The sequence below is a fragment of the Squalius cephalus genome (assembly GCF_949319135.1).
Source record: "Squalius cephalus genome assembly, chromosome: 8".
Lineage (NCBI taxonomy): Eukaryota > Metazoa > Chordata > Actinopteri > Cypriniformes > Leuciscidae > Squalius > Squalius cephalus.
Window position 1 is genome coordinate 28786061 of NC_137129.1, and position 72089 is coordinate 28858149.

General features: G+C 38.6%; 1 long non-coding RNA gene across 1 annotated transcript; it reads right to left on the reverse strand.

The window, feature by feature from the left end:
* Window positions 1-20980: 20980 nt before the first annotated feature.
* Window positions 20981-33934, reverse strand: LOC307163039. The gene is made up of 5 exons (XR_013822008.1): window positions 33711-33934; window positions 33355-33464; window positions 33216-33259; window positions 31563-31627; window positions 20981-21658 (listed from the first exon to the last, which is right to left on the reverse strand). It is a non-coding gene; the product is annotated as an uncharacterized lncRNA (long non-coding RNA).
* Between the last annotated feature and the right edge of the window lie 38155 nt (window positions 33935-72089).

Sequence of the window (72089 nt, forward strand, 5' to 3'; positions counted from 1 at the left end):
AATTAAAGTGGCGCTTGTTACCCCCTTGTTCTGTGTATTTACAGGGTAAGTGTAACTCCTGCGGGCTGTAAATTAAAGTGGCGCTTGTTACCCCCTTGTTCTGTGTAGTTACAGGGTAAGTGTAACTCCTGCGGGCTGTAAATTAAAGTGGCGCTTGTTACCCCCTTGTTCTGTGTAGTTACAGGGTAAGTGCAGTAAATATACAATAAAGGATCCAATTTAATTTCTGACTTTTATTTTACAAAAACATTTCAAAACACTTTTTCATCTTAATAAAACATTGTCTTTTCTACAGTATACTCAAACAACAAAGTAACACATTATACCCCCCAACCCCTTTATTTGCTTCTCTTGCTTTTCTTCTTCTTTCTTTTCTTGCTCTTCTTTTTCTTAACTTCCACAGGGGACTCTGAAGTTGAGGAGTTGATGGAGTCCCATTGGTCTTGCTGCACTGCAAAAATATGAATATATACATGCTCTTAGCAAGCTACACCTTCAATTTTAAGTTGTCGAACAATCCTCCACTCTAAAACATTTTGTGCCACCTGATATTACTGTAGTAACTGTCATTTTGAAGAAAACACATTTTGGTGAAGTTTGAGGCAGATCATGGGGGGGTTGTGATATTTTATAGTGATAATGACTAGTGCAGCAGAAAATGTTTTTAAAAAAGGCATAGTTGTTCTGACAGCAAAAAAAAAAAAAAAAAAAGCATGAAACACAAACATGAGGGCTGTGGCACTATAGGAACAGCATATCTTTGTGTCATTGCATATGGGACAGCAGACTTCATCTTTTCAATTTCCTTTTTCAAAAAATCACACTCATCTTTGAGCAAGGTGATCTCTGCTTTAAGAGTGATAATCTTATCTTTGAAAGAAAGAAAGAAAGAAAGAAAGGTTAGACGTTTAAATTTTACTCCTGCCCTACTCCAGGGCTTATACTTGTGACCACTTTCCTATTTTTTAAAACATCAAATTGAAGAACTAAACATCACTGGTACTGTACATTATAAATGCACTTGTTAAAGGATTAGTTCACCCCAAAATGAAAATTTACAACGGACTTCATTGGTCACCATCGTTAAGTCCAAATTAATGCAGTTTCAAAAGTCTTTTAAGTGTTTAAACGGGCTGTACGTGATCACAGCTGAAGAAGAGGTTGTTATCTAGCGAAACGATAGGTCGTTTAAAAAAAAGGAATATATAATTTATAGACTTTTTACCTTCAATAGTTCGGATTGAGCTGATCAACAAACGGACAGGGAACTACGTCATCACGTTGAAAGGTCACGCCTGCGCCGGCAATACTATTTGAACTACTATTCATATTCATCAGAATGTTATTCATATACTATTCATATTCATATTCACTGAATACTATTTCTATATATATAATCGCAAACAATACTATTTGAATTATCCTCCTACGTACGGTCGCATTGTAAACAGTGGGGCGGTACTTCGGCCGGCGCAGGCGTGACCTTTCAACGTGATGACGTAGTTCCCTGTCCGTTTGTTGATCAGCTCAATCCGAACTATTGAACTATTGAACTATTGCCACAGCCCTCAGGTTTGTGTTTCATGCTTGTTTGTTTTTTTGTTGCTGTCAGAACAACTATGCCTTTTTAAAAAACATTTTCTGCTGCACTACAGTCATTATCACTATAAAATATCACAACCCCCCCATGATCTGACTCAAACTTCACCAAAATGTGTTTTCTTCAAAATTACAGTTACTACAGTAATATCAGGTGGCACAAAATGTTTAGAGTGGAGGATTGTTCGACAACGTAAAATTGAAGGTGTAGCTTGCTAAGAGCATTCATATTTTTGCAGTGCAGCAAGACCAATGGGACTCCATCAACTCCTCAACTTCAGAGTCCCCAGTGGAAGTTAAGAAAAAGAAGAGCAAGAAAAGAAAGAAGAAAAGCAAGGGACGCAAATAAAGGGGGGGGGGGGGGGTATAATGTGTTACTTTGTTGTTTGAGTATACTGTAGAAAAGACAATGTTTTATTAAGATGAAAAAATGTTTTGACATTTTTTTGTAAAATAAAAGTCAGAAATTAAATTGGATCCTTTATTGTATATTTACTGCACTTACCCTGTAACTACACAGAACAAGGGGGTAACACGCGCCACTTTAATTTACAGCCCGCAGGAGTTACACTTACCCTGTAAATACACAGAACAAGGGGGTAACAAGCGCCACTTTAATTTACAGCCCGCAGGAGTTACACTTACCCTGTAACTACACAGAACAAGGGGGTAACAAGCGCCACTTTAATTTACAGCCCGCAGGAGTTACACTTACCCTGTAAATACACAGAACAAGGGGATAACAAGCGCCACTTTAATTTACAGCCCGCAGGAGTTACACTTACCCTGTAACTACACAGTTGAAACGGGTAACAAACACTACTTACTATGTAACAATACGAAACAACACTATTTGCACAGTAATTACAGAGAAAGGTACTCTTATTAAAAAAACTAAACAAAAAACTTTTAATTACACAGTATATTTGCCCTGACATTTAAGTGTTATTGCAATACAATGTGATAAGGTAAGTACTAAGTACTACATGGTACGTTTTAAATTAAAATCATAGCAAAAACAATTTTTTTTGGCTTAACGTTAAGTAGTTTAGTAAGAAAAGCCAATAAATAGCATTGCCAAAAAGTTTAATTTACAACCCACAGATGTCAAAATTACCCTGTAACTACATTGCACAAAGACATATTTTGCCAGAAATGTGATAAAAACTTTTATAGACAACAGACGTACAATTTTTGCCTGGAATATATTAACAGAATAGGTACCTGTTAGTTTTAAAATAATTACATTATAAATAATTTGCTTGTATATCTGGTTGTAGGGGAGAGGCGGGACAGTTGAAACACTTTTCAGATAAATGTCGTTTTCTAAGATTAGGTTACAGATAGATTTTTTATTTTTTTGTGATTAACAACTCACATATGTGTTCTCTTAGTATCATGTGTTATTCGGTACAAATATAGAATGATTTAAGGAAAATATGACTTTGAACGGGAGTTGTGCTTTGTTTCAATCGTCCCGCCTGTGCGGGACGGTTGAAACACAGGGGTGGGACGGATGAAACATAACAGTTTAAATGGCAACTATTCATCTAATGCTTATTTTTGTGAACAACACCTGACAAGTAACTTATGTACATATTGTTACAAACATATTTTGTAATTTATTTTCATTTAAAGGTTCATATTAACCATTTTTGTTCTGTCGCCCAATAAACAATAGGCGATAAGCCTATGCGCATTTTGTAATCTTTCTAACAGGCTATTTTGACGAAGACAGACAAATCAGTTTACAATTAATTTTCTTACATTTCTTCCTTGAGTCATATTGAGTGTTTGCTAGTTGAATAGCCTGTTATTATGAAGAAAACGAGGCCAACCAGAAGACGATAAATTAAATTTATTGAATATTGAAGATTGGACAATCGATGATTATTACAGAGATAGCATGTGTTGCGTAATTGAAAATTAATTTGCATTAAAAGAAACACAAGTCTAGAAAAAGTATATGAATCTATGAACAGTATAGGCTATGACCAGGTTTAACGTGCAGCCCAGCTAACACAGTTACGTTGTGAAGACGTAACCGGACCGGACCATATTCGTCGTAGCGACGTGCCACATAACGTTCCAGCAACGTAACTTTGTGATTCCTGTATTCGTCGTGGCGACGTTATAGTGGAACGTCGCAAGAACGTGATGAGTACGTCTTTATGACCAAACTGGCACGTTGCGAGGACGTAACATTAAAGGACCATATAAGTCGTTGCGACGTGCCACATAACGTTCCAGCAACGTAACTTTGTGATTCCTGTATTCGTCGTGGCGACGTTATAGTGGTACGTCGCTGGAACATGGCAGGTACTTCCTAACGACCAAAATACCACGTCCGCATTTATTTTTAATATACTTCTCACCTTTAGTCCTGGGAATTAAGATGTGCTTGATCGTAACCTTGAAATCCACATTGAACTGATAAATTCAAACATTTCATTCTCTGTAAAACCTTATAAATTCTAATAGGGAATTGTGTAGTTTTCTGTTAATACATTTAGGGATCAATACAGATAATGGAAACCAATACAAACCCCTATTAAATTCTAAATAGAAAATGCCCCAAAACCACACTGCATTAATTTATTAATCAGCATTTATTCAGTGTTTCTTTGTACAAACTAAGCCAATACATTTTGAACATTAACGATTTTTTAACCATGTTAACAAGTAATGAGTACATAAATGTAACATCAATTAATTAAGCAAAAAACATAATCAATGAATAATGTAACCAACTATTAAAATGTTTTATTCTTTTTACTGAAAAAAAGTGTTTGCTATTCTTATTGATACTGCTCTCTATAACTGCTCGCGGAAAAACAATAAAGACCTTAAAAAAAAAGAAATGAAAAGATTCAAAATTTTCTTTATTATTAATTTTATTTGCAGAAATAGGTTCAATTGTTTCCTCTAGTGTCCTATGAGGCACCTGCTACAAATGCCTGGTGGTGATGTGCTTCATTGCTTCACTACCAGTAGCTAAACCTGAACAATGCGACAATTATCAAAGTCTATAGTCCTTGAGCTTCTCTGAAGACAAATAAAAATAAAAAATTTTTTTTAAAAAAACATATCGTTCATAAAGAGTAAAGATATGTAAAAGGAACAATATAGATGTCTAGCATTTTTCCTATTATTTCACCCACCAAAATATACATAAAGAGTTTTTTGTTCATGAAAATGAGCATGATGACTGCGTCCCAGCTGTGGAAACCGCTCTTTCAGACAGTGTTGAGGAGGCAGAAGGAGATGATGGAGAGCTGTGGGAGAAGAGGAAGAGTTTCTTTCTTACCCCACCAGCGGAGGGCAGGGTCTTTTGAGACAAGGAGAGGAGGATGGTCTCTGTTGTCTAACTTACGTATTCCTCCTCCTCCTCCTCTTCCTTATCCCGAGCTGCACTGTCACCTCATCGTCCTTCTTAAGGTAGCTAAAAACAGAGGAGTACTTTATTAATGTTGCTAATCTACGGCTTTTAATGCAGTTTTTCGAAAATACAGTAAAAACAGTAATATTGTGAATATCATTCAAATGTAAAATAGCTGTTTTCTATTTTAATGTATTTTAAAATCTAATTTATTCCTGTGATCAAAGCTGAATTTTCAGCATCATTACTCCAGTCTTCAGTGTCACATGATCCTTCAGAAATCAGTAATATGATGATTTGATGCTCAAGAAACATTTATGATTATTATCAGTGTTGAAAACAGTTGTGCTGCTTAAGATTTTTTGTGTAAACCATGATGCCCTTTTCAGGATTCTTTGATCAATATAAAGTTCAAAGAAAAGTTTGAAAGTTAAATCTTATAACATTATAAAAGTCTTTACTGTCACTTTTGATCAATTTAATCCATTCTTGCTATTAATGTCTTCCAAAATCTTACTGACCCCTAACATTTGAATTGTAGTGTACACAAAAACATGAAACAGCATAACTGTTTTCAACATATTAGATAATAATCAGAAAAATGTATTGAGCATCAAATCATATTAGAGTGATTTCTGATGGATCATGTCACTGAAGACTGGAGTAATGATGCTGAAAATTCAGTGACGTCATCGATTAACAGCACATTTATGTTAAATATCAGTTTAAATAAATTAGTCAACTTCCAATCACCCATTGAACTGCCAGCAAAGCCTTTACAAAACGATCATAACCTCTTATCTACACAAAGATGTGATTATAAGCCCAAACTTTTGTAAACAAGAGCTAGGTTAGTTAGCCTACGTTAGCAGTGCCTCTTCTGAAAACGGTTGAGATGCTAACGGACTTTTTTGAAGACACTAAACCATTTCTATAAAGTAAATATTCAACAGATGTGTGTCAATACCACGTAAGAAAAGTGTCAGGAACAGTTGTGTATATTATGTGTGTGATTTTAGAGACTAAACTCACCTGAAAGCAATCGAAAACAACAGCAAGAGAGGGAGCTTTGCTGCTTATCAGGCATGTCGCTGCGCCGTTTCCATGGCAACTCTGCGCCGCTCCAGGGTTTGAAAGCTAACCCGCACGCTCATAAAACACGTCAGTCACGCAGCATTTACATAAATAAACATCTAGAATTAACATTAACAGAAGTAACATTACATAAATACAAATCTCATGAATTTAAAACTCATTTTGAAGTTATTCAAGTTTGAAGTTCAGTTTGAAGATTTTTTTTTTATTGTTGTTTTTACGAACACCCAACCTCCTTAATAATAATAATAATAATAATAATAGCAATAATAACGATTATATACAACGTTATGACAACGTTGTGAGGACGTCGTGGTAAAGTTCCATTTTTTAGAATCTTGGCTAACGTTCCAGAAACGTGGTGGGCACGTCCTCAAAAGACGTCGCTGGTTTATCCCATGGAGAACGTTGTAGAGACGTGGTCAACTGGTCTCCAGATAACTTTCCAGATAATTTCAATTATATAAATAAATGCATTACAAATATTATCCTAGTGATACTATGCCATTTGGATATTATATGGAACATTTATTTAATTCATCAAAGATTGTATTAAGTTATCTGGTGACCAGTTGACCACGTCTCTACAACGTTCTCCATGGGATAAACTAGCGACGTCTTTTGAGGACGTGCCCACAACGTTTCTGGAACGTTAGCCAAGATTCTAAAAAATGGAACTTTACCACGACGTCCTCACAACGTTGTCATAAAGTAATGTCACGCTAACCAAATGACGACTAACTGACGACGTCGTCACAACGTACTGTGTTAGCTGGGAGGACGCGCGGTCGGGACGGTTGAAACACTGTTTCAACCGTCCCGACAGCGCATCCTGTCATTTAAACCTATTTTGCTCTTAAACTAAAAAACTCTGATATTGCACACTTAAGGGTGTGTTGCAGTACTAATACACCTGCCGTATTATCATTACAATGGCACATGAAACAATAAATCCAACTTGTCAGTCCAAAAAAAGTACCGCACGAAATAATTCACTCACCGCATTCAAAAACAGCTTTGCGGCTTTAAGGCCGTGTGTCCACCAAAGCGTTTTTACTCGCGGCTGGCGTGTTTTTTCAATTGTTTTCAATGGGAGCGCCGCGTTTTTAAAACGCCATGAGCGTAACGAGGCGCTGAGCGTCTTTTTCACGCTGAAGCGCTGAGCGTTCGGCGTTTTTTACTGGTCGCCGAGAGTTGAAGAATGTTCAACTTTTGGTAAAACGCAGCGCTCATCACTGTCACTTTTTACCCAACCGTCCAATCACAGTGGAAGAGGGGCGGGACTAATACCACACCGACCAACCGCGTCCGCCACATGATTCTGCTTGTACAACGTCAACAGATGACAACAACAAGCATAATAACGGAACAAAATCAAGAGCCAGATAAAATACATTACATTGTATTGACATTTTAATATAGAATCAACACAGAAACAAAATATGTGTGAAATGAGATACTGACTTTCGCGGATATTCCGTATCATAACAAGCAAAGTGTCTCGGTCTCAACCGTCTCAACTGAAAAAACGCTGCGCTGCCAAAACGCTCGAAAGCGCCCACAGCTGAGCGTTTTTAGCAGAGCGCCTAGCGTTTTCAGCTGGCTAATAACGCTTTGGTGGACACACGGCCTAACTCCAAAACGACACGACGTAAAGAAGAAATGTTTTCGCGGGTTAGGCATTGCGTGCTGTACGTGCTGACGAAATTTGACCGTGAGTGGTTTTCAAGGAAATCAGTGTTTCATCCGTCCCGCGTTTCAATCGTCCCGCCTCTCCCCTACCCCTTTATTACCCAAAACTTAACATATTGTTCCCTTATACCTACACGGAGGTACACTATAATTACAGAAACGTACACCGTAATTTCGGTTTACTTACGCAGTTGTTTGCGGGTCGTAATATAAGTGTTACCTTATTTTTTAAAACTTCAATTTTACCCTGTAATGATGAAAGACTCTTGTTGGCAGAACTTAAATTGTGGCCATAAATATTACATATTATAAAAGTAGCATTATCAAGTTTAGTGACAAGAATAACCCATCTTCCTTCCGCAGAAACCAAAGACTCAACAATATCTCCATTAAACTTGTTAATCAAAATAAGAACACCAGCGGAATGGTTAGATCCATGACTAAAGTAAACCTTATCCCCCCATTGTGATTTCCAAAAACGAACATCACTCACATGAATGAGTTTCTTGTAAGAGTATCAAGTCAGCATTTGTTCTTCTACAGTATAAGAATAGAGCCTTTCTTTTAGTGAGATCTCTCAAGCCACGAGTGTTTAACGAAATAATACTCAAAGAATTAAATTCCAAGTTCTGCATTTACATAAAAGAAAAAAAGAAAAGAGAAAAAGACAAGAAAGAATATTACTTGGATAATAATAAAACCCAGAACAATGACAAGAACACAGAAGGTTTTGCTTACCGCTGTGAACGCGAGCTAACACGGAGGTAGTTAAAGCTATATACCTTGAAACTTAGGCAAAAGTGCAACTGTAAGGGAGGAGAAAAACTTACTTATGCTGTAGGAACCACAGCATAGTTTGGCTCTAGCATCCACATCCTGCTTGATCAACGCCTCCTTGATGCGAAGCTTGTTTTCCTTTAGAAAGCGAGAGTCTTTTGCTGCCCGCCATACCAAGTCTCTGTAGGTTCGCATGGTAAAACGCAAGATATTTCGGGGTACTTCGTCGGATCTCCTTGGCCCCAGGCGGTGTACAACATCAATTACATCATCCATTTTGTTTTGGATACTAGGGATCATCTTTCTTAGGATGTCGATCGTCACGCTTCTCGCATCTTCTCCATCGCGTTCCCTGTAGTTTGAGATTCCATCTACGCGAGTACCGCTGCATTTCATCCAGGTTTTCTTTTAGACATACGTTTTCAGCTCGCAGATCCTTACCCAGCAAACATTTGGACGTTTAATGACCGTTGAAAAGACGTCCGTCCGAGACGTCCCGTCATGGTTGAAAAATAGTTCCAAAATGGCCGTGAATTCCACGTCTTTTCTGGCCGTGAATTCCACGTCTTTTCTGGCCGTGAATTCCACGTCTCTTCTGCGCGTCCCTGGACGTCTAAATGCGTCGTCATATGTGTTTAAATGTGTTGCTGCATAATTTAAGTGTATAAGCCTGCATATAAAATAATCACACACCTATTGTGTAACATCGTGAAAGACAATCAAGTCTTGAGGTTTAGCCTACACATCTTGACAAAGGTTCTAAAAAGGTCCAAAATTGGTCCAGTCAGACCTGAACATCAATAAAACGTTTTAATCACGTGTACATCAAAAACAATAACACATTATTTGTGGACATAAGCAAAAAAGAAGCATGTTCTGATTAAGCACAACATTTTATTGATCTTGAACAGCCAAAATTTCTCTTTATTTTTTTTCAATGTTTAACATTTCGTGAGCTTAGAATTATAAGGTTCTATCTCCACTTTTGGTCGAAATTGAGTTTTTGACAATCTGATTCATTAGGTGTTTATTAATGCCTGTGTGGTGTTATTTTTGTAAAAAAAAATATTTTGTTAGTAGTTATTAATAAAATAAAAGGTTCCATCTCACAAAACATAAACCGAGTTTAAAAACTTTGATCCTCAATAAACTACAATAAACGGAGATAGAACCTTATAATTCTAAGCTCTCGATTTGTTAACCAAACTAAATACCAATAGCAAAATACTGAATTATTATATAAAGATAGTTCACCCAAAAATGAAAATTATGTAATTTACTCACCAAATTCCAAACCTGTATGAGTTTCTTTCTTCTGCTGAACACAAAAGAAGATATTTTGAAGAATGTTTGTAACCAAGCAAATAGAGCATCCACTGACTACCATTATTGGAGAAAAAAGGATTATTAATGGGAAGCGACATCTGCTTGGTTACAAACATTCTTCAAAATATCTTTGTGTTTAGCATAGAAAGGTATACAGGTTTGAAACATGAGGTTGAGTAAATGATGACAATTTTCAGTTTTGTGTGAACTATCCCTTAAACACATTGTTTGGCTCATTTTTTGTATCCACCACCCCCAGCTCTTCCTGGAGTGTGTTTCAGGTGTTCTGCCATTGCTGCATCAATTTCAGTGTCTGTAGCATGTGGGCTCCACCTCTTCACAGCATCTAAGGGAAGAGATTATATTTATTTTTAAAATAAATGAAAATTAAAAATTTGAGGTAAATGACATGCACTTATTTTCAAAATATTTTTATGGTCTTCAGCTAAATTCAAAACAGCATTTGTCCCCTGCCTCTTCAATACCACTGTGGTGCCCTTGAGAAAGACCCTTAACTAGGTGTGTAACAGTGAGAAAGTGAACAGGACATTTCTGATAAAGACAGGTGGGCTGTGATGTCCCCTGAATAGACATGTTTAGCAATTCTAAAATTACAAAATATTTTTAAAGCAGTTACTGAAAACATACATGTTCAAATCCAGCTAATTTCATTCTACTTAAGATAATTTACTTTCTGAAAGAAACTCTCAAAAGGCTACATTAATAATTTACAGTAATAACTTTGACTGTATCATTAAACATACTTTATACTATGGTATACCGTTGTATAAGTTCAAATTAACTTTTAGCCTACTAGCTAATTTTAGCCAAACTCAGTTAGCCAATTTCAGTTGACAATGTGGGCATCATTTCTTTCGGTTCATTCATGTCAAACAAGTAAAACTCTAGCACGTGAATCTATACAAAATGTACGTACCCAACAGTAGATTTCTAATAATATGGGCCTCAATTCCTCCTCTCCTCGTGGTTGTTCAAACTTCAGTGTTCCGGAGTGAAGTCTATGGGGAAAACGCGTTAACATCTCGTGAGATAATCTAACCTATCGCGGGATTTGGTAATGTCGGGAGATCTTTTGTTACATCTTGGCAGCACAGTTTTGGCAATTACATCCAACTCAGACATAAATGGTGACCAGATATATTTCTGTTTTACATGTATATGCATACATTCCATAAAAAAAACACACACAAAAAAAAAAAAACACACAACGTATCAGGTAGGCTACAGGTTGAAATAATGACTAGAATGCAGAGGCTTTGCATTCACACAAGGAACTGTGTGATTATAATTTATTTAAACAAGATAAAGTAAATATATTTACTTTGAATACAATTTGTGTATTTCATAAAGATAATTCCTGTTTTTTTTCTGTCTTGCTTGACTAAGTGTAAAAGACATCAGTGGACATCTATTCACAGCCTTGACGTGTAAAGGACGTCAGTGGACGTCTTCACAACCTCTTAAAAACTACTTGGGCAATTAAATTAATTTTTGCAGTATTAACCATGCAAGGATTAAGCACAGCTTTTGCATATTTCACAAGGATTCCATGATGGAGGGTCATGATGGACTATAAATGCACGTGTAAAAGACGTCGCCAGGTGACGTCCTCTCACCCGATACACTATATTGAACTACACGTAGCTAAAAGTCAAAATAACAATTATACATGCAACCCCAGAGAACTGTAGACATGTACAAATGTATCTGAATGCATTTTTAGGAAATGTTCTGTGTTACATATTTTTACCGATTGATGCCGTCATACCGCGACTATTTTTGGCCAGGGACACGACGTTGCCGTCGGACCAATGTTTGCTGGGTATTCTCCTTTTCAAGTTGAACGATCTTGATTTCGTGCCTCTTGACTTCTTCGTTAATTTGGGAGACCTTTTCAGATAGTTTGTCGAGTTTTTCGCAAGAAACGGCAACCTTATTACCGTGCGTTTCATCCACTTTAGTAGTTAGCTTCTGGATCGCTTCAAGGATTGTAGACAAAGAAACTTCGTCCTTGCCTTTTGCACTCGCAAGATTCTTGGATGAAGTAGAGGAAACAGGCCTTGCAAAAACCTCTTCAAAGGCACCAACATCTGTCTCAATATTAATATTCTCCAGGTCGGCCGATTCCATGCAGCTCTCTTCCACGAGGTGACCAGCTAATATAACGCTTTCTTGAAAGGACTGATTCTTCCTTTTTTTGCCCATTGCAACAAGTCAAAAGAAAAGTATTGCCAAAAATAATCTATGAAAATAATCATAAACTGATCATTACAAACTTTACAAATCTTGTTAACTTTAAACTCCTCAAAACTACTTGGACGCTAAAATAACGTGACTATTCACACCGCTGCCATCTTGGCTCCCCTCTTTTAGGCATTATTCTGTCTTTTGTTAGAAGCAAGAAATGACAAGGAGGCAGCCTCTCGCAATCCAAAGTCAATGGAGACGGTTGGATTGTTTTCCCCCTTGGTGTGCGTGGTCTTCAGATTATGACGCGTTGCGCTCTGTCTCTATAGCCAACCAAATGCAAAAATTCTACTTTTTTTTATAACTATTTATCGAGTCCAGAGAAATGTCCTAGACTGGTTTGGTTCCGATCTACAAAACGGACAAAATTCGACATAACTGAATTTTTTCTGCCTAAATCGAAATTGGATAGCCATTTTGTCCGTCTTGAGCCAACGATCGCAGTGATGTGCAACACTTGAGTCTAGGACAAACGGTCTCGGAGTTATGAGCGATTTAGTACGAAATTATGCAGGATCCTGCAGAAGGGGGATTAGGTGTTGGACGCAGGAAATACTAAAACCTGTAGATGGCAGTCGTGTTTCATGTAGGCCATACTGACGACAATACTGTATGTGTGCTCGACTTCATGCTGAGCATACTGTATGATATTGAAGTAACATGACAGGGATTCTCGGTGCTTTGGCAGTACTTTGATGTCATACACATGCACGCTTTTTGGCAAACGTTTGTTTGGCGAAGTTTTCTTTTGCCAGTTACATAAACAGTCACATTTTCTTCATAAAAATCCGACTCAAACGCGCATCATTTGTCTTATTTTTTTTTTCTGTGTACATACAGTAGAAGAGACGTGATGTATGATAACTGAGTCTTATAACACAATAATTTGCGAAGACCTTTGAAGAGACCGAGAGCATTTGCGCAATATCATCAACTAGTTTATCTAATTTTACATTTAGTTCCTTTTTGCATCTGAACGTTTTTAATAGCTTTAACATGGTTGTAGTGCGCTTTTCTGCATTACTGTACAGTACTTTTTATATTATCATGTTTCCCTTTACATGGTATGAAACACATAGGCGTCGATTTCGGTGGGGACGGTGGGTACACGTACCCACCAGAGGCCTGTTGCACAAAAGTAGAATTAAGACATCCGGGATAAATGACTCAGCTGAGCTCAATGAAGCCAAAACATGTGCGTCCAGGCTTAATTGGTTGCACAAAGACCAAGCCAGGATGAGCAGACACGGATTCATTAAAGGAGAACTCCGGTCAATTTTAACATTGAGCTCATTTTTTTGTACATTTGGAGTGCTGTCAATACAGAGAACAACGACAAAAATCGGTGTTGCCTACACCGAGTTATTCTATTTTTAAAATTTGCACCCTGTTGACTTCAATGGGGCAAGTACTAAACCTGCTTTTAGCCTCTTAACATCCTTGATGTGTCATTACAAGTGCACAGAAAATGTGAGTGATTCCTTCTGAGTGAACACGAGTGAGTCTGACTGCAGTAGATGTGAAAGAAATGTATAAAAATGATGTTATTTAAGCCAGCGCAAATACCTTTGTTTACATCCTGTTTTTCGGTTGAAGTCCAAAGTAGTCGATTGCAGAGTTCACACGCATAGGTTTAATACCTATGATCACGCGCGTGAACTCGGCAATCGACTACTTTGGACTTCAACCGAAAAACAGGATGTAAACAGGTATTTGCGCTGGCTTAAATAACATCATTTTTATACATTTCTTTCACATCTACTGCAGTCAGACTCACTCGTGTTCACTCAGAAGGAATCACTCACATTTTCTGTGCACTTGTAATGACACATCAAGGATGTTAAGAGGCTAAAAGCAGGTTTAGTACTTGCCCCATTGAAGTCAACAGGGTGCAAATTTTAAAAATAGAATAACTCGGTGTAGACAACACCGATTTTTGTCGTTGTTCTCTGTATTGACAGCACTCCAAATGTACAAAAAAAATGAGCTCAATGTTAAAATTGACCGGAGTTCTCCTTTAAGCCAGGTGAAACCAATCCTGGATAGGTGCGCGCTCACGGCTCACTCAAATAGACCCCGCCACAGATCACAGATTAACTGATTTACCACGGCAACTAGAGCCGCGTACTTTTCCCCGTCGGAAGCACAAATCCTCATGGAGGCATACGAGGAGGTAAAAGATATAATTAAGAAGAAAGGCAACACCGCCACAGTGATAAAGCAAAGAGAAAAAGCGTGGCAAAGTATTGCAGACCGCCTGAATGCGTAAGTAGTGCACAATTACACACTCACCGCTCCGCTGAAACATCACAATTACAATTCAAATATTTAATTCACATCTCCAAAAACGCAGTTGTACTGTAATTATGAAACGGTTAAATTAATTGAAATGCACTGCAGATATGAGTGAAATTGTGTAAAGTAACTCCATCACACTGTATAAAGCTATGATAAATTATTATTAAAGCCTTACATTATTATTTAACGTTACTACGCTCAGTACGGTTTAATCTTAGCCGTTGTACTCTGCTTCTTATGTTGTCCACCGTTTTTTTTTGTGTTTCTCCTGCTTTTATTAATGTAAAGCTGCTTTGACAGAATGAAACAATTGTGAAAAGTGCTATATAAATAAAATTTAATTGAATAAATAGATGAGCTATAATAATAATCACTTTAATTTATATAGCGCCTTTCAAAGGACCCAAGGTCGGTTGCTCACTGCACTGCAAAAATGTCTTTCTTACTTAGTATTTTTGTCTTGTTTTCAGTAAAAAAAAAATATCTAAAAAAAATCTTAAATATTTTCTTGAGCAAAATTACCTAGGAAAATAAGCAAAAAAAATCTGCCAGTGAAACGAGAACTTTTCTAAAATTAAGTGTTTATGGAAAAAGTAAACTTATTTCAAGAGAATTTTTCTTATTATATTGACAGATTTTTTATTTTTTTGCTTGTTTTAAGCACACATTTACTTAAAGTTTATATTTTTTGTCTAAACTATACTTATTTTGCTAGGTCATTTAGCAAATCAAGAAAATACATCTTTATTTAAGATTTTTTTTTTGTTGATATTTTTACTGAAAACAAGACAAAAATACCAAGTCATTTTTTGCTGTGTGTGTGTGTGTGTGTGTGTGTGTGTGTGTGTGTGTTGTAGATTAAACATGAACGGGCCAAAACGGACATGGCAGCAGGTCAAAATCAAATACAAGAACATTCTGCAGAATGGTATGGTCCCTGACTAATATTTAACAAAGCACAAGCATATATTGTACCCAGAAGGTGCCTGCTCACACATTGTCTGTACTGTTTTAGCAGTGAAAAAGAATACCCACAGACAAGGCACGGGTGGTGGGTCACCAAAGGCTGACCTTACCCCAGCAGAGGACATGGCCTTGGAGCTAAATAAAGGCAGGCCCGTCTTAGAGGGGATCCCTGGGGGGAAAGAGACGAGCATAGGTTCCTCCCAAGATGCCACCCGCTTCATTCAAGGTATGTCCTTCCATCTCTACATGGGATATAACCACATTCATATTGAATCAATTTGGACTGTCTGACTTTGGTTTACCTATTGCCTTGCAGTGTCTGGCAGCACTGTGTTCCTGTTAGAGCCACCAGCACAAGCACCAGACGATGCTGATCCAGTGAGTACTCCATCAAAGGCATACTGTAGGCCTGGCATGTCTTGTCTACTAGCTTCAATATGAATCCGATTAAATGTGATAGGGTGAAAGCCCCAGTGCAGCAGCAACAGCACATGATGGAGACGATGATGAGGAGGAGACCATCTCTCTGGATTCCAGAAGGCATGAGGTATCATGTTAAGACTGTGAAAGTACTATTTACTCTACAATGGTGAGGAGTCCTCATCAAAATCAAAAAATCTAATTTCTTTTACAGGACCCAGATGCTATACAGTGGGAAAACCAGCCTGGCAACAGTGCGTATTAATAAAAGGACACCACATCCTGCCAAATTCCAGCTGCGCTAATTGTATTGTGTTCACAGAGCTCACAAGCTATCAGAAAGTTGTATGGCAACCACCTCCGGCGCCAAATAGAACTGGCAGACATAGACATTCAGTACAAGAAGAAAAAGATGGAAAATCTTGCACTGGAGTCCGAAATAAAAAAGAGGACAATTAGGAAACTGGACCTTGAAATAAAAAAACTTGAGAGGGAGGTGAGATATGCCTTCAATGTACACTGTATGCTAACTGTAACACAAATGTATTAATCATTATTTTTCTTTCCTCCCCCAGCTCCAAGAAGATGACACAGCTCAAAATAAAAATTAGGTATATTCTCGTAAAGTCAAGTGAGCCATGACATATGAGCTCTTATTGTGAGCACACAGGACGGTGGCATCTTTCTAAGGTTTTTTTTATTTTCCCAGCAATCAGTACAACCAAGTCATCGTTATAAGGCACCGGCCTCTTTTGCCCACCCCCCCAGCACCAGGTGTGGCCACTAGCCTATATGAAGGCCCAAAATTGTGTGTTCCTTTCTGCTCTGACAATGGCATGCCCATTCTTGCGAGATGTGGTGGATGAAGAAGCACTTGTGCTGAGGAGAGCCTTCAGGCGAGAAAGGGTCTTCAGGGACCGGTTGGACCCACTGGCCTTCCCTGATGACCATCTATATGAAAGATACAGGTTTTCTGCAGATGGCATCAGGTATCTATGCAGACTACTGGGTCCCAGGATTAAGCACCGCACTGCACGGAGCCATGCACTGAGTGTGGAGCAAATGGTTTGTGTGGCCTTGCGCTTTTTTGCTAGTGGAGCCTTCCTGTACTCAGTGGGGGATGCAGAACAGCTGAACAAGGCCACAATTTGCCGCACAATAAGGAGTGTGTGTCTGGCTATCAAAGCATTAGCAGATGTCTTCATCTCCTTCCCTGGCCACAGAAGACTCTGTGACATCAAAGAGGAGTTCTATAGGATTGCAGGTAAGAGGATCTACAAATTACAGGACAACTGTTAACACATAGTAGGATACTCATTACTTTGTGTGACAGGTTTCCCCAATGTCATTGGTGCAGTGGACTGCACACACATAAGGATAAAAGCCCCCTCAGGTGCCCATGAGGCCGATTTTGTGAATAGGAAATCCTTTCACAGCATTAATGTTCAGGTGAACATAACTTTTTGATATTGTCCATTGACGAACACTCTGCATTGCCAGTGATGTGCATTGATTGGTGTAATATTCCTCATCTTATGATTTCAGATGGTCTGCAATGCTGACTGTGTGATCAGCAATGTTGTGGCAAAATGGCCTGGCTCAGTCCATGACTCCAGAATCTTTCGGGCCTCTGAAATCTATCAGTGCCTATCACAAGGTAAGCCACACAACCCCTATTTATAACCATCATGGCTGTGTCAAGAATATCACTGTGTTTATGAGGTAGTAATGATGAGATTTTGTGTTGACCGGTGAATTCTCTGGTGTGTTGCTGGGAGACAGGGGGTATGGCTGCCAGCCTTTTCTCCTGACACCTTTCACAGACCCCCAGGAAGCACAGCAGGCCTACAACCATGCCCATGCCAGGACCAGGGCCAGAGTTGAAATGACCTTTGGCCTCCTGAAGGCACGCTTTCACTGCCTTCACAAATTAAGGGTCAGCCCTGTTAGGGCATGTGATATTACTGTGGCTTGTGCTGTCCTCCACAATGTGGCCTGCCTGAGGAAGGAGAGGGCCCCCAGAGTGCCACCAGCCATGGACTGGGACAATCCGGCAATCTTCCCTGATGACGACAGTGGTCGGCTGCTGAGGGACCAATATGTGTTGAATTATTTTAGTTAGTATGTGTGCTTTCAATTTTGGTTAAATATGTCCTGCGGTGGCAGAGGAATTTGGGTTTTTTTGGGTTCGTTTTTTTACGAATTTGGCCTCTTATGATGTTTGTGCGGTATACTGTGTGTAATACAAGGCTGCAGGGAGGCTACTGCATCCATTCATTTGTCTGTTCAGTTGATGTGTATGGATTTGTCCTGCATTTATTTTAGTGTGCAGACATGCAGGGTGTGTTATATACAGACCTTTGAATGTGTATGTATCATTTTGTATAATATGCTTTGATTCTGTGCTTTCCATCTTGTAGAGTCACTGTGACTTCAGTTTCGAAAGGAGCTGATGGTTTACCTGCTTTGTTTTGTCCTTATTCAATAAAGGAACATAATGTTACACATTGTGTTTTTATATTCATATGGAATGTGTATTTGTGTATTTGTTTATATGACAGAGTACTAGGGCCACACTGAGGAAAAAGGATAAAGTCATACATTTATGAGGCTGGTTCTTTCTGCAGAAAAGCTACATATTCTTTTTACAGTTTTGATACTTATGACAATGTGATACTTAATATTCTGGCACATCAGCATGTCTTTGTTTATGAAACCATACTGAAGTACAATTTCACGAAATGCCCCACATCTGTCATTTTAACAACTGTCCTCCTTTAAAACAACTGGTTACAATATTATGACTTGTCTTTTTTTTCCCTCTGTGGCCCTAATATTCTATCATTTTATATATAGCCTTATAGTCTATGGGAAACTGTAAATTATCTAATGATAGCAACATCATCTAAAAATCATTATTTATCCAAAATGATTGAAATTAATGATCACAAACGTTTAAATAATGACAGTGGGTCTAGTTATATGTGATAACAATGTATAGTGAGCAGTGAAATAACTATTGGTTTCCATTTGTGGTGACTGCTGACTAACATTAGGGATGAGATTAAATAGATCCTGGAATTTAGCCTGGTCTGGAGCAGGCTAGCTCCACAGAATAAATCTCCATGGTAATTTATACCATAACATATCCTCCTGCCCCCTATCCAGCTTTAGTGCAACTGGATTACGGATCAATTGAGCCAGGATCACCAAGATATCCTGGCTTAATCCCTTATCCTAGTTTTGTGCAACAGGCCCCGGATTACGGATCAATTGAGCCAGGATCACCAAGATATCCTGGCTTAATCCCTTATCCTAGTTTTGTGCAACAGGCCCCTGGTCCAGAATGTTACCGCTATTTTGGTTTACGATCGACAAATGCTCATTAATATCAGAATCACTGTGGATATACTGGCGGGTAAAGAACGGGGCGGATCGTGTTCATACTTTCCTCCAGATCTGTCCGCTGTGCCACTGTCGCTGCATCTGTTCCACTGCGCTCTTCCACTGAAGAAGCGTAGAAGACTGACAAGCTGAGCCATATCGCATTAATTATCGCAGGCGATACGTCCGCGATATTAATGCGATATGGCTCAGCTTGTCAGTTAACTACGGCTCATTGTAGTGAATGCCGCTCCATCTGAAAGGTGATGGCGATTTACTACTAATCGGCTTTACTGACGAGATGCGCCTAACAATGTCATGAGATATATCGCCCAACCCTACTCACGACACATTTAAAGGGACGTGTCACTTGCGCCACCTGATCCAAATAATCAGTGCCAATGAGCAGGCCTTATAGGTACACTTCCCAACTCAACCACCCTACCCGCTACACAGAGATGACAGGAAAATAATGCAAAAAAGTTTGTTTCCAGGAGAAAACTGGAATCTGCGTGCATATGGTGACGCAAAAGTGTGTGAAATTCGATGTAGTATGCACTCCAGGCGGCTATGGACCGGTGATCGGTGCCTTCACTGTCTAGCATACTTTTGCGTTTTTACCCTTTAGACGGGAACGCGACGGTGGAGCGTTTTTAAGATTTCCACTCTGGAGGGTGGTTTCACTTTTTTGCGTTTTTAAGCCCCAAAACGCCGTCGCCGTCTACCCAGCTAGAAATTTTTTGTTCTAAAAATGTTCTAAGAACATTAGCATGTATTGTTCTATAAATGTTTTCAGCGGCTAGTTTTAGTTTTGTTCTCAGAATGTTCTTTTAAAAATTTGGAGAACATTCTTTAAAAACATTATTAAAATGTTTAGTAGTAACATTCTTTTAACATTATTCTCTAACATTCTTAGAAAGTTTTCAGCGGCTAGTTTTAGTTTTGTTCCCAGAATGTTCTTTTAAAAGTTTGGAGAACATTCTTTAAAAACATTATTAAAATGTTTAGTAGTAACATTCTTTTAACATTATTCTCTAACGTTCTTAGAAAGTTTTCAGCGGCTAGTTTTAGTTTTGTTCCCAGAATGTTCTTTTAAAAGTTTGGAGAACATTCTTTAAAAACATTATTAAAATGTTTAGTAGTAACATTCTTTTAACATTATTCTCTAATTTTCTCAGAACGTTTTCAGCGGGTAGTTTTATTTGTGTTCCCAGAATGTTTTTTTAAATGTTTAGAGAACATTTTCTAAAAACATTATTAAAATGTTTAGTAGTAACATTTTTATAACATTATTCTCTGACATTCTTATAATGTTTTTAGCGTGTAGCTTTATTTTTGTTCCCAGAATGTTCTTATAAATGTTCGTATAACTTTTTTTTAAAAACATTATTAAAATGTTTAGTAATAACGTTCTTATAACATTATTCTCTAACGTTCATAGAACGTTTTCAGCGGGTAGTTTTATTTTTGTTCCCAGAATGTTTTTTTAAATGTTTAGAGAACATTTTCTAAAAACATTATTAAAATGTTTAGTAATAACATTCTTATAACATTATTCTCTAACGTTCTTATAATGTTGTAAGCGGATAGTTTTATTTTTGTTCCCAGAATGTTCTTTTAGATGTTCGGATAACATTATTTAAAAACATTATTAAAATGTTTAGGTGTACCATTCTTACAACATTATTCTCTAACGTTCTTAGAAAGTTTTCAGGGGGTGTTTTTATTTTTGTTCCCAGAATGTTCTTTTAAAAGTTCAGATAACATTTTTTTTTTACAACATTATAAAAATGTTTAATGATAATATTGTTAGAACATTATTTCTCCTAAAAGGTAGGATAACATTCTCTAAGAACACTCTAAAAATGTTTTGTGATGATGACCTTCTATAAATGTTTAATCATAACATTTTTAGAACATTATCCCTTTATTCTTATAAAGTTTTTAGCAGGAAGTTTTATTTTTATTCTTAGAACGTTCTTCTAAAAGTTAGGATAACATTCCCTAAAAATACTCTTAAAAATACTACTTAACATTCTAATAATTTTTTTAGTGGGAAGTTTTATTTTTGTTCCCAAAATGTTCTCTTAAACATAAAAAATGCTTAGCTATAACATTGTTAAAACATACAATTTTATTAATCTCTAAATAAAACAAAAATCTAACAGGTTTATGAATGGCATTCACATAAATTATTAGAAGTTCTGCGTACAGTAGATGCCCAACATTAAATGAAGAACTCAGTAAAGTCCAATGTGCAATCACACGTCTTGACTGCTGTTTGCTCAGAGCGCTCATCATCAGTCTTTGGTTGTCTTGGTTCTTGCAGAAAAAGAATAAAGTCATCTGCATTAATAGGTGTTCTACTGTTCTTCTCTTCTTTTTCAGCTGCTATCCCAGTTAGCAGAATTGAGCTCCATTCTCTGTGTGCATGGTAGAGTTTTTCCTCATAGCCTATAAAAGAAGATCATGCAACAGTGTAAACAAAAAATAATACAAATACATATTACATATTAAGATCACAAGCAATATTGACTTTGAAAACTTTCAAAATTAACCAGCCTAATTATTAATCAGAAATTAATTAGATTAGTTTATTTAAAAGTATAAATATGATACCTTATGAGTATCTATTTTGTTTCTGTAATTTAAAACATATACTTAATCCATTATATACATGTTAAAGGGATACTCCACTTTTTTTGGAAATAGGCTCATTTTACAACTCCCCCAGAGTTAAACAGTTGAGTTTTACCGTTTTCTAATCCATTCAGCCGAGTTTCTGATATTTAGAAGAATGTCAGTAACCAGACAGTTTCTGGTCTCATTGACTTCCATAGTATATATTTTTTCCTACTATGGAAGTCAATGAGACCAGAAACTGTCTGGTTACTGATATTCTTCCAAATATCAGAAACTCGGCTGAATGGATTCGAAAACGGTAAAACTCAACTGTTTAACTCTGGGGGAGTTGTAAAATGAGCCTATTTCCAAAAAAAGTGGAGTATCCCTTTAATAACACAACTAGAGGCTAAATTATTTTAACAAACTACAAACTTGGCTTGAGAAGTGTGAACCTCGAACTCAGGTAGCCTTGAGCACAGCTGCAGCATGTCACAGCACTGCCCACGATGCTTTTGCTCTGATGTAACAGCTCATTTTCATCAGTTATATTGTCTATGGATTGTTACATTTCTTACAGATTTCTGCTTGTTTTAAATCAGATACAGATAATGTAGTACTGCATTTGAGATAGAACAATTTCTAGTGTGATTTAATCATACCTGTGAATCGTCTCTTTGCTATTAGCTAAGCTGTAAGTTTTAGTTACTTCAAAAGCAGAAAGAAAAATATGCTATAAATTCTGTTTCTTATTGAGAAATCACAGGACAGTGTTGACACTAACTTTTTGTGCTCCAGTAGGTTTCTGTGTGCGCACAATCTGCATGTTAAATGTGAGCTACTGTCTGTGCATATGAAAGCTTGTTTCCGCCATGGAATACAATTTTTAAAAAAGGTAATTGCGAATCACAATTCAAACTTTTTTTTCTCAGAAGTGCGAGATATAAACTCGCAATTGGCCGTTTGAAAGTCAGAATCACAGGATAAATTAGTGAAACCTGAGAAAAAAAAGCAATTCTGGCTTATTTTTTTTTTGCTGTCTTTTCTATATGAGAACATTAATGCACTTCATCAATACAGCCGCTCTGAGAGTCACTTCAGCAGCATTTTAGCTTCATTTGAGAAAAACTATCATCATATCATAAAACACAGAGAAACTCAAAGGTCTACACGGCAATCCGTCAAATAAAAGTTTGGTTTAACCTTTGAAGAACGTTTTGCTTAAATCATTACATTTTAAATAATTGGTTATAGCAATTTAATTAAACCATTCAAATGGAATCAAGAAAACAAAAAAAAATTAACTTTTGGGAGATGCGAGAGCGAAGTAGTCCAGTGATAATTAACAGGCAGCCATGGTTAATGCAATTTGCAAAGACCCGCCCCCTTTAGTTACTGTTGCTATGTCCAACAAGCCATGGCGCTCTCACGCCACACATCATGTTGTCACGCAATGAAAAATACATTGCGGATCACAGAAAAAACGCTGAAACGTTTAAACGCAGAGACAAGACAGAGCAGGTTACTTTTGATATGAAAGTTGAAACAAAGAAAAAAATATTTTTGGTAAAATAAAAATGTAAAAAATACCTGTCAATCAAACTCCCTCGAAGGGTGAATTCTGAGGGGAGTAAAAAAGACAGCTCACAATTCTGATATTTTCTTGCAATTGTGTGTTCTTGCCTCACAATTCTGAGAGAAAAAAAAAACTGTAATTTTACTGATGGAAACAGACAGTTAAAAAAGTGGACTTCAAAGATTTCTTATTCTGTAGCTCCCTGTGGGATTTTTTTGACAAGTCCATAAAAATGCATCCATCCATGATAAAAGTACTCCACACGGCTCTGGCAGGTTAATAAAGGCGAAAGGTGAAGCGAAGTGATGCGTTTGTGTAAGAAACATATCCATATTTTATATTTTAGGGCTGGGAATTGATTAAAAAAAGTAACTGATTATTTACACAATTTGCTGTAATTATATGCAATTAATTGCATTTCCCCCAAGCTTGTAATCATCAATATTTAAACTTAGAATAACCTAATTAAACAACAAAAAGGAAAAAAAGGAACAGAAAATAGCCCTGTATTAAAATAATATTAAACATCAATATATCAATATATTATTATTTTCAATAATCAATCAACATAATAAATTTAACAATTTATTATTATAATTTTTTTTTTTACTAATTATCAAAATAAAACATAGTCCTACAAAGCTATTAGCCTATTACAAGAGCATGTGATCAGAGCAGGTAATTTTACCATTGTTGTCAGCATGACTATACCAGCTCAGTAGGGCTATTTCACAGAAGTCTACTACTGAGAAATTTCACGTTATTTGACTTTGCTTTTCCAGTGCATGATCGGTACATGATTGGAGCGTTTGGGCCGTTAACATTGAGCAAAGAGCTCAATGTTTGCTCAGTGTTGTGTGTGTGTGTCAGTGCGCCGACACACACACACGGAATGGAGAGCACGGCGCGGAAAAGACCCGCTCATGAAAGCTGCGCGAGAATAAAACCTGATCGCCAAACACGGAGGGGCGGGACGGCATATTTTGCAGCCTTTTCCGCAACAGGAAGTCATTAAAATGAGGCAAAAGAAAGTGCTGCGTTAATTGCATTTTTTTTATAAACTCGTTAAGCATCTCAAATTAATCGCGAAGATTAACGTGTTAATTCCCCCAGCCCTACCATATTTATAATTTTATCGACTTAAATAACTAGCTTCCAGCAGACAGCCATATGCAAGTCAAATTACGCCCAAAGAGTTATAGAGTCAACGCATCGATACGCATATGCGCCTGCAAGGCTACGCATCACTACACTTCGGCCGCCATATGCGTCTATGTGTGTCGTCCCAGTTTTTGATACGCGACGCACCGTTGTATGCAATACTATGCGTTGTTGGTGGGGGCAAAACGTTTCGGTTACTAACGTAACCTCTGTTCTCTCTAGAAGAGGGAACGAGTATTGCGTAGTTACTACGCTACGGGAAAGCCTTTCTTTCTCGAGATACTGAAGCCAAAAATTATCCTTAATTTTTATAATCTTGTCAACGCAGTGCGGCAGCCTGCAGACCTAGGGCAGGCTTACTAGCGTGCCCATTGGCTGCCCTGCGGCAACTGCAGCAGCCTACCGCTGAGCCCTTGGCGTGACGTCACGACCAATGAGCGCGCTTGGCGCGCTTAATGCGTCACAGCCCGCGAAAAGGGGTGTGGCTTAGCGTATAAAAGCGGGGCTCGGAGGCTGCTTCTCTGGTTTCTGTCGCATGAAGCGAATGAGCTCGTGGCGCGAGCACGGCGGGCTACGCAATACTCGTTCCCTCTTCTAGAGAGAACAGAGGTTACGTTAGTAACCGAAACGTTCTCTTACGAGAGGTTCTCTCGTATTGCGTAGTTACTACGCTACGGGAACACCCTTGTCAACGCCGTGCGCGCCCAGCATCCACTGAATGAGTCCCAGGGAGAGCCCGGGGAACGTGATAGCAGAGAGCCGGGCGGCCCACAGAGGGCTAGCGCCGTACATAAGCACACACTAGGGGGTTAGGAGCGGCACGGCCGGTCCGAACTGACAATTCCCTGTATAGTGCAGCTCAACCAGTAGAGCTAAATCACACAACGTAGCCCGCGCACAGATAGTGGGCTGGCATACGCGAGACTTAGACTGATAACACTTTCGCCTGCAAGGCGGGAACATCCAGGTTGTAAAACCTAACAAATGTGGAGGGGGAGGCCCAGCCTGCCGCTGCACAAATGTCATGAATGGGAATCCCGCTGGACCACGCCCACGACGAGGCCATGCCTCTGGTGGAGTGAGCTTGAATGCCCAATGGGCACTGCAGGTCTTTAGACGCATAAGCAGCAGCAATAGCGTCCACTATCCATCTGGACAGGCTGTGTTTCGAGGCGGCGAGACCCTTGGTGCGCCCGCCAAACGAAACAAAGAGCTGTTCCACCACTCGTTTGACTGAAGACAGTGCTATCAGAAAAACGGTTTTGAGCGTGAGGTATTTCATATCCACAGTTTCCAAGGGTTCGAAGGGATGCGCTTTCAGGGCCTCCAAGACCAGTGAAAGATCCCACATAGGAACCGAGGGGGGTCGCGGGGGGTTCATCCTCCTGGCTCCTCTAAGGAAGCGGATGACGAACTCGTTCCTTCCTAATGCGCGGCCCAGCTCTGAACAGAGAGCGCTGAAATGGCCGTGACATAGACTTTGAGCGTGGAGGGGGACCTGCCCGCGTCCAGTAACTCTTGAAGGAAACACAGTACTCGCGATACCCCACATGTCTGTGGATCGAGCCCCTTAGCAGTGCACCATCTGTTAAACACTGACCATTTCGACATGTAGAGCCGCCTCGTAGAGGGGGCTCTAGATTGTATGATCGTGTTCATGACCCCGTCTGGCAGATCAGCGTGTAATCGTTGAGGCTCCACGCATGCAGAGACAGCGCTCTGGATGGGGATGCCATATCGAGCCGCGGGCTTGAGAGAGAAGGTCTCTCTTCACCGGTATCGGCCAGGGGGCTGAGTCTGCCAGCTGTATTAGATCCGGGAACCAAGCTTGGTTCTCCCAGTATGGGGCTAAGAGGAGCACTGTGTGGCGCGCTTCCCTGATTCTCTTGATGACCTGAGGCAGCAGAGAGACCGGGGGAAAAGCATACAGCGGGCCGCTGGGCCAGGTCTGGGCCAGCGCGTCCTCGTTCTTCGAGAAGAACTCTGGGCAATGAGCGTTGTCTTTTGACGCAAAAAGGTCGACTTTCGCTTTGCCGAAACGGCGCCACAGTGACTGGACTGTTTGGGGGTGTAGAGACCACTCCCCAGGGGGAACGTTGTCCCTGGACAGTCTGTCGGGGCCCTCGTTCAGGTGGCCAGGCACATGCGCGGCTCTCAGCGAGCGCAGAGTGCTGAGCCCACACGAGGAGGCGTTCCGCCAGGGTGCAGAGCGTCTTTGATCTGACACCGCCCTGGCGATTCACATAGGCCACTACCGATGTATTGTCCGTGCGGACTAGAACATGGTGACCGTGGAGGAATGGGAGGAAGTGTTTGAGCGCTTTCTCGACCGCGAGCATCTCTAGACAGTTTATGTGTAGGAGATTCTCCTGGTCTGACCAGCGGCCATAGACCGGTCTGCCTTCGAAGAGCGCTCCCCAACCTAGGTTGGAAGCGTCTGTCGAGACAACTTTCCGGTGTGAAATCACTCCCATAGACACTCCTGTGTGATACCATACGGCTGCCAGCCAGGGCTGCAGGGCTGAAATGCAGCTCTGATTCACTTTGACTCGCAAGCCGCCGGCCGCCCAGGCTCGGTGGGGCACGCGCGCTTTCAGCCAGCGTTGAAGCGGGCGCATGCGCAGTAAGCCCAGCTGGAGCGCTGCTGCAGCTGAGGCAATATGCCCCAGGATACGCTGGAATGTCCTCAGCGGAACCCGGCTGCCTATTTGGAGGGATGCGGCGAGGAGGCGGATGCGGCGCGCGCGCTGCTCCGACAGTCTGGCCGTCATAGCCACCGAGTCCAGTTCTATTCCAAGAAGGAAATTGACTGACGGGGCGATAGCGAGCTCTTGGTCCAGTGACCGAGAGACCCAGATCCTCCAGATGGCTGAGAAGCGCTGTTCTGTGAGACACAAGTTCCGTCTCTGACAGCGCTAGAATAAGCCAATCATCCAGATAATTCAGTATTCGCATTCCCTGTTTTCTCAGGGGAGCGAGAGCCGTGTCCATGCATTTCGTAATGTACGGGGTGCCAAAGACAGGCCGAAGGGCAGGATTGTGTACTGATATACTCAACCGTTGAAGGCGAATCTCAAGAATGGCCTGTGACGGGGAGTTATCTGGATCTGAAAATATGCGTCTTTTAGATCGAGAGAGATAAACCAGTCTCCTGGGCGAATCTGCGCGAGGATTTTTCTGGTTGTGATCATTTTGAACGGCCGTCTCATGAGGGCTTTGTTCAGATGTCTCAGATCTAAAATAGGTCTTAACGCTCCGTCCTTCTTGGGTACGAGGAAGTAGCGGCTGTAAAAGCTCGACTCGCTCAGAGAAGGATGAACCTGTTCTATAGCCCTTTTGCGCAGCAGCTTCGCTATTTCAGCTTGAAGCAGGTGCGCAGCTTCTGAACTCACTTTCGTCTCCGTCTGTGCTTGAAAGCGCGGAGGGCGACGAGCGAATTGAAGCGAATAGCCGTGTTTTATAGTACTCAGCACCCATTCTGACGCGCCCTGAATAGCTTCCCATGCTTCCGCATGCATAGCTAGGGGTCGAATGGTCTCTGGGTTCAGATCGCCGCGCTGCGCGGGATTGGGGAACCTGTATCAGAGAGGATGGAGCGGCGTGCGCGCCGCTGGTGCTCGAACACGGGGGCTGGTAAACAGTATTGGCCGGCTGTACAGCGTTCGGTAGCTCGGTCCCAGAGGATGGAGCGCGATTTGCTGACAAACACCCCTGGCGCGAAAGCGGCGTGGGGATTGTAATGTCTAAAAGTGAGTGCGCGTGCACGTGAGCGGCGCAGAGTTTACACTTATGACACGGCCAGTGTTTGGGAGCTTAGAGGGTGTGCGACCCGAGGTAACTGAATGGCAGAGCGAGCAGCGGGTAGGTGTGAGCACAAAGTTGTGGGCACATTTACTACACTTAGTACTCGAGCGGCTTGTGTCCGCTTTATGAGAGAGCGCTCTATGCGCGTTACCATGGGGACCATGTTTGTGTGAAGCAGTGAGCACATGGGAGTGGGCACATTTTCTACACTTATGACACCTTCGGCCAGAGCCGGAATGTTTGTGAGCTTTAGAGGATCTGCAACCCGGGTAACTGTGTGATAGAGCGGGCAGCAGCTAGGTGTGAGCACAGAGTTGTGGGCACATTTACTACACTTAGTACTCGAGCGGCATGTGTCCGCTTTATGAGAGTGCGCTCTGTGAGCGTTACCGGGGAGACCGTGTTTTGTGTGTAGCAGTGAGCACATGGGAGTGGGCACATTTTCTACACTTGTAACACCATCGGCGTTATAGAGCAAATGCTTTGATGGCTCATATGTTTAGACGCTCATAAATACTCAAGCACCATCCTGTGAGATGCGGGTTCGCTTTCTGAATGTAAGAAAGCTGGCCGCGAGCTCGGAGAAGCCAGCAGAAAAAAATATTTTTCTGCCGCCAGAGCCGGATTTGAACACGGTTCTCCAGTGCAGAAGCGTAAAATTCTGCCACTGAGCCACAGGGGCACACATGAGCTTCCAGTTGGTGCGAGCATATGACCGAGCGTCGTGTTTCGGCGTTTGTTTGCAGGCGCGCGTGTATTAAAACAGGCCCGTTTACTGCAGCATTAGTATTTCCAGCCGCCTGAACTTAGAGGGGACTGAGAAATATTTAACCCGTGAGACGCGGGTTTGCTTTCTGTATGTAAGAAAGCTGGCCGCGAGCTCGGAGAAGCAAGCAGAAAAAAAGTTTTTCTGCTGCCAGAGCCGGATTCGAACACGGATCTCTGGTGCGGAAGCCTAATGTTCTGCCACTGAGCCACAGGGGCACACATGAGCTTCCAGTCAGTGCGAGCATATGACCGAGCGTTTGTTTGCAGGCGCGCGTGTATTAAAACAGGCTCGTTTACTGCAGTATTAGTATTTCCAGCCGCCTGAGCTTAGAGGGGACTGAGAAATATGTATCCCGTGAGATGCGGGTTTGCTTTCTGTATGTAAGAAAGCTGGCCGCGAACTCGGAGAAGCAAGCAGAAAAAAGTTTTTCTGCTGCCAGAGCCGGATTCGAACACGGATCTCTGGTGCGGAAGCCTAATGTTCTGCCACTGAGCCACAGGGGCACACATGAGCTTCCAGTCAGTGCGAGCATATGACCGAGCGTTTGTTTGCAGGCGCGCGTGTATTAAACAGGCTCGTTTACTGCAGTATTAGTATTTCCAGCCGCCTGAACTTAGAGGGGACTGAGAAATATGCGAGGATTGGAGGAAGTCCGGCCTAAGCGGGACGAAATCACTCTCTCTTCCTCCTTTCGCCGGTGCTCGTGACGTCCGCTCTGATATCCCTTGAGAACGGCGCAGTTGCGCGGCTCGAACAAAGGGAGAGAGAGCGGGAAGATGTCATTATGTGCTGTGACATCGTTTGTTTGCAGGCGTGCGTGTATAACAACAGGCTCGTTTACTGCAATATAGATATTTCTAGTCGCCTGAGCTAGGAGGGGACTGAGAAATGTGTGAGAAACGGAGGTGGCCGGAGAGTGACGCGCGCGACCGAGACGCGGGGTAGCTTTCTTATAACGTAAAGGAAGCCAGCCCGTGACCGTCTACTTCTGACATCCCTTGTGAGCGGCGCCTTGCGCGGCTCGAACAGAGGGGGAGAGGGCGTGCGTCATCCGGGGGGGGGGGGTAGCTTCCTTGTAACGTAAAGGAAGCCAGCCCGTGACCGTCTACTTCTGACATCCCTTGTGAGCGGCGCCGTTTGCGCGGCTTGACAGAGGGGAGTAACCAGCTGGTCTGCTTCACCCCCTGATGCGACGGCAGTGCGGGCAGAGGCCGGCCGCTGCGCGTCGGTGAAGGGCGGGGGAGAAGGAGAGAGCGAGGCTCGCGGGAGGGGCTCCGGCGAGCGCTCAGCTATAACCACCGGCTCGGAAGGCCTTTGAGAGCGGCGTTTTTTTCTTACGCGGCCCGGAAGAGGCAGCCGGAGAAGGTGGAGGATCGTGAAACATGGCGAGTCGAGCCCGCAGGGTCGACATCGGCAAGTCCTCACACTGTTCGCAGCCGCCCGTGGAGAGGGCGCGGGCTGCGTGGTCGAAACCCAGGCAGAGAGCGCAGATCACGTGGCGGTCTCCGTCGCTGAGCGCGGCTCTGCACGAGCCACAGGATGAGCGAGGCATTTGCAACAACGCCTCGCGCTCTTTTAGATGCAAAGTGTGTCGCGGGGCGAACACACAAACACATACAACACAGAGCAGTAAAAGGATATATTCGCCGGATAGCGAAGCAGGCAGGGAAAGCTGAAGGCGGCGAAGGCGGCCGGCGTCCTCAGGCTGAGATCCTCGGCGTGCTGGTCGCTTGTTTCGACGGCGGCTTCCTCAGAGAGCAGCGATGCGTAGAGCTTCGCTGAAAAGACAGAAATCAGAGAAGCAGCCTCCGAGCCCCGCTTTTATACGCTAAGCCACACCCCTTTTCGCGGGCTGTGACGCATTAAGCGCGCCAAGCGCGCTCATTGGTCGTGACGTCACGCCAAGGGCTCAGCGGTAGGCTGCTGCAGTTGCCGCAGGGCAGCCAATGGGCACGCTAGTAAGCCTGCCCTAGGTCTGCAGGCTGCCGCACTGCGTTGACAAGATTATAAAAATTAAGGATAATTTTTGGCTTCAGTATCTCGAGAAAGAAAGGCTTTCCCGTAGCGTAGTAACTACGCAATACGAGAGAACCTCTCGTAAGAGAACTGCAAGTTGCTTGCGTCCGACGTGTTGACTATAAAAGGCTCTTGTCGGTGCATGACATAGGAGTAGCATAAGCTTTGACGGCTCTTGCGGTTCAAACAAACAGGGCTAGGCAATAAATTCAAGCTCCTCCCACATTTCTCTTTATATGATTCTCTTTAATGATAATTTTTCTAAAAATCTCTGTGGAAAGAAAGTCAGATATAAATCTGGGACAGATATAAATCTGGCACGAGGGAGAAAAAAATAGATCATTTTTATTTTGGAGTGCATTGTGCGTTTAAAATTGACTACGGTTTTATAAAATGCAGTGGATACTTACTAGTGATGGACTTGTTTCTCTGTTGGTGCCTGTTCTGCTCCGTAAACATTGGTCCAATGCTTGATCTTAAGAAAATGTAAAAAGTGTGTTAATGTGTGTTAACAGACTATTGATCTGGGTGACATAGGACCATTTTTTATGTTTTTCTTAAGTGTTAGGCTATATAAATCTGGAGAACCCTTACTAACATTAACCATGGTTTTGCTACACTAACTAAATGGTAATAAATTATTGTAATCAATCCACCATAAAAATATTGTTTCTACACTTTACTATAATAAAAACCATGGTTAATTTAGCAAAGGACCCTGGGAACATGTCCTAAAAAGAACAGCTCATCCAAAAAATAGAGTTCTCTCGTTATTTACCGGTACTCCATGTTGTTCCAAAACTGTATGAATTTATTTTGTATAACCTTAATTAAGATATCTTGAGAAATGACTTCGCTGTTTTTTTTTTTTGTTTTTTTTCATAAAATGGGTTCCAATGTTGTTTTATTCCCAACATTCTTGTGTTTCAGAGAAGTAAGTCATACAGGTTTGAAAATAATTTCATTTTGAAAGGACATTTATGTTATGTATAAAGACACAATGTTCTCAGTTCCCTCATTGTAAAGCTCCTATTCTGAGGTTTATTTTATTTTATTTTTTCAAAATGTTGCAAGTAAAATGTTCTAATTGTGTTAACTCGTCACATTAGAAGAACGTTTTATGAAGAACATTCAACATCTCATCTCTCAATGATATCCTCAAAACATTTCCCTAACGTGACAGAGAGAATGTTCTTCTTTTGTTATCATGAAACATTGGGACAATGTTATATTGAGATCATTGTACAAACTTTAACTTTAGCAACATTCCCAAAATATGCTCAAAATGTTGCAAGTAGAATGTTCTTCTTTTGTTATCATGAAACATTGGGACAATGTTATATTGAGATCATTGTACAAACTTTAACTTTAACAACATTCCCAAAATATCCTCAAAATGTTGCAAGTAGAATGTTCTTCTTTTGTTATCATGAAACATTGGGACAATGTTAATGTGTGTTAACAGACTATTGATCTGGGTGACATAGGACCATTTTTTATGTTTTTCTTAAGTGTTAGGCTATATAAATCTGGAGAACTCTTACTAACATTAACCATGGTTTTGCTACACTAACTAAATGGCAATAAATTATTGTAATCAATCCACCATAAAAACATTGTTTCTACACTTTACTATAATAAAAAAACATGGTTAATTTAGCAAAGGACCCTGGGAACATGTCCTAAAAAGAACAGCTCATCCAAAAAATAGAGTTCTCTCGTTATTTACCGGTACTCCATGTTGTTTTAAAACTGTATGAATTTATTTTGTACAACCTTAATTAAGATATCTTGAGAAATGACTTCGCTGTTTTGTTTTTTTCCATAAAATGGGTTCCAATGTTGTTTTATTCCCAACATTCTTGTGTTTCACAGAAGTCATACAGGTTTGAAAATAATTTCATTTTGAAAGGACATTTATGTTTGGGTCAGCTTGGCCCGTAAAAACTCATATCAAGAAGACAGGTACAATTTTGACTGGAGGGTTTGGACCAGTGTGCCTTTGAGCAGAGTTTACATGTTCTGCCTCTATTTCACGTGTATTTTACTATGACAATACTCACCGCAACTGAAGATCATGTGGCTGGATAATTTATTCCCAAAATTCCTGGATAATGGGAAACACACACACACAGCAATATTATTAGCTATTTGTATTTACTTACTAAAAGAGACATAAAAAGCTTGCAAAATTTTACTCACCAGCTCAAAAACATATTATGATGATGACTCATCATTTTGACGGTAACGTTAGGCCGATATCCCGCGATCATTCAAAAGCCTAGTTTTCATAGTGTGGTTCGAGTTCCTCTCTGTATAAAGACACAATGTTCTCAGTTCACTCATTGTAAAGCTCAGACTATGCTGAGGTTTATTTTTATTTATTTTTATCAAAAACTAACTTAGCTGACAATATTTAGCCTAACGTTACACATGCAGCCTGAAACATTGACATTATATCGATATTGCTCTAATCGCATTTAAAATTAGCTTCTCAATTTAACACACTATATTTTGATATAGCAGAATGTATTTTTATATAAAATAAAGTTATTTACCTTCCGCAGATTGCAATATGTCCGTTACACGTAGGCTACGTTGTTAAAATTCGTTGTCCATTTACATCCCGCAACTCGCTCAAAATAAAAATGTAACAGTACGATGCAAAATAATCCATGTTTTAAACAATGTAAAAGCCACAGAACCGAAGGAGGCTAGTACTGAAGATCCTCCCGAGCAGCAGCAGCGCGCACACACACACTCACTCTAACAGACGAATATTCAAACTTCAAACTTGACCAGTAAAAGGCGCGCATAGCTGCTATTGGCCAGATTCCTGGATGACAGTCTGAATAGCCAATCATGCTCAAAACAACTCGAAGAGACAGCCAATAATGTGGTAACATTGCAATTACAGGAAAAGATTACATGTTTTAAAAGAAAGAATATGAAAAAAATGTGCACGGCTATTTATTTAGTTGTATTTGTAAGCTGGCTGTTATATTTAATCAATTGGTTAAATGGTGTCTTCATTGCAGTGCATGATAAAAAAAATAAACTTACAATAACATATAAATAATAATAATAAATTACACAAATAATATATACCATGTATAACAACATATATTTACCACTGCTCTGCCAAACAGCAGTTTAAAAGAGCAAACATATTATATATTAAACAGAGCAAACATTGCATATGTAGGCTATTCATATACAATTCTGTATACCTACCTACATGAAAAACTAATGGATTGGTATCATGGTAACATTAGAGTTACATTCATGTGACCCATAATAATCCTTTTGCACTTTAACAAAATATTGACCTTTCCTTTAGAAACACTCTTATGCCTAATAATGTCAACTTGCTTTTCACCCTGTGTGGCACAGTTACACAACCTTTTGGTTTAGGGTTAATCCTCTGTCCAACACAACACTTTGCTAACATTGGCATAATTCTATACAAGTTGCAACATATACCCCAGATTTCACAGGCATGGTTTAAGCCTGTAGTCCCAGACTAAAATGCACGTTTGAGCTGTTTTACCTGAAAGCAACTTGCACTGACATATCTTAAATGTCAGTGCCATTGTTTTGTCTCAAGATGCACACCAGTAATGTTTCTTTTTCTTTTTTCTAAGGCACATTTTTAAAAGCTAATTAAATGCACTAAGGCCTAATCCTGGCTTAATCTAAACTCTGTGAAACCGGGTCTGGGTTAGAAATTAAGGGTTAAGGTTAACCCTAACCCTAACTCTAACCCTAACCCTTGTCTACAGACTTTTATTTAACAGCATGGATAGACTCCAAGGTGTTGACTGCAGTGGTTAGGCCTTTAGCGTTGATACAGGACAAATAACTTCTCACTGTGACAGTCTGTAATGTATTTTAACAAGAGTGTTTGTATGGATTGTCCCTAATTAAGCTAGAGCTATTGGTGCATTCAAGTCATGTCATAAAGATCGTATTTACAAGTTGAACGCCACCACAATGATGAGAATATGAGTAGGAAGCTCAGGATTTTCTTTAACCCCGATCTTGAAGAGTTAGGGGTGTGTCAGTGGGAAACATTGTGGGATACCACTATACTTAGGTATTCAGCAGTGACAATGAAGTAAGCTAATGCCTGCACAAAATATGATAGCATTAATATGTAACAGTATAATATGTGATGATAAAGTTTACAGTGGCTTCATTAATTTAAAACATTAAACAAAATTGTAAAACCTCATGAATACAAACTTCCCAGGAGGACTTAAATGCACCATATGTTCCATCGTGAACCCTGTTGGCCTGCTGTCTGACCAGCAAGCTCAATTTAACAATAATTGTGTAGTTTGATTGCTAAATGTTACATTTAAAATGTTCTAGTTTTGTTAACACGTCACATTACAAGAATTTTTTTTAAAAACACTCATCATCTCAGGTCTCAGTGATATACTCAAAACATTTTACGAACGTTGATTTGATAATGTTCCTCCTCTGTTATTATGGAACATTGTGCCAATGTTTTACTGAGAACATTATATAATCTGTTATCTCAACAACATCCTCAAAACATCCTTAAAATGTTGCAAGTAAAATGTTCTAATTGTGCTAACACATAACATTACAAGAACGTTTTATAAAGAACATTCAACATCTCATCTCTCAATGATATCCTCAAAACATTTTCCTAATGTGACAGAGAGAATGTTCTTCTTTTGTTATGACAAAACATTGGGACAATGCTATATTGAGATCATTGTACAAACTTTAACTTTAACCCTCTGAGGTCGACAAACGCGCCGGCGCGTTTTGCTGCATTTTCTCCACATTGTAGCACTATAAACTTAAATTTCTCCGTCATTTATGGTCATACAGAAAAAAGAAATATAAAAAAAGAATCTGTGGTATTTCTACTTTTGTATGTGTCCACTTCCAATCAAATCAAAACATTGTGCTTTTGTAAAATAAAGAAAATAAACAGGGTGTGCGTTCTGCCTCTCCGTCGCGGTGAACTTTTTTTTCTTGAGCACGTCTATAAACTGAAACAAAACTCAGCGAATACTTGTCACACATTTATGAGCCATACACCTTTATAAACATTTAAGTGTGTACTTTTAAATGATCGGATTCAAAACGAAAACAAATATTCTCTGTTTAAGTAATTTGTATAAAACCAACAAGATGTCCAGCTTCTCAAACGCTTCCTAATTATTTTTTAATTTACCACGCCCACTCGCGCAAAAGATATTCACATGCAAATCTCCACATGGAACGCGATCGCCCTCATTACCTCAACAACAAAACACTTCACTTCTCGTCGAGTTTGAAAGAGTGCTTGAGCTTAGATTGGATTTACATCAGAAGAAGAAGAACGATATTTGAAGACAAGAAAGATAAGGTAAGAAATTCTTACATATTAGTTTGCTATTGTTGCATAAATGTCACATTGCAGTTGAACTGTTGCTAGATATATGGTGAATATTATCATATTTAGACCCGTGTTTACTGTTACTGTGTTTGTGGATATCTGCTCAAACGTAGATATGTATATGGTAGGCCTAACCATAATGTTTTATATTTGAGCGCGATCGCGTTTGAATGTATCATATTTTTGATCGCGATCGCGTTTTAATGTATCATATTTTTGATCGCGATCGCGTTTGAATGTATCATATTTTGGAAAAGCAAAACGCTCCAAACAGCTTCATGTTTTTACTATTATCTCATTTCATATCATCATAACGAATGGAAACATTTGAAGTAACATGATAATCAATATATTTTTCTCTAGCTTAGTTGTTACTGAAATCTTTTTGAAAATATATATAGGCTGCTATAATTGTTATTATTTTATGCAGCACTGCGCATAGCCTATACCTACAAGGCACAACAAAACTGGTGTTCATTATATAATATATTGTTGGAAACATTTGTGTGAGTGTGTGTATTCTGTGAATTTTAAAAAGCAATTTTAACAAGAAAAATCTAAAATGTATTCCCAAAATCGTGCAGGCCTTTCTCTTGATATCAGTATGTTCACTTTTTTTTTTTTCTTTTTTTTTCAGGGCCCAGATGCCACTGAGTCCTGCTGACTTCAACATTCACAGTACATGTCTCTGTACATGAACATGGTAATGTGAAAATCAAACACCTTAGAAAATGAAAGGTATGTACAATGTTTTTAGGAATGGCACAAAGGTCTCTTTCTTCAATAAGTGCTTTTTTGTTGTGTATCTTTGGATTATGTTGTGTTGTAAATAAATCCAAACAATTTTAAAAGCCATTCTTTTTTAAATCTCCTAATTCTTTGTGCAAGGGTGGTCAGAATGATGGGCCCTGATAAGCTCCTAATAGGACCATTAGGGAGGTTCTTTGTCTTTCTCAGGTGTGGAAAGCTTTCATATTAATGAGATGATCCGCCCCTTCGCATATTGCTTTCTAACACAAAACACGTCGTAAATTTTTTAAATCAATATATTGTCTTCTCTGAATGAGCAGTCAGGGTGATTCTCACATAGTTTTAGAGCAAATATTCTAGGCTACGTCATACAATTTTCAAAAGTCTTGTGAAGAAATAATCAGTAGGGGTTTCATGACCTTATTTCAGTGAGAATTTATTTTTGTATTTTCACAAACCACGCATAAATGTCATTATCTCAAAACTACAAACTTTTACATACATGCTGCTGATATATTATTGTAGCAGAGTTTGTGCTGAATACAGTGTAATTAGACTTTAGCCATGAAAATGTCACAAGTAACAGAAATAACCACAAATGTCAGAGCATGTCAGAACACCTCCAGGGCCCAGAAAACAGCTCAGACCCCAGAGGGTTAACAACATTCCCAAAATATCCTCAAAATATTGCAAGTAGAATGTTCTTCTTTTTTATCATGAAACATTGGGATAATGTTATTTTGAGATCATTGTACAAACTTTAACTTTAACAACATTCCCAAAATATGCTCAAAATGTTGCAAGTAGAATGTTCTTCTTTTGTTATCATGAAACATTGGGACAATGTTATATTGAGATCATTGTACAACTTTAACTTTAGCAACATTCCCAAAATATCCTCAAAATGTTGCAGGTAAAATGTTCTAATTGTGTTAACTCGTCACATTAGAAGAACATTTTATAAAGAACAATAAACATCTCATCTCTCAATGGTATCCTCAAAACATTCTACAAATGTGACAGAGAGAATGTTCTTCTTTTGTTTTTATGAAACATTGGGACAAAGTTATTTTGAGATCATTGTACAAACTTTAACTTTAGCAACATTCCCAAAATATGCTCAAAATGTTGCAAGTAAAATGTTCTAATTGTGTTAACTCGTCACATTAGAAGAACGTTTTATAAAGAACATTCAACATCTCATCTCTCAATGGTATCCTCAAAACATTTTCCTAACGTGACAGAGAGAATGTTCTTCTTTTGTTATGACAAAACATTAAGACAACGTTATTTTGAGATCATTGTACAAACTTTAACTTAAACAACATTCCCAAAATATCCTCAAAATGTTGCAAGTAGAATGTTCTTCTTTTGTTATCATGAAACATTGGGACAATGTTATTTTAAGATCATTGTCCAAACTTTAACTTTAACAACATTCCCAAAATATGCTCAAAATGTTGCAAGTAAAATGTTCTAATTGTGTTAACTCATCACATTAGAAGAACGTTTTATAAAGAACAATAAACATCTCATCTCTCAATGGTATCCTCAAAACATTTTCCTAACGTGACAGAGAGAATGTTCTTCTTTTGTTATGACAAAACATTAAGACAACGTTATTTTGAGATCATTGTACAAACTTTAACTTAAACAACATTCCCAAAATATCCTCAAAATGTTGCAAGTAGAATGTTCTTCTTTTGTTATCATGAAACATTGGGACAATGTTATTTTAAGATCATTGTCCAAACTTTAACTTTAACAACATTCCCAAAATATGCTCAAAATGTTGCAAGTAAAATGTTCTAATTGTGTTAACTCATCACATTAGAAGAACGTTTTATAAAGAACATTCAACATCTCATCTCTCAATGATATCCTCAAAACATTTTCCTAATGTGACAGAGAGACTGTTCCTCTTTTGTTTTTATGAAACATTGGGACAATGTTATATTGAGATCATTGTACAAACTTTAACTTTAACAACATTCCCAAAATATGCTCAAAATGTTGCAAGTAGAATGTTCTTCTTTTGTTATCATGAAACATTGGGACAATGTTATATTGAGATCATTGTACAAACTTTAACTTTAACAACATTCCCAAAATATTCTCAAAATGTTGCAGGTAAAATGTTCTAATTGTGTTAACTCATCACATTAGAAGAACGTTTTATAAAGAACATTCAACATCTCATCTCTCAATGATATCCTCAAAACATTTTCCTAACGTGACAGAGAGAATGTTCTTCTTTTGTTATGACAAAACATTAAGACAATGTTATTTTGAGATCATTGTACAAACTTTAACTTAAACAACATTCCCAAAATATTCTCAAAATATTGCAAATAAAATGTTATAATTTTGTTAACTCGTCACATTAAAAGAACGTTTTATAAAGAACAATAAACATCTCATCTCTCAATGATATCCTCAAAACATTTTCCTAATGTGACAGAGAGAATGTTCTTCTTTTGGTTTTATGAAACATTGGGACAATGTTATATTGAGATCATTGTACAAACTTTAACTTTAATAACATTCCCAAAATATCCTCAAAATGTTGCAAGTAGAATGTTCTTCTTTTGTTATCATGAAACATTGGGACAATGTTATATTGAGATCATTGTCCAAACTTTAACTTTAACAACATTCCCAAAATATTCTCAAAATGTTGCAGGTAAAATGTTCTAATTGTGTTAACTCATCACATTAGAAGAACGTTTTATAAAGAACATTCAACACCTCATCTCTCAATGATATCCTCAAAACATTTTCCTAACGTGACAGAGAGAACGTTCTTCTTTTGTTATGACAAAACATTAAGACAACGTTATTTTGAGATCATTGTACAAACTTTAACTTTAGCAACATTCCAAAAATATTCTCAAAATGTTGCAAATAAAATGTTATAATTTTGTTAACTTGTCACATTAAAAGAACGTTTTATAAAGAACAACAAACATCTCATCTCTCAATGATATCCTCAAAACGTTTTCCTAACGTGACAGAGAGAATGTTCTTCTTTCGTTATAATGAAACATAGGGACAATGATATTTTGAGATCATAGTACAACTTGTTATTTCAGAAACATTCCCAAAACATCTTTTGAATGTTGCAGTTAAAATGTTATATCTTAGTTTTCATATAACGTTATAGGAACATTTTTTAAAATGAGAAAACATCCTTAAAATGTTCGGTAAACATTACATTCAAATGTTTTCTTTAGAACATTAACCAAACTTGTAGGGAATGTTAGCGAAAGTTCTGAGAACGTTCCCTGCTAGCTGGGTAAACGAAAGGCACATCTGATAAAATATTTTTACGTTTTCACCCGCGAGTGTTCTCGTGTAAACGGGGCCTTAAAGTGTTTGTTTATAAAACTGTTTTTGTATGTTTTGAATGTCTTCCATGTGTTTCTATAATCCCACCTGTTGGGCGACGCAGTGTTGGAAAGCTATTAATGAGCGTCAGCCAGTGAGTGGTTGCTTTTACTTTTTGTGCGACCAGTCGATTCCTTCTGTCCGCATGCGATAGGGTTCAATCAACAGATTATTACGTGAATGTTTATGTGTGTGTGTGTGTGCGTGTGGTTGCCTATGTTTTACTGTATATATTGTTCTCTTCTTTCTCTCCATTCAGAATTGGGGTGACCGTTCAACGCCAAAGTCCTGTGGTGTGGTGGTGGTTTGCTTATCGATGTGCAGTGTTCACAGAGGCTGATTTGGTGTTGTGTGGTGAGAGCACGAATAATTGCAGTGTTTGCTGGGCAGGCGAGTCGAACCCCCAATTCTGAAGTGTTTAAATCGTGGGTATAGTATGTGCTATGGTTGATGTATTCATTCTAATGTGTGTTTATTATATTATGTCTTTTTTGTATTCTTCTTACTGGTATTTAATAAATGATGAGAAATGTTTTCCTGTTGTCTGATATCTGACTCAGCCACTGCATATCTGTGTGCTTTGCACTTGATGTACAGGTGGGTCCCCGGCCCATTTTCCGGGGTGGCGTAGTCTATTTTTTTGTGCCATAATTGGTGTTGTATTGCGCTTAAGAGAGCAAACTGCCATATATATATATATATCAGTACAGGCCAAAAGTTTGGACGCATTACTATTTTTAATGTTTTTGAAAGAAGTTTCTTCTGCTCATCAAGCCTGCATTTATTTGATCAAAAATACAGAAAAAAATGTAATATTGTGATATATTACAATTTAAAATAATTGGTTTTCAATTTATTATACTTTAAATTATCATTTATTTCGGTGATGCAAAGCTGAATTTTCAGGATCATTACTCCAGTCTTCAGTGTCACATGTGACATCCAGTCAGTCACATGATCCTTTAGAAATCATTCTAATGTTCTGATTTATTATGAGTGTTGGAAACAGTTCTGCTGCCTAATATATTTGATGAATAAAAGGTTAAAAAGAACTGCATTTATTCAAAATAAAAAACATTTTTTTTAATATCATCTTTATCACTTTTTATCAATTTAACACATCCTTGCTGAATAAAATTGATTTATTTAAAAAATAAATAAAGAAAAAAATTACTGACCCCAAATTACTGACCAGTAGTGTATATTGTTGTTATAAAAGATTTCTATCTTGAAAACATTTGCTGCTTTTTTTTTTTCTTTTCTTTTTTCTTTTTCTTTTTTTTTATTCAAAGTATCCTAAAAAAGTATCACAGGTTATGAAAAAATATTAAGCAGCAGAACTGTTTCCAACTTTGATAATGAATCATCATATTAGAATGATTTCTAAAGGATCATTTGATAGACTGGAGTAATGATCCTGAAAATTCAGCTTTGCATCACCGAAATAAATGATAATTTAAAGTATAATAAATTGAAAACCAATTATTTTAAATTGTAATAATATATCACAATAGTATTACATTTTTTTCTGTATTTTTGATCAAATGCAGGCTTGATGAGCAGAAGAAACTTCTTTCAAAAATATTAAAAATAGTAATGTGTCCAAACTTTTGGCCTGTACTATATATATATATTTTGTAACGCAAAGCAGATGATCAGGTCTGCATGCGATTAACCCTCTGGGGACCAAAAACGCGCGTTTTGCTCGTTTTTTTTTTTAGCAATGTAAATTAAGTTCATAATGCTCTGTTAATTTTGAACTTTCATTTTTGTGTTATACATCAATCAATCCTGTTCAGTTTCTATTTTTTTTTTCTGTGTACTCACAATAAAAATAAAGTGTTTTGCTTTTTGCCAAATAAAGAAAAATTAACATGATGAGAGTTCTGCACTCTCTCCGTCCGTGAACTCCAATTTGAAACGTGCTCTATATCTTTAATGATAAATACCCAATTGAGAGATTAATGCATTTATTGTATTAATATGTCTTTAAAAATCAAAACAACACCAAACTGTACATTTAAACAAGTTTAATTATACATTTATAAATAAATAATATCCGTAGATGTCCTGAACAAAATGACGGAGTAGCCCATATTTGTTTACACAGTTCGATCGCGTCCGCGTCCGCCGACACACACACACACACACACACACACACACACACACACACACACCAACCATACTCCAGTATTGCAATCTTGACATTGCAGCCTGTTCATTATAGCCACAATAAAATATAATAATAAAATAGTCAACCTAACATATAAAAATTCCACTGCTCTGTTTGTAGCATAGTAGCCTACAATTCGTACCATTTTGCGCATGTGAAGAGGATGATTTTTTCCGTCGATATTGGAACGTGAGTGAAGTACAAAGCCTATAATAAAGAAATAGTTTACCATCCAAATACATCGCAAATGTTGAAACATTTTGATTCTAATTAGAAAGTTACGTGAGCCTAACGCCGCTTACTTTCACTTTCGCTTATAACGCATTTCATTTTGGCTTGTTTATAGTTATTTTTTCATTCTTGTTCTGTTCTGAATATCATTACATTTAAATGATTTGTTGTTGAATATGTTTAGTGTATTTTTAACCACATTTTATTGTTGTGTATATTGGTATAGCCTATAATAATACCGCGAAATTCCGTGCGGTCAATATGACCGTCTATGGCCGAAATAGGTAAAAATGTTCATTTGTTTTTTTGCCTTATGTGTAATTTATATGAAAAACATTTTAAATGAAAATACAGACACTTTTAGGAAAAGTCAGGTACCAGCAGGATTGTATTTATTTTTTCAACAAAGTTATTGCAGATATAAAATTCAAAACGGTCAAAATGACCGCCATGGCCGTTTTAGTGTTAACTGATCTTGATGAAACTTCAGCAGTGTGTTCGTGGTAAGAGGCTGATCAGATGGATGTGACTATTGTAAGTCAAAGTTATAGCGCCACCAACTGGCAGCAGGAAGTGTGTCACTTTCAAAATGTTTTTGACAAAAGTGGGGGGGTTAGTTTTACCCACAATTACAAAAATCAGTACGTATATTGGTCTCATCGAGCCGGACAACTTTCTAATTTACAGGCATTAGCTGCAACCAACAGGAAGTCAGATATTTTGGTCTGAATATGGATTTTTTGTTAAATCAGCCTCTGAGTTTTTAGTTACTCCTCCTTCACACTTCACACGTTTGATAAGAGGTCTGTACTGAACACATGACCATGCTCATATTCAGTTATAGTCATAACGCCACCTGCTGGCAACAGGAAGTGACATGTTTAACACTGTTGTGGTCTCCTAATAACATATAAAAAAGTGCCAGCAGGTGTTAAACAGGCTAACAACATACTAGAAACATGCTAAAACATCCTATCAAACACTTAGCGAAGTGCTAAAGCATGCTATTACTGCAATTAAATAGGAATTTGCTGTAACACAGGCATGGAATGTCCAATCTGCCCCAAACTTAATATGTAACATGCAAGAAACATGCTAGCAACACTTAGCTAAGTTCTAAAGCATGCTATAAAAGCTGAAGGAAGTTGTTGTAACTTAAGCATAAAATGTCCAATCTACCCCAAACTTCACACGTTTGATAAGAGTTATCTCCTGAACACATGTCCATGCTCATATTCAGTTATAGTCATAGCGCCACCTGCTGGCAACAGGAAGTGACGTTTAACACTGTTCTGGACTCCTAATAACATATAAAAAAAATGCCAGTAGGTGCTAAACATCCTACCAACATACTAGAAACATGCTAAAACATACTAGCAAACACTTAGCTAAGTGCTAAAGCATGCTATTACTGCAATTACATATGAATTTGCTGTAACTCAAGCATGCAATGTCCAATCTACCCCAAAATTAATATGTAATATGCTAGAAACATCATAAAACATGCTAGAAATGCTAAAGGAAGTTGTTGTAACTCAAGCATACAATGTCCAATCTGCCCCAAACTTCACGTTTGATAAAAGTCCTGCACTGAACACATCTACATAGCAATATTCAGATGTAGACATAGCCCCACCTACTGGCAACAGAAACTGACATGGTTAACACAGTAATGCAGTACTAACCACATAATTATTGTGAACCAAGCATGCTAGAAACATACTAAACATGCTAGCAACACTTAGCTGAGTCATGAAGCATGCTATTATGACCATTATACAAAACATTTTGTAACTGACTTTGACATACTCTTATTATATATACTTCCTTAAATGCACATTGCCCAACCATACTCTGTCTTCCTAAAGCCACCGAGTGACGATGGCACGAGTGCGAGGGCCCTTTCATCGCTGCTTGCAGCTTTAATATATATATATATTATATATATATATGGAACAAAGAGACAGAGACATATATATATATATATATATATTGTAGCGACAATGACTTTGTTATGGGGATTTATTAGCTCAAATGAGGGGTTTCGTGTTTTTTTTTAAACAAAAATTAAGTTTTGTGAGTTAATTTTTAGTCCATCTCTGCAAAACGGACTTCAGGGTAGGAGATGGACTAAAAATAAACTCAGAAAACTTATTAAAATGTATTCTGGAAGATGAATTCTTCAAACAGTGGTAGAAGAGGATGTGGTGCTGGTCCTTCAAGAGTCACTCTCAATCTGCCCGTCTATAAAGCCTATAAAAACAGTCTTCATGTATTTCACAACACTTCAGCTTGTGATTCTTATTAAGAGGGGGTCATTTTTTAGGATTCTTTGCCTAACCCAAGTCTCTGAGACCCTGACACCTTGCTCTTCTGGAGACTCCATGTAGGTTGCAGTTCTGGAAAATGGTGGCGCTGAAGACTAAAGGGTTCCCGATGGTTTCACACTTAATTATTCACCTTAATTCTTCATTCTTTTGCAGTTAACGTGTCTTTTCTTCTCCACCTGTTTTTGTCTGACCCTGCTGACCTAATGAGCATTTCACTGTCCAATGGTCATGCCTTAACTGTAATCTCTAGTATTGCACTAGTATTGCATTCTTCTCATGGGGATTTAATAATTTTTGACTTTTCAGTCTTAGTTAAATCTCTTTTTTGGCTTATTTTATCAGTAAAAGAAAACTTGCCTAATAATTCTGCACACCTGAAAATAAGACATTTTTCATTTCCAGCCTTCATGAACAATTATATATCACTTATACATGATTAAATACAAAATTAATAGTAGTTATTAAGATTAATATGGTTTGGAATTGGCAAAATGTTCCTGGAAATAAAATATGATCAGAAAATCAATGTGCCTAATAATTCTGCACACACTGTACATACATACATACATATACACACACACACATATATATATATATATATACATACACACACACACATATATATATATATATATATATATATATATATACACTCTAAAAACTGCTGGGTTGTGTTAACCCAATTTTGGGTCAAATATGGTCTCACCCAACGTTGGGTTAAAAATTCAATTTAAAAATGGACAAACCCAGCCGTTGGTTTACATTTTTAATGTAACCAATGCAATTTGTCCATTTTTTAATTGCATTTTTGTCCATTTTTGATTTTGTCCAAAATGCAATTTGTCCATTTTTAAATTGCATTTTTTTAACCCAACGTTGGGTGAGACCATATTTGACCCAAAATTGGGTTAACACAACCCAGCAGTTTTTAGAGTGTATATATATAGAAGACAGAAAATATTACTTGTCTTACTTTATTCTGATTTTATGATACACTCAAAATACTCCACAACATTGATTAACGCTGATTAACCCGTTGATTAACCGGTGGTAAAATATTCTCACCGTCACATACCTAGTATATTTTTATATAGATACAATAGGCCTACCTGATTTTGAACACAAGAGGGCAGTATAGTCCTATGTATGACTTGACTTTTATGGGACTAAAGAGTACAATTGCTATTTTTAAAAGTATAAGTAATTCTTAAATTGAAAAAAAAAAAGAATAAAATGGGTTTAGTTGTGATATTTGTATACTTTTATATAGAAATAAATGGTGTATAATTACATTTTTAGAAGATGACACTTTTAGCGTTTCCTTTTTGTACATTACTTTAATCCCTCACTATATCAAAACTGTTTGAAATATTTAATATCCGTTCACAATTTAGCATCTTTAATGTATTTCCATCGTGTTGAAAACGTTTGGTGTGAAAAAAATAAACCAGTTAGGAGGAGTAGCTAAAAACTCAGAGTCTGAAATATCCCAAAAATCCACATTCAGACCTAAATATCTGACTTCCTGTTGGTCGGAGCAAATTACTTTAAATTAGAAAGTTGTCCGGCTCGATGAGACCAATGTACGTACTGATTTTTGTTACTGTATACAACTAACCCCCCCCCCCCCCACTATTGTCAAAGGCATTTTGAAAGTGACACACTTCCTGCTGCCAGTTGGTGGTGCTATAACTTTGACTCACAATAGTTACATCCATCTGATCGGCCTCTTACCACGAACACACTGGTGAAGTTTCATCAAGATCAGTTAATGTATGCAGAAGTTATACCGCTTTGTGTTTCTCTTTTCTCGCCATAAATTCGTTTCCTCGCCACGGCCAAACCGTTCGAGATATCAAAAATCCTTCCGCAATTTAGCATCCTCAATGACTTGACTTCATGCACACCGAGTTTGGTGGGGATTGGATGAATTCTTTAGGAGGAGTACTTCGCATTCCACAGCAAGCGTTTTCCAATCAACCCATAATAGCCGACTTCCTGTTGGGCTGGCGTAAAACTTGACCGGGGAAAAGTTGTTCGGCCCGATGAGATCTATATGTGTACCGAGTTTCATATTAATTCATGCAAGCGTGTTTGATCTATGGACCAAGTTTTCAGACCCAGTTCAAGGGGGCGCTGTTGAGCCCCCCTGCCACGCCCGGGTACCAGCTTCAGCCCGGCCCTGATGCCAGGGGGTTCTGACTTGTGTGCAAAGTTTCAAGAGTTTTTGAGCACGTTAAGGACCCCAAAAGCCCCTGAAACCTTGATTAACAATATAAAAGCAATAGTCAAATCCCCCCCTCCCCTCACACACACAGAGACACAGAGAGAGGGAGAGAAAATTCTCCAGAAAATCCACATTCAAACCAAAATATCTCTCTTCCTCTTGGTCCGAGCTAGTTACTGTAAATTAGAAAGTTGTCCGTCTTGATGAGAACAATACACATACCAAGTTTTGTTGCTGTTGATAAAACTAACCCCCCCACTTTTGACTAAAGGTGGCGCTACTGAGCCATTTCACCACGCCCGTTTCTGAAACTTTGCACATGTCTACTGGATAATAAATGTGATGTGTCTGTCGAGTTTCATGCATTTTCAACTATGTGAAGAGTCTCAAAAGCATCCGAAAAGAATATTAAAGTTTGATGCGTTGCCACGGCAACAGTATCTAAGATATCAATAATCCTTTCACAGGTCTACATCTGCCATGTGTCTACATTATACACATAAAGTTTGAAGCAAATCGGGTAAAAATAAGAGGGTGATTTCAAAGCATTTTGAAAGTGACACACTTCCTGTTGCCAGTTGGTGGCGCTATAACTTTGACTCACAAATGTCACATCCATGTGATCGGCCTCTTACAACTAACACACTGCTGAAGTTTCATCAAGATCAGTTAATGTATGCAGAAGTTATAACACACTTCCTGTTTGAATTATTCGCCATAAATTTGTTTCCTTGCCACGGCCAAACCGTTCGAGATATCAAAAATCCGTCCGCAATTTAGCATCCTCAATGTCTTGACTTCATGCCGACCGAGTTTGGAGGCGAATGGATGAATTTCCTAGGAGGAGTACATCAAATTCCACAGCATGCGTTTCCAAACAACCTATAATAGCTGACTTCCTGTTGGTCTGGCGTAAAACTTAGAGCACGAAAGTTGTTCGGCCCGATGAGGTCTATATGTGTACCGAGTTTCATATTATTACATGCAAGCGTGTCTGATTTATGGACAAGTGTTCGGATCCCGTTCCAGGGGGCGCTGTCGAGGCCCCCTGCCACGCCCGGGTACCAGCTTCAGCCCGGCCCTGATGGCCGCGGGTTCTGACCTGTGTGCAAAATTTCAAGAGTTTTCGAGCATGTTAAGGGCCCCAAAAGTGCCTGAAAGGTTGACAAAATAATAATAATAATAATAATAAATATAGCTGCGAGCAGCGATTACGGGCCCAAGCCGGTGGCACCGCAACCCCGGAGCCTTTAGTTACCTAAAGGCACCGGGGATGGCGGTGCCGCCGGCTTTGGCCCTCCATCGCTGCTCGCAGCTATATATATATATATATATATATATATATATATATATATATATATACACATACACACACACACACACACACACACACACATATATATATACATATACATATATATATATATATATATATATACACGTATATAAATATATATAAGAAAATATTACTTGTCTTACCTTATTCTGATTTTATGATACACTCAAAATATTCCACAACAAATCCTTTAAATTTAATGTAAAAATAAAAACGAAAGTAAGCAGTGTTGGTCTCACGTAACCCTCTCATTAGAATCAAAATGTTTCAATATTTGCGATGTATTTGGATGCTAAACTATTCTTTATTATAGGCTTTGTACTTCACTCGTGTTCCAATATCGATGGAAAAATTCATCCTCTTCACACGCGCAAAAATGTGCTTGGAAACATCACAGTGGAGCTCTGCTTTCTGTGAATGGTACAAATTGTACTACTGACTATTTAAACAGAGCAGTGTAATTTGTTTATGTTAGGTTGACTATTTTTATTATTATATTGTATTAGGGCTATAATGAACAGGCTGCGATGTCAAGATTGCAATTCTGGAATGTGTGTGTGTGTGTGTGTGACGCGGTTGCGGTTGAACAGTGGACACAAAAACATAAATAAACTGTTTTAGTTAATTCCTACATCCATAGGAATACATTGAAAATGCTCGCTCTACTCCGCACCATTATCAATGTCTGTGCGGACGTCTGTATTTTACTAGTATATAGTATACTATAGTTAGCGATTTAAAAGCACCTGCTCATGTCACACGTCGATTAACCGATGGAAAAATATCCTCACAGTCATATACCTAATAAATTTATATTTAAATACAATAGGCCTACCTAGTAAAACGTTTTATATACTATTTGGATATCCTTTTGGACACAAGAGGGCAGTATAGCCCTATGTTTGCTTTTTTGTTGAACCAAATAGCACTAAATAGCCTGTTTTTAACTTTTTCATACTTCTTATATTGCAAAAACAGAATAAAATAGGTTTAGTTCTAATATTTGTATATTTTTATATAAAAATAAATGGTGTATAATTACATTTTTAGAAGTTATGAGATGTTTCCTGCTTCCTTTTTGACATTAATTTAATCCCTCGCCATAGCAAAACCGTTTGAGATATTCAATATCCGTTTACAATTTAGCATCATTAATATATTTTTATCATGTTGAAAAAGTTTGGTGGGAATAAAATAAACCTTTTAGGAGGAGTAACTAAAAACTCAGAGGCTGATTTAACAAACGATCCATATTCAGACCAAAATATCTGACTTCCTGTTGGTTGCAGCTAATGCCTGTAAATTAGAAAGTTGTCCGGCATGATGAGACCAATATACGTACTGATTTTTGTAATTGTGGGTAAAACTAACCCCCCCACTTTTGTCAAAAACATTTTGAAAGTGACACACTTCCTGCTGCCAGTTGGTGGCGCTATAACTTTGACTCACAATAGTCACATCCATCTGATCGGCCTCTTACCACGAACACACTGCTGAAGTTTCATCAAGATCAGTTAATGTGTGCAGAAGTTATAACACTTCGTGTTTCTCTTTTCTCGCCATAAATTCGTTTCCTTGCCACGGCCAAACCGTTTGAGATATCAAAAATCCGTCTGCAATTTAGCATCCTCAATGTCTTGACTTCATGCACACCGAGTTTGGTGGCGATTTAATTAATTCTCTAGGAGAAGTGTTTCAAATTCCACAGCAAGCGTTCTCCAAACAACCCATAATTGCCGACTTCCTGTTGGGCTGGCGTAAAATTTAGAGCACGAAAGTTGTTCGGCCCGATGAGATCTATATGTGTACCGAGTTTCATATCATTACATGCAAGTGTGTTTGATTTATGGACAAGTGTTCGGATCCCGTTCCAGGGGGCGCTGTTGAGCCCCCCTGCCACGCCCGGGTACCAGCTTCAGCCCGGCCCTGATGGCCGCAGGTTCTGACCTGTGTGCAAAGTTTCAAGAGTTTTCGAGCACGTTAAAGGCCCCAAAAGCCCCTGAAACCTTGAAAAACAGGAATTTTAAAGAAATCTCACTCAAAAGACAAATCCCCCCACCCCTCACACACACAGAGACGTAGAGGCAGAGAGAGAGAGGGAGAGAATTCTCCAAAAAATCACATTCAAACCAAAATATCTCTCTTCCTGTTGGTCACAGCTTATGACTATAAATTAGAAAGTTGTCCGGCTTGATGAGAACAATACACATAACGATTTTTGTGACTCTACTTAAAACTAAGCCCCCATTTTTGACTAAAGGTGGCGCTACTGAGCCCCTCACCACGCCCGTTTCTGAAACTTTGCACATGTCTACTGGATAATAAATGTGATGTGTCTGTCGAATTTCATCGAATTTCAAGTATGTTAGGAGTCTCAAAAGCATCTGAAAAGAATATTAAAGTTTGATGCGTTGCCACAGCAACAGTATCTAAGATATCAATAATCCTTTCACAGGTCTACATCTGCCGTGTGTCTACATTGTACACATAAAGTTTGAAGCAAATCGGGTAAAAATAAGACAGTGATTTCAAAGCATTTTGAAGGTGATGTACTTCCTGCTGCCTGTTGGTGGCGCTATAACTTTGACTCACAATAGTCACATCCATGTGATCGGCCTCTTACAACGAACACACTGCTGAAGTTTCATCAAGATCAGTTAATGTATGCAGAAGTTATAACACACTTCCTGTTTCATTTTTTCGCCATAAATTCGTTTCCTCGCCACAGCCAAACCGTTTGAGATATCAAAAATCCCCTGGCAATTTTTCATCCTCAATGTCTTGACTTCATGCACACCGAGTTTGGTTGTGATTGGACAAATATTCTAGGAGGAGTATTTCAAATTCCAGAGCATACGTTTTTCAAACAACCCATAATAGTCGACTTCCTGTTGGGCTGACGTAAAACTTAGAGCACGAAAGTTGTTCGGCCCGATAAGATCTATATGTGTACCGAGTTTCATATTATTACATGCAAGTGTGTTTGATTTATGGACCAAGTTTTCGGACCCCGTTCCAGGGGGCGCTGTCGAGCCTCCCTGCCACTCCCGGGTACCAGCTTCAGCCCGGCCCTGATGGCCGCGGGTTCTGACCTGTGTGCAAAGTTTCAAGAGTTTTCGAGCATGTTAAGGGTCTCAAAAGTGCCCGAGAAGTAGAAAAAAATAATAATAATAATAATAACAAATAATCCTACCGAAAACAATAGGGCCTTCGCCCTTTCAGGGCTTGGGCCCTAATAAATATAGCTGCGAGCAGCGATTACGGGCCCAAGCCGGTGGCACCGCAACCCCGGAGCCTTTAGTTACCTAAAGGCACCGGGGATGGCGGTGCCGCCGGCTTTGGCCCTCCATCGCTGCTCGCAGCTATATTTATATATATATATATATATATATATATACACACACACATACATATACATATACATATATATATATATATATATATATATATATATATATATATATACACGTATATATATATATATATATAAGACAGAAAATATTACTTGTCTTACCTTATTCTGATTTTATGATACACTCAAAATATTCCACAACAAATCCTTTAAATTTAATGTAAAAATAAAAACGAAAGTAAGCAGTGTTGGTCTCACGTAACCCTCTCATTAGAATCAAAATGTTTCAATATTTGCGATGTATTTGGATGCTAAACTATTCTTTATTATAGGCTTTGCACTTCACTCGTGTTCCAATATCGATGGAAAAAATCATCCTCTTCACACGCGCAAAAATGTGCTTGGAAACATCACAGTGGAGCTCTGCTTTCTGTGAATGGTACAAATTGTACTACTGACTATTTAAACAGAGCAGTGTAATTCGTTTATGTTAGGTTGACTATTTTTATTATTATATTGTATTAGGGCTATAATGAACAGGCTGCGATGTCAAGATTGCAATTCTGGAATGTGTGTGTGTGTGTGACGCGGTTGCTGTTGAACAGTGGACACAAAAACATAAATAAAATGTTTTAGTTAATTCCTACATCCATAGGAATACATTGAAAATGCTCGCTCTACTCCGCACCATTATCAATGTCTGTGCGAACGTCTGTATTTTACTAGTATATAGTATACTATAGTTAGCGATTTAAAAGCCCTCAGCGGTGTCACACACCGATTAACCGGTGGGAAAATTTTATCACAGTCACATCCCTAATATATTTATATAAATACAATAGGCCTACCTGAAAGAGAATTTTACTTGCCCGACCAGAGTATAGCCTGATTAGAATGTCAATAACAAAAAAATAACTTGGGAGTCACTAAAACGAGAGATTATTCTAATTTCATTACATTCATTTTAAGTTGCAATCAGCAGTTAAAAATGAATGTATTACTGATCAATGGTAACAAGGTTGCACTGCTGAGGCTCATGCTGCTTCTCCAGGAGAATTGTAAACAAATGAGCGCAGCACACAAAAAAGCAAACCAGTTAACAACATACTGACTATAAAAATTACAAATATGGAGTTTTTATATATTTTATAACATATGATAGAGTTAAGCAACCTCACTTGACGAGTAGGCAACTATTTCCTGAATACAATCACGATTGAAACTGTGACATTGATTTCATACAACAGGTTAATAAACAGTTACAATTAAGTCACTTACATTTTAGATGCAATATTGACTGTTTTTGTTCTGTTTCAGCAGCAAAAATAGTTAAACAAAGATCACAGCAGAACCATTGCGCATCTCACAGCAACTTGTTTTCTCATTACTGAATGATTCAGCATTTTGAAACGAATCGGTTGACTTAAAGATTCAATGGTCAATCCATAAACATCTGTCTCAATCATGAATGACTCAGTCATTGGAACGAATCGTTTGAACGAATGAATCAATGACTCGCTCATTAAGATGGTCGCCTGGCGACACCTAATGGCGGTTTAGTGTTATGTTTAAAAGTATCATTTTTTCCAACGTGCACCATTATCAATGTCCGTGCGGACGTCCGTTTTTTACTTTCACTTTTATATTAGCGATTTAAAAGCACCCGCTCGTGTCACACGTCGATTAACCGATGGGAAAATATCCTCACAGTCATATACCTAATAAATTTATATTTAAATACAATAGGCCTACCTAGTAAAACGTTTTATATACTATTTTGATATCCTTTTGGACACAAGAGGGCAGTATAGCCCTATGTTTGCTTTTTTGTTGAACCAAATAGCACTAAATAGCCTGTTTTTAACTTTTTCATACTTCTTGAATTGCAAAAACAGAATAAAATAGGTTTAGTTCTAATATTTGTATAATTTTATATAAAAATAAATGGTGTATAATTACATTTTTAGAAGTTATGAGATGTTTCCTGCTTCCTTTTTGACATTAATTTAATCCCTCGCCATAGCAAAACCGTTTGAGATATTCAATATCCGTTTACAATTTAGCATCATTAATATATTTTTATCATGTTGAAAAAGTTTGGTGGGAATAAAATAAACCTTTTAGGAGGAGTAACTAAAAACTCAGAGGCTGATTTAACAAAAAATCCATATTCAGACCAAAATATCTGACACCCTGTTGGTCGTAGCTAATAACTGTCAATTAGAAAGTTGTCCGGCTCGATGAGACCAATATACGTACTGATTTTTGTAATTGTGGGTAAAACTAACCCCCCCACTTTTGTCAAAAACATTTTGAAAGTGACACACTTCCTGCTGCCAGTTGGTGGCGCTATAACTTTGACTCACAATAGTCACATCCATCTGATCGGCCTCTTACCACGAACACACTGCTGAAGTTTCATCAAGATCAGTTAATGTGTGTAGAAGTTATAACACTTTGTGTTTCTCTTTTCTCGCCATTAAATTCGTGTCCTCGCCACGGCCAAACCGTTTGAGATATCAAAAATCCGTCCGCAATTTAGCATCCTCAATGTCTTGACTTCATGCACACCGAGTTTGGTGGCGATTTAATTAATTCTCTAGGAGAAGTGTTTCAAATTCCACAGCAAGCGTTCTCCAAACAACCCATAATTGCCGACTTCCTGTTGGGCTGGCATAAAATTTAGAGCACGAAAGTTGTTCGGCCCGATGAGATCTATATGTGTACCGAGTTTCATATCATTACATGCAAGTGTGTTTGATTTATGGACAAGTGTTCGGATCCCGTTCCAGGGGGCGCTGTTGAGCCCCCCTGCCACGCCCGGGTACCAGCTTCAGCCCGGCCCTGATGGCCGCGGGTTCTGACCTGTGTGCAAAGTTTCAAGAGTTTTCGAGCACGTTAACACTAGAACTACCGGAATTCCATAACTACTAGAACGACCATAGCGGTCATTCTGACCGTTCATACTTTGACGTTCATATGGCCGTACTGAACGTCATTTTCGTCATGTAATATCTATTGTACATGTTAACCTTCTCTTTTCCAATGAAGCTTTTAATTCCTGTCATCATAGACCTTAAAACAAGCACAAAAGAAAGATTGCCCCGAAAGGTGCTGCCTCTATTTGAGGAACATTTTGCATCAAAATAATATTTTTTTTCACCGCACTCACCACGTGAATAGACACGCACAAAAGTTAGGAAACGTCAAAGCTTCATACAGTTAGTAGGCCTACAGCCCTGTTTGTAAATAAGTTCAATAATCAATACAAAATCTAAAAATAAATGGATCTACAATGATAGGTAATGATAAACAGGACACACAATTTTAATTCAAATGAATGTGAAAATGTACACACGCAAACAGGCTAAGAAAAAAACATGAACATTAGCTAAACAAGAAAACGAACTGCTTCAGAACGATTAGTTTCAGTGAACAAAAAATATTAACGAACAAAATCAGGTTAACTGCCCATTTGAACGGCGCAAACATACCGCATCATTGACGCTTACGCACATTCCACACAGGTAAACACCGCCTTTCGCGTGCAGCTCCCACACACGTTGTGACATTTGATACATCTCATTGGTTTTATTTTGTTTGCAGTTCCTCCAGTTGTATGGCTTTTGCTTCCATGTGGTCGGAGTGAAGTTCGCTCGCCAGTCGTATGATGAAGTCCCTCTGCGAAACTTGCAATGTAGCGGACTTATGATATCTATAACGCGTGCGGTCAAAATGACCGTTATGGTAGTTCTAGGTAGAAATAGTCAGAACTGTTGTGTGTTTTATGATTTTAATAAAATAACAGTGTCAGAATAAAATATCCACATATTTAGGAAAAGTCAGAGTCCTACAGCCACATTTATTTTATTTTAACAAAGTTATTACATTGTAAAATTTAAAAACGGTCAAAATGACCGCCTTGGGAGTTCTAGTGTTAAAGGCCCCAAAAGACCCTGAAACCTTGAAAAACAGGAATTTTAAACAAATCTCACTCAAAAGACAAATCCCCCCACCCCTCACACACACAGAGACGCAGAGGCAGAGAGAGAGAGGGAGAGAATTCTCCAAAAAATCACATTCAAACCAAAATATCTCACTTCCTGTTGGTCACAGCTTATGACTATAAATTAGAAAGTTGTCCGGCTTGATGAGAACAATATACATAACGATTTTTGTGACTCTACTTAAAACTAAGCTCCCATTTTTGACTAAAGGTGGCGCTACTGAGCCCCTCACCACGCCCGTTTCTGAAACTTTGCACATGTCTACTGGATAATAAATGTGATGTGTCTGTCGAGTTTCATCCAATTTCAAGTATGTTAAGAGTCTCAAAAGCATCTGAAAAGAATATTAAAGTTTGATGCGTTGCCACGGCAACAGTATTTAAGATATCAATAAACCTTTCACAGGTCTACATCTGCCGTGTGTCTACATTATACACATAAAGTTTGAAGCAAATCGGGTAAAAAATAAGGGTGATTTTAAAGCATTTTGAAAGTGACACACTTCCTGCTGCCAGTTGGTGGCGCTATAACTTTGACTCACAATAGTCACATCCATGTGATCGGCCTCTTACAACGAACACACTGCTGAAGTTTAATCAAGATCAGTTAATGTATGCAGAAGTTATAACACACTTCCTGTTTCCATTATTCGCCATAAATTCGTGTCCTCGCAACGGCCAAACCGTTCGAGATATCAAAAATCCGTCCGCAATTTAGCATCCTCAATGTCTTGACTTCATGCTGACTGAGTTTGGAGGCGAATGGATGAGTTCCCTAGGAGGAGTACATTAAATTCCACAGCATGCGTTTCCAAACAACCCATAATAGCCGACTTCCTGTTGGGCTGGCGTAAAAAGTAAAAGTACGAAAGTTGTTTGGCCCGATGAGATCTATATGTGTATTGAGTTTCATATTATTACATGCAAGCGTGTCTGATTTATGGACCAAGTTTTCGGATCCCCGTTCAAGGGGGCGCTGTTGAGCCCCCCTGCCACGCCCGGGTACCAGCTTCAGCCCGGCCCTGATGGCCGCAGGTTCTGACCTGTGTGCAAAATTTCAAGAGTTTTCGAGCATGTTAAAGGCCCCAAAAGTGCCCGAAAGGTTGACAGAAAAATAAGAATAATAATAAATATAGCTGCGAGCAGCGATTACGGGCCCAAGCCGGTGGCACCGCAATCCTGGTGCCAGGGTGGCGGTGCCGGCGGCTTTGGCCCTCCATCGCTGCTATATTTATATTTATATATATATATATATATATATATATATATATATATATATACACACACACACACATACATATATATATATATATATATATATACACACACACACATACATACATATATATATATATATAAATAAATTTAAGGGACAAGACACAGATAATTTTACTTGCCTGACCTAATTAGAACAAAGAAAAAAATAAAATAAAATAATAAGTAGGGGATCACTAAATCGAGAGAATTATTCTGATTTTATGATACACTCAAAATATTCCACAACAAATCCTTTAAATGTAATGATATTCAGAACGGAACAAGAATAAAAAATTAAAAATAAACTATAAACAAAGCCAAAACGAAAAAATAAATATAATAAAAAAAATTTATTTCAAGCAATCCATGGCATGATTTATTTATTTTTTGGACTAAAACATTCTGGCTTTTTTTAAACTCAAACATAATTCTTAAATTGAATAATAATAATAATAAAAGAATAAAATGGGTTTAGTTCTGATTTCGTTGAAATCGCTCGCTCTCCGTACCTAACTTTTCCTGAATACAATCACTATTGAAACTGTGACATTGATTTCATACAACAGGTTATTAACAGTTAAAATGAAGTCATTTACATTTTAGATGCAATATTGACTGTTTTTGTTCTGTTTCAGCAGCGGAAATAGTTAAACAAAGATCACAGAAGAACGCATCTCACAGGAACGTGTTTTCTCATAACTGAATGATTCAGCATTTTGAACGAATTGGTTGACTCAAAGATTGAATGATCAATCCATAAACATCTGTTTATGTTTATGGATTGGATGTTTATGGATCCATGTTTATGGATCTGTATGTTATGGATTACGAATCATTTGAACGAATGAATCAATGACTCGCTCATTAAGACGGTCACTTGGCGACATCTAATGGAAGTTTAGTGTTGTTTAAAAGCATAATTCTTTCCAACGTGTGTGTGATTTGTGTGTGCACCATTATAAATGTCCGTGCGGACGTCCGTATTTTTCTTTCACTTTTATATTAGTGATACAAAAGCACCCGCTCGTGTCACACACGTCGATTAACCGGTGGGAAAATATCCTCAGACACATACCTAATAAATGTATATTTAAATACATTATTGGCCTAGCTGGTAAAAAGTTTTATATATTATTTTGATGTCCTTTTGGACACAAGAGGGCAGTATAGCCCTATGTATGACTTGAATTTTTTTTTTACTTTACTGTTTTAAAATTTAGAATAAAATTAGAATAAAATTATTTTTAAAAACAGAATAAAATGGGTTTAGTTGTGATATTTGTATACATTTATATAGAAATAAATGGTATAAAATTACATTTTTAGAAGATTTGAGGCTTTTAGTGCCTTTTGGAGGCTGATTTTGCAAAAAAATCCACATTCAAACCAAAATATCTGACTTCCTGATGGTCGGAGCTAATGACTTTAAATTAGAAAGTTGTCCGGGTCGATGAGATCAACATACGTACTGAGTTGTGCTACTGTAGGTAAAACAACCCCCCCAACTTTTGTCAAAAGCATTTTGAAAGTGACACATTTCCTGCTGCCAGTTGGTGGCGCTATAACTTTGACACACAATAGTTACATCCATCTGATCGGCCTCTTACCATGAACAAACTGCTGAAGTTTCATCAAGATCAGTTAATGTATGCATTAGTTATAACACTTCGTTTTTCTCTTTTCTCGCCATTAATTCGTTTCCTCGCCACAGCCAAACCGTTCGAGATATCAAAAATCCGTCCGCAATTTAGCATCATCAATGTCTTGACTTCACGCTGACCGAGTTTGGAGGCGAATCGATGTATTTCCTAGGAGGAGTACATTAAATTCCACAGCAAGCGTTTCCAAACAACCCTAAATAGCCGACTTCCTGTTGGGCTGGCGTAAAACTTAGAGCACGAAAGTTGTTCGGCCCGATGAGATCTATATGTGTACCGAGTTTCAAATTAATTCATGCAAGCGTGTTTGATATATGGACCAAGTTTTAGAACCCCGTTCAAGGGGGCACTGTTGAGCCCCCCTGCCACGCCCGGCTACCAGATTCAGCCCCGCCCTGATGGCCGCGGGTTCTGACCTGTGTGCAAAGTTTCAAGAGTTTTCGAGCACGTTTAGGGACCCAAAAGCCCCAGAAACCTTGAAAAACAAATGAAAAAGTAAATCTCACTCAACTGACAAATCACCCCCACCCCTCACACACTCAGAGACAGAGAGAGAGAGAAATTTCTCCAAAAAATCACATTCAAACCAAAATATCTGACTTTCTGTTGCTTTGAGCTAATAAGTGTAAATTAGAAAGTTGTCCGGCTCGATAAGAACAATATACATACCAAGTTTTGTGATTCTAGGTAAAACTAAGCCCCCATTTTTGACTAAAGGTGGCGCTACTGAGCCCCTCACCACACCCGTTTCTGAAACTTTGCCCATGTCTACTGGATAATAAGTGTGATGTGTCTGTCGAGTTTCATGCAATTTCAAGTATGTTAAGAGTCTCAAAAGCATCAAAAAAGAATATTAAAGTTTGATGCGTTGCCATGGCAACAGTATCTAAGATATCAATAATCCTTTCACAGGTCTACATCTGCCGTGTGTCTACATCATACACATAAAGTTTGAAGCAAATCAGGTAAAAATAAGAGAGTGATTTCAAAGCATTTTGAAAGTGACACACTTCCTGCTGCCAGTTGGTGGTGCTATAACTTTGACTCACAATAATCACATCCTTGTGTTCGGCCTCTGAAAACGAACACACTGCTGAAGTTTCATCAAGATCAGATAATGTATGCTGAAGTTATAACACACTTCCTGTGTCCCTTATTCGCCATAAATTCGTTTCCTTGCCACGGCCAAACCGTTCGAGATATCAAAAATCCGTCCGCAATTTAGCATCCTCAATGTCTTGACTTCATGCTGACCGAGTTTGGAGGCGATTGGATGAATTCTCTAGGAGGAGTACATTAAATTCCACAGCATGCGTTTCAAAACAACCCATAATAGCCGACTTCCTGTTGGGCTGGCGTAAAAAGTAAAAGTACGAAAGTTGTTCGGCCCGATGAGATCTATATGTGTACCGAGTTTCATATTATTACATGCAAGCGTGTCTGATTTATGGACCAAGTTTTCGGACCCCGTTCAAGGGGGCGCTGTCGAGCCACCCTGCCACGCCCGGGTACCAGCTTCAGCCCAGCCCTGATGGCCACGGGTTCTGACCCGTGTGCAAAGTTTCAAGAGTTTTCGAGCACGTTAAGGGTCTCAAAAGTGCCCGAAAGGTTGACAGAAAAATAATAATAATAATAATAATAATAATAAATAATCCTACCGAAAACAATAGGGCCTTCGCCCTTTCAGGGCTTGGGCCCTAAATATAGCTGCGAGCAGCGATTACGGGCCCAAGCCGGTGGCACCGCAACCCCGATGCCTTTAGTTACCTAAAGGCACCGGGATGGCGGTGCCGCCGGCTTTGGCCCTTCATCGCTGCTCGCAGCTATATTTATATATATATATATATATATATATATATATATATATATATATATATCTTGAATGTATTTTTTATCATGTTGAAAAAGTTTGGTGTGAATAAAATAAACCACTTAGGAGGAGTAACTAAAAACTCAGAGTCTGACATATCCAAAAAATCCACATTCAAACCAAAATATCTGACTTCCTGTTGCTCGGAGCTAATGACTGTAAATTAGAAAGTTGTCCGGCTCGATGAGACCAATATGCGTACTGATTTTTGTAACTGTGGGTAAAAGTAACCCCCCCACTTTTGTCAAAAGCATTTTGAAAGTGACACACTTCCTGCTACCAGTTGGTGGCGCTATAACTTTGACTCACAATAGTTACATCCATCTGACCGGCCTCTTACCATGAACACACTGCTGAAGTTTCATCAAGATCAGTTAATGTATGCAGAAGTTATAACACTTCGTGTTTCTCTTTTCTCGCCATAAATTCATTTCCTCGCCACGGCCAAACCGTTCGAGATATCAAAAATCCGTCCGCAATTTAGCATCCTCAATGTCTTGACTTCATGCACACCGAGTTTGGTGGGGATGTGATGAATTCTCTAGGAGGAGTAGTTCACATTCCACAGCAAGCGTTTTCCAAACAACCCATAATAGCTGACTTCCTGTTGGGCGGAGCTAATAACTTAGACTGCGGAAGTTGTTCGGCCCGATGAGATCTATATGTGTACCGAGTTTCATATTAATTCATGCAAGTGTGTTTGATATATGGACCAAGTTTTCAGACCGTGTTCAAGGGGGCGCTGTTGAGCCCCCCTGCCACGCCCGGGTACCAGCTTCAGCCCGGCACTGATGGCAGGGGGTTCTGACCTGTGTGTAAAGTTTCAAGAGTTTTTGAGCACGTTAAGGACCCCAAAAGCCCCTGAAACCTTGATTAACAATATAAAAGCAATAGTCAAATCCCCCCCTCCCCTCACACACACAGAGACACAGAGAGAGGGAGAGAAAATTCTTCAGAAAATCCACATTCAAACCAAAATATCTCTTTTCCTGTTGGTCGGAGATCATTAATGTAAATTAGAAAGTTGTCCGTCTTGATGAGAACAATATACATACCAAGTTTTGTTGCTGTTGATAAAACTAACCCCCCCACTTATGACTAAAGGTGGCGCTACTGAGCCCCTCACCACGCCCGTTTCTGAAACTTTGCACAAGTCTACGGGCTAATAAGTGTGATGTGTCTGTCGAGTTTCATTCAATTTCAAGTATGTTAAGAGTCTCAAAAGCATCAAAAAACAATATTAAAGTTTGATGCGTTGCCACGGCAACAGTATTAAAGATATCAAAAATCCTTTCACAGGTCTACATCTGCCGTGTGTTTACATTATACACATAAAGTTTGAAGCAAATCGGGTAAAAATAAGAGGGTGATTTCAAAGCATTTTGAAAGTGACACACTTCCTGCTGCCAGTTGGTGGCGCTATAACTTTGACTCACAATAGTCACATCTTTGTGTTCGGCCTCTTACAACGAACACACTGCTGAAGTTTCATCAAGATCAGATAATGTATGCTGAAGTTATAACACACTTCCTGTGTCCCTTATTCGCCATAAATTCGTTTCCTTGCCACGGCCAAACCGTTTGAGATATCAAAAATCCGTCCGCAATTTAGCATCCTCAATGTCTTGACTTCATGCTGACCGAGTTTGGAGGCGATTGGATGAATTCTCTAGGAGGAGTACATTCAATTCCACAGCATGCGTTTCAAAACAATCCATAATAGCCGACTTCCTGTTGGGCTGGCGTAAAAAGTAAAAGTACGAAAGTTGTTCGGCCCGATGAGATCTATATGTGTACCGAGTTTCATATTATTACATGCAAGCGTGTCTGATTTATGGACCAAGTTTTCGGACCCCGTTCAAGGGGGCGCTGTCGAGCCCCCCTGCCACGCCCGGGTACCAGCTTCAGCCCGGCCCTGATGGCCGCGGGTTCTGACCCGTGTGCAAAGTTTCAAGAGTTTTCGAGCATGTTAAGGGTCTCAAAAGTTCCCGAAAGGTTGACAGAAAAATAAGAATAATAATAATAATAATAAATATAGCTGCGAGCAGCGATTACGGGCCCAAGCCGGTGGCACCACAACCCTGGTGCCTTTAGTTACCTAAAGGCACCGGGGTGGCGGTGCCACCGGCTTTGGCCCTTCATCGCTTCTCGCAGCTATATTTATATATATATATATATATATATATATATATATATATATATATATATATATATATATATATATATATATATATATAAAAGACAGAAACCTTATTACCTTATTCTGATTTTATGATACACTCAAAATATTCCACAACAAATCTTTTAAATTTAATGTAAAAATAAAAACGAAAGTAAGCACTGTTGGGCTAACGTAACCCTCTCATTAGAATCAAAATGTTTCAGCATTTGCGATGTATTTGGATGCTAAACTATTCTTCATTATAGGCTTTGTTCTTCACTCGTGTGCCAGTATCGACGGAAAAAATCATCCTCTTCACACGCGCAAAAATGTGCTTGAAACATCACAGTGGAGCGGTGCTTACTGTGAATGTACGAATTGTACTACTGACTATTTAGAGCAGTGTAATTTTTTATATGTTAGGTTAACTATTTTATTATTATATTTTATTAAGGCTATAATGAACAGACTGCGATGTCAAGATTGCAATGCTGGAATGTGTGTTTGTGTGTGTTTGTGTGTGTGTGTGTGTGTGTGTGTGTGTGTGTGTGTGTGTGTATGTGTGTTCATGTTTTTCTATCCCGGTGGGGACTTCAACCTAAATGCACACAGACTCATGGGGACTCGTGTCACAGTGGGGACCTAAATAGAGGTCCCCATGGGTAAACAAGCTTATAAATCATACAGAATGAGTTTTTTTGGAAATGTAAAAATGCAGAAAGTTTTCTGGGATAGGTAGGTTTAGGGGTAGGGTTAGTGTGAGGAGATAGAATATACAGTTTGTACAGTATAAAAACCATTAAGTCTATGGAGAGTCCCCACAAAGATAGTAAACCATGTGTGTGTGTGTGTGTGTGTGTGTGTGTGTGTGTGTGTGTGTGTGTGGCGTGGGCGCGATTGAAGAGTGGACACATAAAAACATACTCCGTCATTATACAGGACGACATTCAAACTGCAAAGTGTTAACTTATATGTGTGTACAGTCGCAATAAAACACAACATTGTGCTTTTGTAAAATAATTTCAAGCAATCCACCCCCCGAAAGGCGCTAATTGTAAAATTAAACTAAAATGCTCATGGCTGCACGGGCATTCATAACGGTGCGCATCCACGGCGAGGAACGAGCAGAACAGAGTGAACGTTTTTCAGTTAATTCCTACTTCCATAGGAATTCATTTGAAACGCTCGCTCAATCACTATCAATGTCAGTGCGGACGAGCATATTTTACTTCTGTTTTTAAGTTGTCGATTCAAAAGCCCCCAGCGGTGTCACACATAGATTAACCAGTGGTAAAATATTCTCACCGTCACAAACCTAGTATATTTTTATGTAGATACAATAGGCCTACCTGATTTTGAACACAAGAGGGCAGTATAGCCCTATGTATGACTTGACTTTTATGGGACAAAATAGTACAATTACTACTTTTAAACTTATAAATTATTATTAAATTGAAAAAAAAAAAAAGAACAAAATGGGTTTAGTTGTGATATTTGTATACTTTTATATAGAAATAAATGGTTTTTAATTGCATTTTTAGAAGATGGGGCTTTTCCTTTTTGTACATTACTTTAGTCCCTCACTATAGCAAAACCGTTTGAGATATTTATTATCCATTCACAATTTAACATATTTAATGTATTTTCATCATGTTGAAAAAGTTTGGTGGGAATAAAATAAATAGTTTAAGAGGAGTGGCTAAAAAATCAGAGGCTGATTTTGCAAAAAAATCCACATTCAGACCAAAATATCTGACTTCCTGATGGCTGGAGCTAATGAATGTAAATTAGAAAGTTGTCCGGCTTGATGAGAACAATATACGTACTATATTTTTTTTACTGTAGTTAAAACTAACCCCCCCCACTTTTGTCAAAAGCATGTTGAAAGTGACACACTTCCTGCTGCCAGTTGGTGGCGCTATAACTTTGACTCACAATAGTTACATACATCTGATCGGCCTCTTACCACGAACACACTGCTGAAGTTTCATCAAGATCAGTCAATGTATGCAGAATTTATTCCATGAGATCTATATGTGTACCGAGTTTCATATTAATTCATGCAAGCGTGTTTGATCTATGGACCAAGTTTTGGGACCCCTTTCAAGGGGGCGCTGTTGAGCCCCCCTGCCACGCCCTGGTACCAGCTTCAGCCCGTCCCTGATGGCAGGGGGTTCTGACTTGTGTGCAAAGTTTCAAGAGTTTTTGAGCATGTTAAGGACCCCAAAAGCCCCTGAAACCTTGATTAACAATATAAAAGCAATAGTCAAATCCCCCCTCCCCTCACACACACAGAGACACAGAGAGAGGGAGAGAAAACTCTTCAGAAAATCCACATTCAAACCAAAATATCTCTCTTCCTGTTGGTCGGAGATAGATCATGTAAATTAGAAAGTTGTCCGTCTTGATGAGAACAATACACATACCAAGTTTTGTTGCTGTTGATAAAACTAACCCCCCCACTTATGACTAAAGGTGGCGCTACTGAGCCCCTCACCACGCCCGTTTCTGAAACTTTGCACAAGTCTACGGGCTAATAAATGTGATGTGTCTGTCGAGTTTCATGCAATTTCAAGTATGTTAAGAGTCTCAAAAGCATAAAAAAAGAATATTAAAGTTTGATGCGTTGCCACGGCAACAGTATCTAAGATATCAATAATCCTTTCACAGGTTTACATCTGCCGTGTGTCTACATTGTACACATAAAGTTTGAAGCAAATCTGGTAAAAATAAGACAGTGATTTCAAAGCATTTTAATAGTGATGTAATTCCTGCTGCCTGTTGGTGGCGCTATAACTTTGACTCACAATAGTCACATCTGTGCGATCGGCCTCTTACAACGAACACACTGCTGAAGTTTCATCAAGATCAGTTAATGTATGCAGAAGTTATAACACACTTCCTGTTTCATTTTTTCGCCATAAATTCGTTTCCTCGCCACGGCCAAACCGTTCGAGATATCAAAAATCCGTCCGCAATTTATCATCCTCAATGTCTTGACTTCATGCACACCGAGTTTGGAGGCGAATCGATGAATTCCCTAGGAGGAGTACATTAAATTCCACAGCATGCGTTTCCAAACAACCCTAAATAGCCGACTTCCTGTTGGTCTGGCGTAAAACTTAGAGCACGAAAGTTGTTCGGCCCGATGAGATCTATATGTGTACCGAGTTTCATATTATTACATGCAAGCGTGTTTGATTTATGGACACGTGTTCGGATCCCGTTCCAGGGGGCGCTGTCGAGCCCCCCTGCCACGCCCGGGTACCAGCTTCAGCCCGGCCCTGATGGCCGCGGGTTCTGACCTGTGTGCAAAGTTTCAAGAGTTTTCGAGCATGTTAAGGGCCCCAAAAGTGCCCGAAAGGTTGACAAAATAATAATAATAATAATAATAATAATAATAATAATAATAATAATAATAATCCTACCGAAAACAATAGGGCCTTTGCCCTTTCAGGGCTTGGGCCCTAATAATTAAAGCTGCAAGCAGCATTTATCGGGGTTCAAGCAGTTAAGGCCTTTAAGGCCTTTAAGCACAAAACCATCAAAAGTTATTAAGTTTTATTTAGGAAGCATGTAACCATTGATATAATAGATGGAAAAGACCATTTACAGCCAATACAATCAATTTACCATAGGAAATACATGGTTTTAAAGCATTTTAACAGTTATAGCGCCACCTATGGTCCGATCTCCATAAACGTGTTTACTGTACCTTCAAATTGAACCCATACACATGTGTATTGAGTTTGGTGACGATATCTCATTTACTTCTTGAGTTATAGCCATTTTAGTAAAATAGGCTCCTCCCACAACGATTTACCACATTCTAGTATAATTTACTATGATTCTAGCATGATTTACCATAGTTTACCATGATTTTATCTTAGTTTACCTTGATTTAAAATATTTTAGCATGATTTACCATGATATACTACATTCTAGTATGATTTACCATTGTTTACTGTGATTCTAGCATGGTTTACCATAGTTTATCATGATTTATCATAGTTTACCATGATTTACCATGTTCTAGCATGATTTACCATCATATACCACGTTCTAGAATGATTTACTAGGATTCTAGCATTAATTACATTGAAACACCACATTTCAGTGTTATTTACTATGATTTACCATGTTTCTAGCATGATCTACCATGATTTACCATGTTCTAGCATGATTTACTATCATATACCTCATTCAAGAATGATTTACTAGGATTCTAGCATGATTTACCTTGATACACCACATTTCAGTATTATTTAATATGATTTACCATGTTTTTAGCATGATTTACCATGATTTACCACATTGCTAGCAATTATGTGAAGTATCAGTACAATTGAAGTGATAAACTCTGACAAAATATGATTGTCCTACAATAGTAATTGTTATATAAGTGATGTTTTAGAGTTTACATATGAATGCAAAAACATATGTGAAAAGACTTCATTAATCAGTAGAATGGCCAGCAGAGGGCAGTAGAAGACCACTTATTGGTTCACTTTCATTTTAAACCTCTTGATTTTCATAATTTTTCTGCACTAAAGCAAACCAGTCTTTCCATGTTAACTCCATAATATATGCTTAAACACACACACACACACACACACATACACATACACAAACACACACACACACACACACACACACACACACACACAAAGACAAAGACAACTGTTGTTGTTGTTGTTGTTGTTGTTGTTGTTTCAATGCTATTGGGATATGTCATTATGAAAATATATTTGAATGGTCAATAAACATTTCACAAAGTGTTTGTAAGCTATTAATCAGATGATTCAGAATTTATTCAGAAACATAAGACTACACACACACACACATTATGTTGTAGATACAGACATATGAACTATATGATGTGATCAAACTGTCAATACTAATACTTTAACAGATGGATTTTGACTGAATGTAATTGTAAATGTTTAAATATAAATTCTAGAACAATATGACAAAATTACTATTTTAAACAGCAGGGGGCAGTAAAATACCACTTATTTGGCTTAATATGCCATTATATTCATATCATTTTCACCTTTTTAACTGTTATAGAGGCAAATTTTGTCCGATCTGTCTGAAAATTTTCATGCATGTTCAGAGTGATATTTCACATGTTCTTTACTTGTTTTTAAGAAGGTCTGAGTCATTCATTAAAGAGATATAGGCTGTCGGGGACACTTGGTAAAGGCTACATTTTGAAGTGAACCTATTATAGCTATCCAAATGAAGTAGTTCAACTTTTTCTGACAATTATTGATCTAGTGAGTCCAGAGAATTGTATTGCACTAGTTTTGAAGATTATGATATGAAAATTATATGATCAGAGATGGAAAAGACCATTTACAGCCGATACAGGCAGTTTACCATAGGAAATATATGGTTTTAAAGCCTTTTAACAGTTATAGCGCCACCTTTGGTCCGATCTCCATAAAATTTTGCATGGTTATTAATGATGTTATGTCACATATTCCCACCAATTTTTGTGAAGTTCTGAGTTTTCATTTATGATTTATAGGCTTTTTAGTGCATTTTGCCACACCCATTTTCTTTATGACCCTATTATAGCCATGCGCAAAATGCAAAAGTTCAACTTTTTTTTGATAATTATTGATCTAGAGAGTCCATAGAATTGTTCTAGACTGGTCTGGTTCCGATCGGGCGAAAAACCTAGGACTAGTTCGCAAAAGTAGGTTTTTAACATATTCGCGAATAATTAATGAACGGTTTGATTGACAGCAATAGTTCTTGAGGCAAAATTGTTCATCATGTGCAGATCTATCAAATGATATGCATTTTGTGACGATAAGTGTAACACCACGCGATTACAGAGACATAAAACTCGTTAGCGCCAACTAGTGGCCGATTTCTTTCAAAATTCTTACAGACCTCTATGGCCATGACTCGAACATGCCCCTCGAGTTTCGTTCCGATCGGCCTCCGTTAACCTTGTCTAATAGGTGCTCAAACTTCATTGGCTGATGGCGGCCATGTTTTTTGAGATACACCAATGTCCTCATAGACATACATGACACCTTGGGCCAAGACACTGCATACCAATTTTCAAGTCAATCGGACTAACGGTCAGGTGGTTATAGCCTGTTTTATGTTTTTTTCATGTTATAGCGCCACCATGTGGCCAATCGCCGCGATTTTTTTACTGTGACCTCAGAGTGACCTCTTACACATGTTTACCGAGTTTGGTGAAGATACCTCATTTACTTCTGGAGTTATAGCCATTTTAGTAAAATAGGCCCCTCCCACAACGATCGTTTTGGCGCCCCTTAGCGTCCGTGAATCGAAATTTCAACTTTTTTTCGATAATTATTAATATTCAGACTCCAGAGAACATTTCTGCACTGGTTTGGTTCCGATCGGGCAAAAAACCACGGACTAGTTCGCAAAAGTAGGTTTTGAACAAAATTCAAAATGGCGGAAAAATTTGCATACCGGAAATGAAATCGGAGATATACATTTTGTTCTTCAGGTGTCCAGCTTTCCAATGATATAAGACACTTGAGTGTACGACATACGGTCTAGGAGTTATGAACAGTTTCGCGCTTTTGGTTGCTATAGCGCCACCTATGGGCCGATTTGGCTAAGTCCGTGTATCTGAGTAGCGAGCAATACTACTACCATTTGACCAAGTATCACGTCTCTAGGCCTTACGGTTTTGGCTGCACGATGCGTTTTAGGGAAGAATAAATCCGATTCTTCGGAGGTTCTTCGGGGGTTCAAGCTTCGTGCTTGAACCCCTAATAATAATTAAAGCTGCAAGCAGCATTTATCGGGGTTCAAGCTATTAAGGCCTTTAAGGGGTTTTAAGCACAAAAGCATCAAAAGTTATCAGGTTTTATTTAGCATGTAACCACTGACATAATAGATGGAAAAGACCATTTACAGCCAATACAGGCAATGTACCATAGGAAATATATGGTTTTAAAGCTTTTTAACAGTTATAGCGCCACCTATTGTCCGATCTCCATAAAATTTGGAATGCTTGTTAATGATGTTATGTCACATATGCTCACCGATTTTTGTGAAGTTCTGAGTTTTCATTTAGGATTTATAGGATTTTTAATGTATTTTGCCACGCCCATTTTATAAATGACCCTATTAGAGCCATCCAAATGCAAAATTTCAACTTTTTTTTGATAGTTTTTGATCTAGAGAGTCCAGAGAATTGTCCTAGACTGGTCTGGTTCCGATCGGGCGAAAAACCTAGGACTAGTTCGCAAAAGTAGGTTTTTAACATGTTTGCAAATATTTAATGAACGGTTTGATTGACAGCAATGGTTCTTGAGGCAAAGTTGTTCAGGATGAGGAGATCTATCAAATGATATGCATATTGTGTGGATATTTGTAACACCACGTGATTACAGAGCCTTAAAACTCGTTAGCACCAACTAGTGGCCGATTTCTTTCAAAATTCTTACAGACCTCTAGGGCCTTGAGTCGAACATGCCCATCGAGTTTCGTTCTGATCGGCCTCCGTTAACCTTGTCTAATAGGTGCTCAAATTTCATTGGCCAATGGCGGCCATGTTTTTTGAGATACGCCAATGTTTTGCGCTTTTGGTTGCTATAGCGCCACCTATGGGCCAATCGGGGTCATACTTTTATAGGTTCTCCCCAAATTGAGGACTACCATTTGGCCAAGTTTCAAGGTTCCAGCTCTTACGGTTTGGTCTGCACAATGCGTTTTAGGGGAAAATAATAATAATAATAATAATAATAATTAAAGCTGCAAGCAGCATTTATCGGGGTTCAAGCATTTAAGGCCTTTAAGCACATAAGCATTTAAGACATTACGTTTTATTTAACAAGCTTTTAACCACTGAAATTATAGATGGAAAAATCCATTTACAGCCAATATAGGCAATTTACCATAGGAAATATGTAGTTTTCAAACCTTTTTGCCAGTTATAGCGCCACCTATGGTCCGATCTACATGAAATTTTGCATGCTTGTTTAGAATGTTATGGCACATATGCTCACCCATTTTCGTGAAGTTCTGAGTTTTCGTTTAGGATTTATAGGCTTCTGAGTGCATTTTGCCACGCCCATTTTCTTTATGACCCAATTATACCCATGCGAAAAATGCAAAAGTTCAACTTTTTTTCGATAATTATTGATCTAGAGAGTCCAGAGAATTGTCCTAGACTGGTCTGGTTCTGATCGGGCGAAAAACCAGGGACTAGTTCGCAAAAGTAGGTTTTTAACATATTCATGAATATTTAATGAACAGTTTGATTGACAGTGATGGTTCTTGAGGCAAAGTTGTTCAGCATGAGCAGATCTATCAGATGATATGCATTTTGTGATGATAAGTGTAACACCACGTGATTACAGAGCCTTAAAACTCGTTAGCGCCAACTAGTGGCCGATTTCTTTCAAAATTCTTACAGACCTCTAGGGGCTTGAGCCGAACATGCCCATCGAGTTTCGCTCCGATCGGACTTCGTTAACGGTGCTCAAACCTCATTGGCCAATGGCGGCCATGTTTTTCGAGATACGCCAATATCCTTTTAGACATACATGGCCCCTTGGGCCAAGACACTGCATACCAAATTTCAAGTCATTCGGAAAAACGGTCAGTTGTCTATATGTTTTTATTTGTTTTATAGCGCCACCATGTGGCCAATCGACGCAATTTTTTTACTGTGACCTCAGATTGACCTCTTACACATGTGTACCAAGTTTGGTGAAGTTTACTTAATTACTTCTTGAGTTATAGCCATTTTAGTAAAATAGGCTCCTCCCACA